The 72,089-nt window shown below is 46.5% G+C and overlaps 2 protein-coding genes across 2 annotated transcripts; one reads left to right on the top strand and one right to left on the bottom strand.

Moving 5' to 3' along the window:
* Positions 1-3,875: 3,875 nt before the first annotated feature.
* Positions 3,876-32,514, bottom strand: LOC122922715 (gastrula zinc finger protein XlCGF71.1-like). Its single transcript, XM_044273415.1, has 2 exons — positions 32,462-32,514; positions 3,876-7,725 (listed from the first exon to the last, which is right to left on the bottom strand). Exon 2 carries the CDS (start codon positions 7,700-7,702, stop codon positions 6,929-6,931), a length of 774 nt encoding a protein of 257 aa, XP_044129350.1. The 5' UTR covers positions 7,703-7,725; positions 32,462-32,514; the 3' UTR covers positions 3,876-6,928.
* Positions 32,515-60,163: 27,649 nt separating this feature from the next.
* Positions 60,164-62,188, top strand: LOC122922705 (activin receptor type-1-like). Its single transcript, XM_044273407.1, is given in 3 exon segments — positions 60,164-60,689; positions 60,692-61,001; positions 61,514-62,188. Coding segments are annotated over 3 exon segments (1,503 nt in total). The 5' UTR covers positions 60,164-60,169; the 3' UTR covers positions 62,187-62,188.
* Positions 62,189-72,089: the final 9,901 nt, after the last annotated feature.

Here is a 72,089-nt window from a genome sequence, read left to right on the forward strand (position 1 = left end):
GTTAATTCAAGATAAGATTGCCTGTGTACTATATTTTATTAGGAAAATAATTATTCAGCATTAGTATCTAGAATCTCTGTTCAGCAGAGGCCGGAGCCGGCCTCCAACCATGACAGGAATAAAATATTACCCATCAGGCGACCAAGACTTTGAGAAAGCATATGTGCACACGAAACAACAGTTGTCCGCCTGATGTGTATGCTTTTTGGCTACAGCTGCATGGCGACATGTCTTGTTCAACAAAGTATATGCAACTTGTTGACTATTTTAGATTTGTGATTTGGCCAAGTTACAGACGATTCGCGTGAAGTCAATGGAGTGAATGTCACACGCAACAAGTTAAACATCTCCAGTTCACTGCTCTACCATTCAGCCTCTCATCAGCCTCCAGGGATTTTACGGACATTGCTATTGTGTTAGACACTTATAAAATCATTCAGGGAATGTTTGGAATACTCTACCTGGAAGACTAGTTGCTTAAAGCCACCTCTGAAAAGGTTCTGCTGTATCGCTTCCAAAAAAAAATAAAAAATTCTGTGCTTAGAGCACCACAGATTCCTAGTAAGTCTCCAGAAATCTCGGCTATTACCTGTAACATTTCTAGGATTCCAAGGTCTGATAAACCTTGCTTCCTCTGGATATGAGATAGCTAATAGTGTCCTCCCATCGGTCACGGAATTCAAAATTCCTGCATGTCTCTCAGGCCAATCAGAAAGATTTTGGGAAAAGGCCCATCTGAAGCCTGATCAACCCCTCCTGCCCAGATCATGAAACAAGAACTTTTCTCATTTGGATGGTCATGTTTGGCTCCCTGCTTTTACCTGGATATCAAAAATAGAGGAAAAAAGTCTTAGAAAAAATCCTTTGCTCCTCAGGAAAAAAAACTTCTAACAATGGATGCCTCATTAGAAGGTAGGAGTGATATTCTTCGGGGACTTTGGACCAAAGTAACACGGTCTCACAAAGAAATGGTTCTTCTTCAAATATTATAACTAAGGGCAAACAGACTGGTACTGATGCCTTCTCCCTGTCATGGAACTGGAGTCCACATCTTTCCTCTTTTTTCTATAGTCCCAAGAATGCTCAGGAAGATCAGAGGGGACAAAGTAGACATAACAGCGCTCATTCCTTTATGGCCCTGAAGGTCTGGTTTCTGGAACTGTTGCATCTTTTAAGGGAAATATGTTGGCATATTCCTGACAGGAGAGATCTGCTCCTCCAAGAAGGATTCTTTTATACAAGTATAGAACAACTTCACCTAGACATTGAGGTTGATGAAGCTGTCTAGTCAGGGCCACCAGAACTTATTAGGACTACTCTCCGGTAGACCCTCTACAAACAACGTCCTTCATACAGTTTGGAGAATATTTTCTAACTGGTGTAGTCAAAACTGCTCTTAATGGTGTCCTGCTCTTTCTCCAGTATGTTTTTGATGCAGGGCTCAAGGCAAACACCCAAGGATCCACTTTTCTGCAAACACTTTTCTGTATTTCTGGGTTAACTTTCTTCTAGTGAGAAGATTCTTCAGAGGTCTGAAGCTATTAAGACCCAACATCTTGTTCATCTCTGCAACTTGGCTTTGGTTCTAACAAAAAAACACACAACTCACTTCCACACCCTCTGGTTTAAGCACCTTTTCAGATTCTGTTTTGGAAGACTATCTTGGCTACAGCTAGATAGGGTTGGAGAACGGCATCTTTCTCACCTAATGAACCCTATCTAAACATCCTGTCAGATGTCCTTTGTATAAAAGAACTATACCCATCACCTGATTCCTTCAGATCACAATGCCAATCAAGAGGACATCCTTTCAGCTTATTTTCCAGAGCCACAAAATGAAGAAGAAATACTTAATCTGTTTGACCTTAGAAGGGCAGTTTGCATTTATCTGGACAGGTCCGATGGCTCAGTGCTTTCCTTAGCAGATGGGTTAACCCTGCTATCCTGGAGTGCTACAAACAACAAGCCTTCCTGGTCTTCAGCAAGAACTTTCTCGAAGCATTATAGGTTGGTATAGCCAAGGAACAATCGGGTGCAGTTTTTAATAATGTGTTGAGGTCTCTTCCCACCCCTTCTTCTGCTTCTTGAATCCCTGGGTGCTGATAAGGAAGAATACAATTTACTTACCTGCATTTTTTTCCCTAAGTTGAAGGCAGCATTATCTTTCCTTCATGTAATAAACTCTTTAAAAGGGTTTCCTAGGATTTAAATATTAAATCCACAGGACAGGCAATTAATATCTGATTGGCAGGGATCCGACACCCAGCACCCCTGCCAATCAGCTGTTCTACAGTATCTGAGGTGATGGAACCTCGTGTCCATTGTGTAATATAAGTACCATTTCCCTGACCAGCGATGGTACAAGGTGTTGGACCTCCGCCAATCAGATATTAATGGTCTATCCTGAAAATAGGCTATTAATATTAAAATCCATGGAAGCCACTTTAAGCACCACACAGTATTCTTCTTCCTTATTTTACAGATATTTTTGGGTGTGACTTATACTGGTTGTAGAATAGCCCTTTAACTCTTTGTTTGCTGCTTATCTTTATGTTCTGTCTGAGGACATAGGTAAAACAGTAATACCCTGGGAGCTGCCTTGGACACGAGGAAAAGAAAATGCCTGTTAAGCAAACATTATTAATTTTGCTCTACTCCCAGACTGTGATTATCAGAGGACTTGACACCATGTATTTGTCACAACCAGACATCTGAGAATCTCTGACAGATGCCTTTCAGAACCTCCTCCTTGAGCTTTCTTTGTGTTGGTTTTCAGTTCCTCATCTCGTTAGCCTCTCTCAGCTGTCTTGTAGTTGGACTGATTGCATCTCTTTAAATTCCTCCCCATAATGCATTAGTGTGCGGCTTATACAACTTCCTGGAGTGTGTGTGCATGCTGATCCTATTTCCCAGTCTTCTACAAGATAAGTGTTACATTAATTTGTGATTTTATGTTTGCTGGATCCCAGGTGACCCTGACTCCCTCCGTGTCTAGTGTAGGGAGCCGGTGGTCGTGTCCCCTCACTATTATAGGGTGTTCAGGTGTTATACAGTCGAGGTACGAGGATATGCGATCATCTACCATTGGGATCTTCGCATAGGCTGAGCAGTCAGGGAGAGTGCCAGGTCTTATGCAGGGGTCTCCCTTTTGTTCCTTAGTTTTGGATCCAGTGAGTCATATATTCATTTTGTATTGTCTTGTTTCCTGTACACCTTCCGTGACAGTATTGTGTTTGACGTGGCCAATGTCGACAGTGTGATGTGACATCAAATCAAAGCATTATAACGAGAGATGGGCCCAGATACTATGACCGCACTAATATGTCTAACAGTACGACAATGTAAACTTAGAGGCACATATGACACTTTTTTTCACACGCCATAACTGTTATCTGATTTTTAGTTCTTTTTAAAACTTTTCAAAAATGTCAAGAAAAATGGGCGAGGATTAGCAGAGGAGCATTGCCTACCATGGGCCACCAGGTAAACATAGAAACATACAATTATTCACACCAAGGACTGCCGTTCAATGTGCCAACCGATTTAATATAATATTCTCATATTAATAATGCTCGTGTGTGCCAGAAAAGGAACATTAGTTCATGCAAATAACGTGTTCTGTGGAGGCAACACAGCTGTACAGTAAAACTCCAATGTCGATGCAGGTTTAGAATTTACAGACTTGTGATAAATCTCCCACCTTTAAAAACTACAGGTGTATGGATCCTGCAGGGTCTAGGTCTCTGACTACAGTAACATAAAAATGTAAGGACGACCCATGTAAGCTTTTTATTTGAACAGTATATAAAATTAACAGAATTGAACAAAAAAGCCAATAACACATGGAATTCACAACAGTTTCTATAAAACCCGCCTCACATATATCAGTTGTGTCCGGCTAACTACTTCAGGCCGGGAACTAGACACAACTGATATATGTAAAATGCACTTCAGTGCACAGATCTAGTGTCCATCCACTGATGGCACCAGACAGAAAAACTCAGCAGCATGCAGCGCTATTCTGTCTGCCACTATTTGGCATGCGGCATCACAACTGATGCACCGAATGTATGAGAACTGTGGCATCCGTAGTAGCTTTAGTCCCCTCCCGGGCATTTCTACTTCACTCTGCAGGACAATCGAACCAAATCACTGGACGTATGTGAAAGGGACTCTGGTCAGTATTTAGAATTAGTGTATGTTAACCAAAATCTAAAACATAGAAGACGTGGAAATCATTCCATCCTGCTGGTCTTTCTTTTTTCCACTAAAGTCTTACCATGCTTTTTTTTTTTTTTTGCATAGCAAGGGTTATCTTCTAGCACACCCGCAAAGTAGATTTAAGTTTGCTGCCTTTTTGCAGTAGTAGACATCATTAATGGAGGAAGCCACCTGTAGGTCTCACAAATATACACTGACCCACCTTCCTCAGCATCTTGACTTCTTCTATCACAGTGATGGCTAACCTCCAGCACTCCAGCTGTGGTGAAACTATGACTCCCAGCATGCTCTATTCATTTTTATGAAGTTCTGAGAACAGCCAAGCAAGAGTTCATCTTGGGAGTCATAGTTTTACCACAGCTGGAGTGCCGGAGGTTAGCCATCACAGTTCTATCAGAATGAGGCTGAGGGCACAGACTAGCCTGCCCCAATGGGCAGCAGTCGGAAATCTCCACCTATAGCTTCCTGTACAGTGGACCGATTGACATCCATTTAGCCAATTTCCTTTCCAGATCTGTAGACACTAAAGATCTTTCAACTCATCTGAATTGGCCAGGCAATTCAGGTACATGTCAATTCTACCTGGATCACAAGTGTCCTGATTGCCTGAAAAATTGCACTTCCCTCCCTCTCCTCCTGAATGAAATCACTAAATATTCAATTTTGGGTCAAACTCAGAATTTTTTATAAACTAGTAGACTAGACATCTATAGCCTTTCTGATGACCTGAAACCAAAACCTACTATATGTCTGAGGTACAAATAAGAAAAAGTCTTCCTAGAACAGGCTGGAATCATAATGCAGTTCATGGAGCAAATATATTTTATTTTTTAGCCAAGACCAGGAGAGGGATGAACATCAATGACAAATATGTAATGCTAAAGGCCATGTACACCTTTTGGAGGATTTTTTTCTAATATTATTCCATTACCGGTATACAGTATTCACTTTGAGCTAAAATCATTTCTTTCAATTGGTCTTTTTTTTTTACAAATGTTGAGTCCCTTTCTCTGAACAGCCCTGGGATTCTCTAGCAGCAGGCTCTGTATTTTTACTCTTTCCGTCATGTAACTTAGCTGGAGGCTCGCTATCTGTGATTCCTGCCTTTATAAATACTCATTATAGCTCAGTTCTTATCGTAATGATAAGAATGTGGCTAAAATAAGTGTTTAGGACCTCTTCGTAATTTAGAGATAAGGGTTATTAGATGACCGGCACAAAGTGAAAGTAGAATTCACACAGCTAGAAAAACAGTTAAGCTTTTGTGACAGAACTTCCGCTTCCTGCAGTACTTTGGCTTGATCCTCTGACTGTTACCACTGAGGACTGCGAGTGGCGGCCACATCTGCTTGAATGATGTGTTACTGCGGAGATGTACCGTTCAATCAGATGTGACCGCTGAGGCCTGCGATGGGCTGAAGAAATCATGGGACACAGCTACCTTCTGGTTCTGCAGGGACTGGAAACTGGGCAGGGGCATTAGGAGTGTTTTTTTGTTTTAAAAAAATCCCTCTAAAGGGTTATTTCCGGACAATCCCTCTAAAGGGTTATTCCCATCTCTGCCTTTCATCTCTGCGCTGGCCGGTTGGGGTTATGGGAATATCTGGGATGGCTGCGCTCTGGTGTTCCCATATCTCCCATACCAGTGAGGAAGAGGTACGCAAATAAAGCAGGCCACGCTGTTTCCAGTAATGTGGGCATTACAGAGACCTGATATCTAGCTGTGCTACACTCTTTGCGTAGCTCTCATTCATTGCTATGGTAATTACAGAAACAGAAAAGTGCAGCTCGCCATTTCCATAACTCCAAGTATCAACAGTTGGAGCTTAGGCTGGTTATTCCTATCATGTCCACGAAAAGCAAAAGAGTACCTAAAACTTTTGTAAAAATAAATAAAAACACAAAAGGGCAGAAGTGGTGCTCTGCATCTCCAGCGTTCATCGCTTTACTCAGCTGTCCGAGTGGAGTTCGGATCCCATATACTTTCTACAGATACATGCTGGATCCATACTTCACATGCTAAGACAGACATGCAAAGCCAACGAAAGCTGAAAGTGCAGAGCGCTCAGAGCAGTGTTTCTTTTATGCACCATTTAAACAAAAACTGCATGTGTGCCTCCAGTCTAAGGACATATTCACACATGGCAGATTTATTACAGTCCACAACTGTCCCATTCACCCACAGCCATGGTGCAGAAACAACCCTACTAAAATGCATCAAACAGGAATGCTCTAATCATTTGTGCCAAATCTGCAGCACCTGCTTCTCCAGTCATTTCAGGTCGTTCAGGTTGTCAGAAATATCTCTTTCCCTGCAAAAGTAAATGTCAGAGGTATGTCGGATTTTCTTTTAATAAATTATTGCAGTCTGTTAGGGTTTTGCTCAGTTCTTTCACTTTTATCCTTTTATATAATGAAGAGGAAACATTTATATGTCCACATACGTTATAAAACAATTACACCGAGCGTCGTTACTTCTCCCCATGTCACTCTGGAGTCTCCCGTAGTGTGGGTGGAGGTGTGAATACAGTGATAAGAAGCAAGGTTCATAGGGACATTTTTCTTCCTTATATCCACAATACTTTTCCTCTGAGGATCTCAGTCACAGTAGCATTTCCCAGATTCCAAAGTATGTTGTTTTCTGTATGTGAATTCTCTGATAATTTTCAAAATATGATTTTGTGCAGACATTTCCAGATCTAGAACATCACAATGGCTTCTCTCCCGTGTGACTTCTCTGATGATTCCTAAGTTTTGCTTTAGAAGTATAACGTTTCCCACATTCTGAACATGAATATGGCTTCTCTCCTGTGTGAATTCTGTGATGATCTCTAAGTTTGCATTTAGTAATAAAACTTTTCCCACATTCTGAACATGAATATGGTTTCTCCCCTGTGTGAATTCTCGTATGCTTAGTAAGACTTGATGTATCTATAAAGCACTTTTTACATTCTGAACATGAATACGGCTTCTTTCCTGTGTGAATTCGCTCGTGTTTCACAAGATTTGATCTCTGTGTAAAACATTTACCACATTGTGAACATGAATATGGCTTCTCTCCTTTGTGAATTCTCTCATGCGTAAGAAGATTTGATTTATTAATAAAGCATTTTCCACATAGAAAACATGAAAATGGCTTCTCTCCTGTGTGACTTCTCTGATGTCGAACAAGATTTGATTTATTAATAAAGCATTTTCCACAAAGAAAACATGAAAATGGCTTTTCTCCTGTGAGGGTTCTTCTGTGTGTAGAAATACCTGAGCTTTTAATGAACTCTTTACCACAGTGACACTTTTCATCCTCTTTCTGACCTGTATTTGGGGTAGCAATCTGGTCAAGAGAAGGTTCCTCGTGATTAGGGGGAATATATGACAGATCTGTACTGTGATGTCCTGGATGAACATTAAAGGTATTGAGGTTTTCTCCTGAAGAGCTCTGCAGGACATCTTCATCTTTAGCTTTATAATTTAGTGGTAACATGACGTTTCCCTCAAAAGGATTTTCTGTTAGGATTAAAAATGCATTTTGTGATATTTTTTTTTCCAACTACAAAGTAGACAAATGTATAATATCCCCCTGAGAATGAAGAAAAGGTACTGTTTTTGAGGTAGCTAAAGGTGTGTTTTTTTAGACAAACCCAGAATTGGATTCAGCAGGAAGGAAAAGCCATTCCTTGCGAATCCACAACTAGTGAATTCAAAACTTATAAACAAGGGTTATGGTCTACACTCAGTCACCACAATTAATTTAATACAACTTAACTTAAAGCGGTTGAGCCAAGATAGAAACTTATCCTCTAAGCCATGGACATGACAAAGAGGTCTGTATGGCCTAATGGCAGTACAATCACCAGATTGCAGGTTTATAGACATCTTTACAAGGTAGAGAAATAGACTCTACAAAAATGGTGAAAGGTCTGAAGCATAAAACATATCAGGAGAGACATAAAGAACTTAACCTGTACAGGCTTGAGGAAACAAGGGGAAGGGGGAACATAATTCAAGTCTTTAAATATGTTAAGGTACAAATAAGGTTCAAGAGGGAAGTGTTCTTAAAAAAGAAGTAAGTCAATGAATAAGTATTTGAGGCTTGGAATTTCTAGAGATGTAGTTGTTAAATCTACAATAAGTGAATTTTAACCTAGCTGGGATGAACACACGTCTATCCTAAGAGAAATAATGAAAGGGTGGACTAGAGGGATCATATGATATTTTTCTGAGGTCAATCAGAACCTGTAATAAAGGTCTCCAGCACCTTGTTGGGTCCATTACACTAAGAATTCAGGATGTTCTAATGGGGACGAGGGTCCTATCAAGAATTTAGAAGGTGGAGATAATGAGGTGTCCTGTGAGTGCAGAGAATCATCACTGAGACGTCTGTGTCTGCAATTTTAGGACTTCATCTACGGGATTCACACAGGTTTTAGATAACACGAACTTGGAAAACAATACTTCATACTATTTCAGCCCATATTCTTTCACTTTGTGGGTTAGGATGATTAGGGCGAACATTGTGGTATATACTTTTTTTGTAAACCTAACTGAAAACAGTTATTTATGGTGAGAATCAGTGAGCGAAAATATATTTTCTATCCACCAGAAGTGTACTAGACATCCCTCTGGTAATACTCATTATCACTATTAGACAGGATAGGAAGAGTGTAAAATGTACGTTTGATTGATTGCAGTGTGTTTGTAGTTGAAATGTGTGGCAAGACTTATTTGCTGCTGTGGACTGGACGCCGGTAAATGTCTGGTGCGTGAAGTAAATAAGTGGCCCAATAGGCAGATACAGTCATGTGAAAAAATTAGGACACCCTTTGAAAGCATGTGGTTTTTTGTAACATTTTTAATAAAAGGTTATTTCATCTCCGTTTCAACAATACAGAGAGATTAAAGTAATCCGACTAAACAAAGAAAACTGAAGAAAAGTCTTTTCAAGATCTTCTGTAAATGTCATTCTACAAAAATGCCTATTCTAACTGAGGAAAAAGATAGGACACCCTTGCCCCTAATAGCGAGTGTTACCTCCTTTGGCTGAAATAACTGCAGTGAGACGGTTCTTGTAGCCATCTACCAGTCTTCGACATCGGTCTGAGGAAATTTTACCCCACTCCTCAATGCAGAACTTTTTCAGCTGTGAGATGTTTGAGGGGTTTCTTGCACGTACAGCCCTTTTCAAGTCACCCCACAGCATCTCAATGGGATTCAAATCTGGACTTTGACTTGGCCATTCCAGGACTCTCCATTTCTTCTTTTTCAGCCAATCTTTGGTTGATTTACTAGTATGTTTTGGGTCATTGTCATGTTGCATGGTCCAGTTCCGCTTCAGCTTTAATTTTCTAACTGATGGTCTCACATGTTCTTCAAGCACCTTCTGATACACAGTAGAATTCATCGTGGATTCTATGATGGTGAGCTGACCAGGTCCTGCTGCAGCAAAGCAGCCCCAAACCATGACACTTCCACCTCCATGCTTCACAGTTGGTATGAGGTTCTTTTCTTGGAATGCTGTGTTTGGTTTACGCCAAACATGTCCTCTGCTGTTGTGTCCAAATAATTCAATTTTGGACTCATCTGTCCAAAGAACATTATTCCAGAAGTCCTGGTCTTTGTCAACTTTATCTGTGGCAAATGTCAATCTGGCCTCGATGTTTCTCTTGGAAAGCAAAGGTTTCCTCCTTGCACACCTCCCATGCAAGTTAAACTTGTACAGTCTCTTTCTGATTGTAGAGGCATGTACTTCTACATCAACAGTAGCCAGAGCCTGCTGTAGTTCTCGAGATGACACTTTAGGGTTTTTGGAGACCTCTTTTAGCATCTTGCGGTCTGCTCTTGGGGTGAACTTGCTGGGGCGACCAGTCCTGGGCATGTTGGCAGTTGTTTTGAAAGCCCTCCACTTGTAGACTATCTTCCGGACAGTGGAATGGCTGATTTCAAAATCTTTTGAGATCTTTTTAAATCCCTTCCCAGACTCATAGGCTGCTACAATCTTTTTTCTGAAGTCCTCTGACAGCTCTTTTGCTCTCACCATGGTGCTCACTCTCACTTCAACAGTCAGGAGCACACCAAACTAAATGTCTGAGGTTTAAATAGGGCAAGCCTCATTCAACATGCAGAGTAACGATCTACTAATTATGTGCACCTGGTGTGATATACCTGTGTGAGATCTGAGCCAATTTAAGAGGGAATACATGTGAGGGTGTCCTATCTTTTTCCTCAGTTAGAATAGGCATTTTTGTAGAATGACATTTACAGAAGATCTTGAAAAGACTTTTCTTCAGTTTTCTTTGTTTAGTTGGATTACTTTAATCTCTCTGTATTGTTGAAACGGAGATGAAATAACCTTTTATTAAAAATGTTACAAAAAACCACATGCTTTCAAAGGGTGTCCTAATTTTTTCACATGACTGTATATGATTAGATGAGCAAGTGCTCACATGCTTAATACTTTTCTTGGAAAAAGCGACCCCACTCCCCCGCTCCAATCACATGACAATCAGAGACCAAGCATGCTCTCCGATTGATGGGGGGGAGGTGGTTGATACAATGCACAGAAGTCCATCTCCCCCATCACGTCATAAACAGTTACAAAAAGATAGAAGGATCTATGCCTCTTTTTACATCCTGTCAGCACATTCCCCACTGTCCCCTTTCTCCTCATTCGCGAGGATGGGGGGAGCTACTTCAACCTGCTCGCTCACAGACTGCATAGCAGCTAGAGATATGAGTGGTGAAAACTGCGATAAAGTTGAGATGCAGCCTTTAGAATCTGCTCAGAAGTGAGATCTGCATTTATACCTAGCTCTGATCTGTCTTTGCTTATATCACAGTTAGCACCACTTATATTCGTAGCTTTAAGAGAAGACCTGCTTCACATCTTTAGCTGCTATGCAGCCTGAGGTAAAGCGGTAAACATTTGCTTGGTCCCCTTACTTTGGGCTATAAGACACACTTTTAGCAACATTTTTTTCATCTGAAAAATATTGTCATTGTGACATAGGCGCTTTCTAATAAACACAGATTTGGAAGATTAACCCCAAAAGTAAAAAAAAGAAAAACCTTGATCTTTAAATCCTTAAACAGCTTGTTAAAGGTCTTCATAACAGATCTAGAAGACATGTTCCAGGAGAGCTATTCAGTGTCCACCAGGTGATAAGCGTGGAGGAGATATCCCCAGACTATATCTGTAGAGAGAGGTCTGGGGTCACCACAGCATATTACAAAATATATTGGGAAGTAAAGGGCAACTAGAAGGATCCGATGGTGCAAGTTTAGATTGGCTGGAGGAGGGTTGTATACAAGGAGAATAAAGTTAGGTTCAAGCTAAGAAGATAAAGCGACCGTCAGGATCTGACTCAGAGATCTTCAAATTAATACTGGCACTCCCCTGGAATAGTTTGAATGGTGCATCCACCCCAAATGAGTCTCAAGACTACATACTATGTCTGGGGAATAACTCTGCACAAAACACCAAATGTGCTTGAGGGGGTTACTGGGCCCACTTAAAATTCCACACTAACATATTCATACAGTTAGTAGTCATAAAGTAATGGCCAAGTTGGATCCAAGAGCCGCCATGTACCGAGCATAAAGGCCTGACAAAGGACATGAGCTACACATAGTAATGTACAATACAATATGCAAGCGTTATGCAACTGAAAAAATATATAATCTACATACAAAACCAAGTGAAGATGAAATAACCCCCAAGGGGCTTAAAACTGAAGGATTTAAAAGGAGCAGTCATGGAACTATGGAAACGCCATAGACAGAGCATTTCTCCATCTCTCAGACGCCTTTTGATAAGATATTCCTTTAATAGTCCCACAACGTGAAATTCAGTGTTAGGGCAGCACAGAGACTACAGAAACTCCAAAATAAAGGCATTACATAACAGTAGATTACAGATAATAAATGGAAAAAATAAGGGTTGTAGATATCACAGCTCATAGAATTCAGTCTCTGGATGGAATGATATCCACAGGAACCTGTAGGCGATCAGCGGTCTATCTCCGCTTGGGTTGGTGATGGTTGTACAGCCTAACAGCAGCAGTGAGGAATGACTTCTGATAGCGCTCCTTCTCACACTTGGGGGGAAGCAGTCGGTCACTGATGGTACTGCTCAATGCTATCACCTTCTCATGCATGGGATGAAAGTTATTGTCCAGCATGGAGATCAGCTTCGATAGTTTCCTCCTCTCACATACCACCTGCAATGGATTTAGGGGGCTCCCCAGGATGGAGCTAGCCTTTCTAATCAGTTTGTCAAGTCTCTTCCTCTCCCCGGTTGAGATTCTGCTACCCCAGCAAGCCACTCAAAAGATGGCTGATGCCACCACAGAGTTGAAAAAGGCCCTAAGAAGTGCCCTCTGCAGTCCAAAAGCTCTCAGCCTCTTAAGCAGGTAAAGCCTGCTGTGGTCCTTTCTGTATAGTGCGTCCATGTTAACCATCTCAATGTCCATCCGCTGGATGTCCACTGGTTTAGGAGGATGTCTGTGCTGGCGGATGTCCACAACCATCTCCTTACTCTTCCTGTCATTAATCCTAAAGTGGTTCTGCAGGCACCAATCCACAAATTTCCGGGTCAATTCTCAGTATTCCATGTCATTCTCGTCTTTGATGAGGCCTACTGTTGCCAAGTCATCAGAAGTAACTAGATGAGTTGTGACTGAAGTCTGCAGTGTGAAGAGGAAAAGGAGCAAGAACTGTACCCTGAGGAGCCTACAGATCACCCAGTCTGAAACACAGTTCCAAGCTCTCACATACTGAGGTTTCTACAGGTGAGAAAGAACTCAGTGTAGAAGGTGGATGATGGCATAGTCCACCCCATTGCCAGGCCAATAAGCAAACTGGAGGGGGTTCATGGATGAGCTCACTAGAGGGCAAAGATGTGTGAGAACCAACCTCTCCAAGACAATCATCAAGTGGCATGTCAATGCCACCGGTCTGTAGCTGCTGAGATCCACTGGATGAGGCTTTTTCCAAACTGGTACTACACAAGATTATTTCCACAGTTGTCGTACCTTTCCAAAAGCCAGGCTCATATTGAACATATATGTAATAATACCACAAACTGATCACCGCAGATCTTAAGTAATTTGACACTGATGCCAATTGGTCATGTGGCCTTCCCTGCTAGATTGACTGATCTGGAGGTGAGGTAACCATTAGTGTGGGAGCAGGTGTGTGATCAAACCTATTGAAGAATAGATTGAGCTCATTAACCCACTTTTTATGTCCTTCTACCTGGGAGACACGATGTCTGTGACCGGATATTGACTTAAGTATTTCTCTCCATCTTCCTCTTGTATCTGGCTTTCTCCTCCCTGATTTGACGCCTCAGCTCCTTTTGCACATCCCTCAGCTTTTCCTTGTTGCCTGACCTAAAGACCCGTTTCTTCTTCTTGAGAAGAGTTTTTATATCAGGGTTAATCCAGGGTTTGTAATTACAGAAGCACCTCACCAGTTTTGGGGGTACTGTGTTGTCCACACAAAAGTTAATGCAGTCTGCTATGAAGTGTGTGAGGCCTTCCATGTCCTCCCCATAGGGATCCTGCAGCTTGTCCCATGCAGTTGTGTTGAAACAATCCCTCAAAGCCTTGTCACCCTCTTCAGACCATATCCTGACTGTGCGGGTGACAGCTGGTTCTCTATGTACAAGTGGTTTGTACACAGGTCGAAGATGCACCAGGTTGTGATCTGATCATCCCAGGGGCGGTTCAATGTCCTTACAGCAAGTTTGCTCCTCAATCGTAATGTGCCTAGAGTTACACCATATATCATTCACGAATGTCGCCAGCTCTCCTTTCCTCTTACTGCTGTCCATTGTCGTGTCTGCCCAAAACAGTTTGAAGCCATCCAAGGAGATGACTATGTCCGGAGTAAGTCTATTAAGCCAAGTCTCTGTAAACAGTATGATGCTGCACTCCCTAAACTCCTGATGATGCCGGGTCAGCGCCGCCAGGTCATCCATCTTATTCAAGAGAGATCGTTACGTTGAGGGGAGAACAGGTCTATAACATCTCCTAGCCCTTGAAAGAGCTCCAGCTCTGCATCATGTCTCCTCTTCCTTGGTTCATCAGGGATGTCTGGTCTGGTAGCATGCAGCCCTGCTGTGCTCCTAAGCTGCTCCCTGGTGACCCTTGGCTCCATGCAGGATCTCCAGACACAATAGTTCCCAGTGAAAACACAATAACAAGTACTGCAATTGTCCATATCCAAGTCCTCTTATGTGAGCAGGAGCTGCTGTAACAGGCTGTCACTCCAGCAGCGCCCAGTGAAAGTGGTTCTGCATTTCTGCGGGTCCCTCAGTTGCAGTGACATTATCCCTATGGGCCTGAAAATCATAACACAGCAAACTTGCATCCAACCATTCCTTCTTTAGCTTCCCAGTCGAGGTGGGCAGGTATCTCGGGGAAGGGGGGGGGGGGGGGGTCTCCTGTAGGTAATGAGTAAATATTCCCCGTGTTTTCAGGCTTATACAGCTCCAAGATAACATCACAAATACAAGTCCACTCATGTAGGTGGCTATGCTCCAGGCTCTGCCCCCCCACTCCCTCGATCCTTGGGCCCACGTTCAGGTGTTTCATTCGGTCCCATTGCCACAGGTGTATAACATCCAGCCCCGACCATGCAGAGTCGGCTTTATAAAACTGGTGAAAGAATTGTTCATTCTAAAGAGCCCCTTGAATTCCAGCACGGTCAGCCATTTCCTGACATGTCTTCCCTCCTAGATATTCCACCATCACCTGTGAGCAATATTATTGTAAAGTGGAAGGAACTACTGCAGCTAAGTCATGAACCATGTAATGTTACAGAGCAGGGTCCCGAGTGCTGAAGAGCATAGTGCATAAAATTCACCAACGCTCTGCTGACTCCAGAACGGCAGAGTCCAGACCTCCTCTGTCATCAACATCAGCACAAAAACTGTGACGGGAGCTTCATGACCGCTGCATGCAAGCCTTCCATCACGAGCACAATGCCAGGCGTGGGATGGAGCTGGGTAAAGCATGCCACCACTGGACTGTGGAGCAATCGAGACATCTTCTGTGCAGTGACCAATCAGGCAGCTGATGGACGGGTCTGGTGAAAGCCAGGAGAACGTTACCTGCTGGACTGCATAGTGCTGGCTGTACAGTCTGGTGGGGGAGGGGTTATGCTATGGCGGTCTTCATGGCTCCGTCTCAGCTTCAGTGAGCAGAAACGTTACTACTTCAGCAGACAAGATATTGTGGACAATTGTATGGTGACAGCTTTTGTGAACAGTTTGGGGAAGCCCCTTTTCTGCTCCTCCATGAATGCACCCCATTGCACAAAGCAAGATCCATAAAGACATGGTTGGGGAGACTGGAAGACCTTGACGTGCTGCACAGAGCCCCAACCTCAACCCCATCCAACACCAGAATAGAGACTGTGAGCAAGGCCCTCTCCTCCAACATCTGACCTCACAAATGTTCTTCTGGAAGAAGGGACATCCCAGAAGAGCCAACCTTGACCAACTCCTTATTAATTACTATAGATGTAGAAAGGGGTGTCCTAAAAGCTTCTGGAGGTGGAATGTCTAGGTACCTAATACTTTTGTCCAGATAGTCTATATGTATGAATGACTGGAAGCTTCTCGTCGTTGCTAAAATAACCAAAAAAAGATAAATTCGAGACATTGACAACGTCCATTATTTTCTGCCAGTTGTGGAATAGATCTTTTGAACAAGAGGACGACAACTACACAACACAAGCATGTCTGTACAAGAAGACAGAAGGAATGTCACCTCCATGATTGTGATCACCACTAATGTTTTCTATATATTGTCTTCATGTTTAGACAGATTTGTATGTTCATTATAGGGAAGGACTTTTTTGCTGAACTAAAGTGCACTTTTCCCAAGCTTTGGTAAAAGAAGACTTGCAGTAGAGTTTTATGTTTTTATTTGACCTTTTCACTTCTGCTGGGATTTGTCTAAGATATTTGGTCCTGAGGATCCCTGGGACTGACTACTTGTTGCCATGAGAAACAAGGAGGCAACGGATTGGGTGAAATTATCATATTCCTCTGTGTGTGTGCCGGGTATTATCAACCATGTAGCTTTAGGCATGCAGACAGTATGACAATTTAATTTCTACCCAAAAATCACAAGGACTTCTATCGCTCAGAAGGAACACTGCCTATGTGCTGTGGGGACCACTTTGTACTGGCAGAGTCTGTCTCAGACGGCAGCGTCACATTCAGACCCCAGCACATGAGTCTGTTATGGGAAGTTGGAAGCCAAGTTTCTGTATCATACTCTTCTCACTGCCCCAGTATAAACCAGGCAAGGGGCAGCTCACTCATGTGCAACACCCGGCTCAGAGGGAGAATCAACAACACCTATCCCATGTCTTAGTTTTAACCTCTGGTCTTTATAGTCGATATTTTCCGTTACCAGAGCTTAGGGTTCTTTTAGACTAACTTTTAATATATGTCTTGCAGAACCCTGGCGGACATTTGACCAGTTTGGCACTGTACATGACATCCCAAAAAAGGCCTTTTTTAGATTTTAGCAACTTAGACCCAACAGCAATCTCCTACACCTAGCTTTACTCTGATGGTCTCGTTTCTTGATCCGTCTTCCTCTCGCAGTGTATCTGACATTTACATTCAGTTTCACACTAAGCGATTACCTCCTGTAAGAGTTAAAAGTGCCGCTATATTCCCTCGTTAAGAGTATCACCTGCTGCTACCTATTAACTATTACATATCACCCTCCACGCTCCTCTCACCCTATATGGGCCCATCGAACTGGTATCATTCCTGCCTCGGAGGGGGACTCTGGGCCTGCCCAGCATTAGTGGCCTCCTGGACCGAAGTCATCACCACTGTAAATGTTCTCTCACTGCTTAAAGGCTATGGAAACCTTTGGGCTGAAAATGAAGATTACTCTTACCGGTGATTGGATTTTCCTGGACCCACGACAGCACCACAAGAGCGAGGTTCTGCCACCATAGACAGGAAACCTGAAGTACACAAAGGCGGAGGCTCTCCTCCCACTTCAGTATGTCTTTCCAAGGATCTTCAATATCTCATCTCCTTGCTATATATATATATATATATATATATATATATATATATATATATATATATATATATATATAGCATCAAAACTATGAATTAACACATGTGGAATTATATACATAACAAAAAAGTGTGAAACAACTGAAAATATGTCATATTCTAGGTTCTTCACAGTAGCCACCTTTGCTTTGATTACTGCTTTGCACACTCTTGGCATTCTCTTGATGAGCTTCAAGAGGTAGTCACCTGAAATGGTCTTCACTTCACAGGTGTGCCCTGTCAGGTTTAATAAGTGGGATTTCTTGCCTTATAAATGGGGTTGGGACCATCAGTTGTGTTGTGGAGAAGTCAGGTGGATACACAGCTGATAGTCCTACTGAATAGACTGTTAGAATTTGTATTATGGCAAGAAAAAAGCAGCTAAGTAAAGAAAAACGAGTGGCCATCATTACTTTAAGAAATGAAGGTCAGTCAGTCCGAAAAATTGGGAAAACTTTGAAAGTGTCCCCAAGTGCAGTCACAAAAACCATCAAGCGCTACAAAGAAACTGGCTCACATGCGGACCGCCCCAGGAAAGGAAGACCAAGAGTCACCTCTGCTGTGGAGGATAAGTTCATCCGAGTCACCAGCCTCAGAAATCGCAGGTTAACAGCAGCTCAGATTAGAGACCAGGTCAATGCCACCCAGAGTTCTAGCAGCAGACACATCTCTAGAACAACTGTTAAGAGGAGACTGTGTGAATCAGGCCTTCATGGTAGAATATCTGCTAGGAAACCACTGCAAAGGACAGGCAACAAGCAGAAGAGACTTGTTTGGGCTAAAGGATACAAGGGATGGACATTAGGCCAGTGGAAATCTGTGCTTTGGTCTGATGAGTCCAAATTTGAGATCTTTGGTTCCAACCACCGTGTCTTTTTGCGACGCAGAAAAGGTGAATGGATGGACTGTACATGCCTGGTTCCCACCGTGAAGTATGAAGGAGGAGGTGTGATGGTGTGGGGGCGCTTTGCTGGTGACACTGTTGGGGATTTATTCAAAATTGAAGGCATACTGAACCAGCATGGCTACCACAGCATCTTGCAGCGGCATGCTATTCCATCCGGTTTGCGTTTAGTTGGACCATCATTTATTTTTCCACAGGACATTGACCCCAAACACACCTCCAGGCTGTGTAAGGGCTATTTGACCATGAAGGAGAGTGATGGGGTGCTGCGCCAGATGACCTGGCCTCCACAGTCACCGGACCTGACCCCAATCGAGATGGTTCGGGGTGAGCTGGACCGCAGAGTGAAGGCAAAAGGGCCAACAAGTGCTAAGCATCTCTGGGAACTCCTTCAAGACTGTTGGAAGACCATTTCAGGTGACTACCTCTTAAAGCTCATCAAGAGAATGCCAAGAGTGTGCAAAGCAGTAATCAAAGCAAAAGGTGGCTACTTTGAAGAACCTAGAATATGACATATTTTCAGTTGTTTCACACTTTTTTGTTATGTATATAATTCCACATGTGTTAATTCATAGTTTTGATGCCTTCAGTGTAAATCTACAATTTTTATAAAACTCTTTGAATGAGAAGGTGTGTCCAAACTTTTGGTCTGTACTGTATATATATATTTTATTTTTTTGCCACACCCATGAAACATAAACCAACTCAAACACAACAGGGAAGGGAAATAAGGGTGCTGTCGTGGGTTCAGAAAAATCCAATTACCAGTAAGAGTAATCTTTATTTTTCCCCTCACCCACGACAGCACCACGAGAGTGAATAACCAAGGAGACACCTAGGGTGGGTTGACAGCCGAAAGCATCTTTGTAGCAAAAGTTAATTCAGAGGTCAAGTCTAACCGTAATTGGTAATGCCTGAAAAAGGTGGTTGTAGATGACCAGACCGCTGCCTTACAGATATCCTCAATAGAGACAGCTGCCCTTTCAGCCCAAGAGGTAGAAATAGCCCTTGTAGAAAGAGCCCTATGGCCTTCTGGAGGAGACTTCCCTGAAGCTAAATACGCCAAAGATACTGCTGACGTAATCCATCTGGCCAGAGTATTCTTAGATGCGGTATAGCGCTTAGTCTTCCCCTGAAAGACAAACATGGAGGAGGATTTCCTCTGGTCTTTAGTTTTGGACAAATATTGCAGTAAGCATCTTCTAATGTCCAGGCAATGAAAGGACTATTCCTCTTCTGTAGTTGGAGTCCCATAAAAAGTAGGAAGAACAATCTCCTGGGACCTGTGATCCTAGAAGCTGCCTTAGGAAGGAATGCTGGGTCAGGACGGATGATAACCCTATCCTCCACGATGCTGGTATATGGAGGATCATTGGAAATACACTGAAGCTCTCTAACCCTTCCGGCTGACGTAAGAGCTTGAATGATAAATGCCTAATAGAAATCTCTTCAATGGGCTCAAAGGGCGGTTTCGTTAAAGCCTTCAGAACCAAATTCAGATCCCAAGGAGATACCCTAGGAGAACATTTTAGAGAAGATCTGGAAATTGATCTAAAAAAAAAAAAATCTAGAAACCCATGGATTGGGAGACACAGTTTCGTTAAATAGGGCAGATATAGCAGAAACCTGTACCTTCAAAGTGCTAGGAGACAAACCCATTTGAAAACATTTTAGAAGAGAATCTAAAATCTGGCAAGCCCGAGTTTAGGAAGTCATGCACTTAAAATCTAGACTAGCAAAACTTAAGAACTTCTTCCATACTCTGGCATAGATAGAGACTGTAATTTTCTTTCTACTCTTTAGAAGAGTGTCGACTTAATCTGAAGAAACCCCCCTATTGATCAGCAGGATCCTTTCAAATTCCATGCCGTCAGATGGAGGTTCCCTATCTGTGGGTGAAACACCGGACCCTGAGATAGAAGGTTGTGGACTTCTGGAAGGACCCAAGAGTCTGTCACAGACATCCTCCTGAACCACGTCCTTCTGGGCCAAAACTGAGCTATTAGGATTATTCTTGCCTGATCTTCCCTTATCTTCTGCAGAACCCTGGGGATTAAGGGAAAAGGAGGAAAGTTATAAGCCAGAGGGAAGTCCCATCTGTGGAGAAAAGCATCCAGACCACAGGGGGATCCCTCTGGCGACAGGGAAAAGAACTTCTCCACCTTTGTTCTGGCTTGAGGCAAAAAGATCTATCGAGGGGAGACCCCAGCTGTTTGTAATCATCCTGAAAATCTCCTGGCTCAAATTTCCTTCCCCCTGAGAAATTCACTGACGACTCTGCCTGGATATTTTCTGTCCCTTTGATGTGAACCGCAGAAATGGATTTGCAATTTTGTTTTGCTAAACAAAGAATTTTGCCCACCATTAACATCAGACTCCTGTTTCTGGTACCCTCCCCCCCCCCCCCCCATCTGTTTAAACAACAGACTACAGTCTTGTTGTCCAACATAACTCTGAGATGTCTGTCTGACAGTAACAGAAGAACTTCCAACATTGCAAACTTCACCGCCATTAGCTCTTTCATATTCGAGGAGGCTAAGTTTAGGCTCCCCATCCATAAGCCCTGGACGGATTGATTCAGAATAGAAGGGGCTTGCGTCTGTTAAGCATAGGAGATTCTCCTTCCTCCAAGGAGCCCCCTGATTCAGATTGTCCCTTATCAGCCACCATCTCAGATTTTCTAAAGTTCAGACTGAAATCACTATGTTCTTGTCTAAGGGTTCTTTTTCCCAAGTTGTCAGTAGGTCCCATTGCAGGTCCCTGGAGTGAAACTGGGCCCATACAACAGCAAGAATACAAGACGTCAGACTTCCCAGAATTGACATCCCCTTTCTCAGGGATATTGTAAGATCCTCACCTGCTTTGCACTCCAGGGGAACCAAGAGGGGTCCTCGTGGAGTTGCGGGACAGGTTATGCGTGTCTCTGATGCACCAGCGCTGACCCCTTTGCGAGCCAGTGCAGAGATGCGTTCGCGTGGACATCGGAGGGGAGGACCGTCGGAGTCCCGGGGACAGAGTGGCCAGGCGAGTGACAAGACGCCGCGGCCAGGGTTGTCTCCGGTGTCTCCTGCGACTTCCGTTTCCGCATCTGGGTCCACGCGCTCGCATACTCGCGCTGAGTCAATCATGCGTCCGTGCGTACGCACGAGGGCAGGTTCGCAAAGGGATACACGGTCGCGAGTACGCGCTTCTTATGCACTTCGTCGACCAGTGGCGCATATTATACTGACTCACAAGAGCAAAGTGGATTAGGGAGCCAGCCATGGGTTAATCAACTTGTGATTGCCTTAGGCCTTGTACTCAGGTGCAGGGCAATTTGTTCACCTATGGTAGTGGACACTTGGCACCCTGGGATTGGTCAGCAGGCATTTAAAAGGAGGTCTCTCAGGGTGATCAGTGCCCACTGTTATTTTCCCTCAACCAGGTATAGGTCACAACTCCTAGTGACTGAAGACTGCCAGGAACTTTGTCCTTACAGCGGACCCAAGATCTGGAGTGACTCGACTGCCAAGTGCACAGCATCATTCAGCACTGGTTGGGACTATTCCTGGAATCTCCTTGCCTGGTTTTTTGTTATTATTCCTTGTTACCAGCAAGTGTCCTGGACGTTTATGTTTCTGGTGAATAAACACCTTTTTGCTTTCATCACTGGTCTGTTTGTTGGTGCCTTGCATTACAGAACAGTGGGCCCAACTAACAGTTGCCATGGACAAGATCCAGCAGCAGCTGAATGAATTAACGGGAGCCGTTAACCTGCTGTTCCAACGACGCCCAAATATACCAGCAGCCGCTGCAGCGCAAATCCAAGAGCAACTGACAACTGTGATGGAGGAGGTTCAGCAGCTTATCCAGGGAGCCTCAGCACTACCCGTCACTATCGCAAGGCATCAAACAGAACCTAAGATCCCTCTGCCTGACCCCTTCACAGGAGAGCGACAGGAGTTCTTAAACTTCAGGGACTCCTGTCTCCTTTATTTCCAGTTACGACCGATGGCTTCTGGCACTCTCAGGCAGAGAATTGGGATTGTAATGTCACTGCTACGTGGAGACCCCCAACGTTGGGCATTTAACTTGCCTCAAGACCATACAGCCTTTTCGTCAGTGGATGCCTTCTTCGAGGCTATGGCTGTGATTTACGATGACCCGGATCGTACTCGCACCGCAGAGACCAATCTTGAGCATATTCAACAAGGCCGCCGCCCAGCTGAAGAATACGCTGCAGAATTCAGGCGATGGGCAGCTTTCACCACCTGGGGCGACGCAGCCCTACGCCATCGCTTCCGTTTGGGACTTTCGGATGCGGTCCGGGATCTTCTTTTGGCCTTGCCTACCCCCTTCTCGTTGGAAATGGCTATCTCTCAGGCAATCGATGCCGACAGGCGAATCCGTGAGAGGCGAGTGGAACGGTCGTCTCGGTTTTCATCCTCTCGACCACATCCAGGGCCTCTAAAATCGGCCGAAGAGCCAATGGAGGTTGGATCCTCCCATCTCACACAGGCAGAACGAGCTCGTCGCCAACAGAAAGGCCTGTGCCTATTTTGCGGGAAGTCTGGACACCTCGTTAAAACCTGTCCCCTCCTGCCGGCGGGAAACGAATGAACCTAGGGGGCATAGAGGAGAACCCCCTAGGTGCTATTATCCCTCCTCCAAGCCGGGTGATGGTATCCATATCCTTACGGTGGCAAGACAAGGTCCATGAGTTTTCAGCACTAATCGATTCTGGGGCCGCTGGGAATTTTGTGGACTCAACCTTGGTTCGTCGACTTGGCATCCCGTTGATCCAGCCGAAAACCACCATGTCAGTGACCGCGATTGATGGTTCCCCTCTTCAAGATGGTCGTGCAGTGTGGATGACTCCGGGAATACAGGTAACGGTGGGGGCTGATCATCGGGAGACCTTAAGCCTTTTTGTCCTTGACATGCCATCCACTCCCGTGATTTTGGGTCTCCCTTGGTTAAGGCTCCATAATCCAGTAGTGGACTGGCGCTCGGGTCTTATCTGTCAGTGGAGTACGGAATGCCTTACTAAGTGCATTCGTCCCGACCTGTCACTAGCCTCCATGGAAGTATTAAGTACTTTACCACAGCAGTATCATAATTTCCGAGATGTGTTCAGTCCTCAGGGGGCTGATGTATTACCTCCCCACAGGTCATATGATTGTCCTATAGACCTGTTGCCAGGCACCATGCCACCACGAGGGCATCTTTATAATCTCACTGGGCCTGAGGTTCAGGCTCAGCGGGAGTATATTAAAGAGAACCTTGAGAAGAATTTCATTCGTCCATCCACTTCCCCTGCTGGAGCTGGATTCTTCTTTGTGGAGAAGAAGGATGGAGGCTTGAGACCTTGCATCGATTATCGTGCCCTTAATCGGATTACGGTGAAGAATCGGTATCCACTGCCTCTGATTGATGATCTGTTTTCTCAGGTGGCAGGGGCCCGAGTCTTCACCAAACTCGATTTAAGGGGTGCTTATAATTTAGTTCGCATTAGAGAGGGTGACGAATGGAAGACCGCATTTAATACCAGAGACGGGCATTACGAGTATCTCGTGATGCCTTTCGGTCTCTGTAATGCTCCCGCGGTCTTCCAGGAGTTCATCAACGATGTTCTCAGAGATTTCTTGGATAGATGTGTTGTTGTCTATCTAGATGACATACTAATCTACTCCTCGGATCTGGTCTCTCATCGGAGACACGTGTGTCAGGTTTTCCAGAAGCTGAGGGAGAACCGCCTCTATGCCAAACTTGAGAAGTGTCTGTTTGAGGTGAAGGAGTTGCCTTTCCTGGGGTACATTATCTCAGAAAAGGGATTGGCTATGGACCCATCCAAACTTTCTGCTGTCTTGGATTGGCCTCAACCTAAGGATCTTAAGGGGTTGCAGCGTTTCTTAGGCTTTGCCAACTTCTACCGCAAGTTTATTAAGAATTTTTCTGCGATAGTAGTACCTCTCACCAACCTCACTAAGAAGGGAGCTAATCCTTCTAAGTGGACGAGAGAGGCAGTCAGAGCCTTTGAGACGCTGAAACAGGCCTTTTGCACGGCACCAATTCTTACTCATCCAGACACCTCCAGACCTTTTGTTCTCGAGGTCGATGCCTCAGAGGTCGGTGTAGGGGCAGTTCTCTCACAGTATTCTGGGGACCCCGAGAGGTTACATCCCTGTGCCTTCTTCTCTCGGAAGCTCTCTCCAGCCGAGTGTAATTATGATATCGGCAATAGAGAGCTTCTGGGAGTAAGATTGGCTTTTCAAGAGTGGAGACATTGGCTAGAGGGTGCAGAACATCCCATCACGGTTTACACTGACCACAAAAATTTGGAGTATCTAGAGAGTGCCAAAAGACTCAACTCCCGACAAGCCAGGTGGGCATTGTTTTTCACCCGCTTCAATTTCCGCCTCACTTATAAACCAGGTTCCAAAAACGTGAAGGCAGATGCCCTGTCCCGCTGCTTCCCTGAGGCTGCTTCCGTCCTGGACTCTGAGCCAGAAACCATTCTCCCAACTAAGTGTTTTCTTGCTGCCCTGGGGGCCGCAGAAGTAATGGAGGACTTGTCCTCTCTTCTTGAGCCCTCACAGGCAGAGAGTCCACCTGACAAACCCGAGGGTCGATGGTTCGTACCCATTAACCTTCGATTGGAGGTCATCCGACAGCTTCATGACTCAAAGTCTGCCGGGCATTTGGGTGTTAAAAAAACACTTGCCCTTGTTAAACGTCACGTGTGGTGGCCCAACATGTCCGTGGATGTTAAGGCCTATATCCAGGCATGTACTGTTTGCGCCAGATGTAAACCGTCCCGGTCTGCCCCTTCTGGGACTTTACTCCCACTGCCTATTCCCCAGGCTCCATGGACTCACATTTCCATGGATTTCATCACAGATTTGCCAAGGTCCTCTGGAAGTACGGTAATCTGGGTAGTGGTGGACCGTTTTAGTAAAATGGCCCATTTTATCCCACTCCCTGGATTGCCCTCGGCCAGAGAATTGGCAGATCTGTTCTTGAATCATGTCTTTCGATTACACGGAGCGCCGGATGACATTGTTTCAGACAGAGGAGTGCAATTCATCTCCCGCTTCTGGCGTTCTTTCTGCTCCCGATTGGGTATTAATTTGTCTTTTTCTTCTGGTTTTCACCCAGAGACCAACGGTCAGACGGAAAGGACTAACCAGACCCTGGAGCAATATCTCCGGTGCTTCGTGTCAGACTGCCAGGATTAATGGGCAGCGTATCTACCCTTTGCGGAGGTGGCTTAAAATAACTGAGCATGCTTCCACTAAGATGTCTCCGTTCAGGTGCGTGGGGGGCAGGGATCCAAGACTCTCTTCTTTGGCCGGACCCTCCACTGACTCACCGGTGGTGGATCAGTGGTTCAAGGATAGACGTCCCATTTGGTCGTCGGCCCAGCGGAATCTCCGCAGTGCGGTGGCGCAACAGAAGAAATTTGCTGATCGTCATCGCACCGTAGAGCAAAAGTTTAAGGTGGGAGATCAGGTGTGGGTCTCCACCCGGAACATTCCGCTGCGTCAGCCATCTTCCAAGTTGGGTCCTCGATTCATTGGCCCATACCCAGTGACACAAAAGATCAACCGAGTTACGTACAAGGTTGCTCTTCCACCGTCGATCCGAGGAGTGAACACCTTTCATGTTTCACTTCTCAAATCGGCAGCCGACTCCGCTCCCTTCATTCAGACCCCATCCCCGCTGGAGGTCCAAGGGGTACCGGAGTTCGAAGTGAACAGAATTTTGGACTCTCGTTTTGTCCAAAGGTCTCTTCAATACTTGGTGGACTGGAAGGGTTTTGGTCCAGAGGAGAGATGTTGGATACCTGCTCGCCAGGTGCATGCGGATGAGTTGGTGGCAGCCTTTCACCGGGATAATCCGGGGAAGGCTTGCTTGGAGTCTTCAGAGCCGCCTCCTCGAGGGGGGGGTAATGTAAGATCCTCACCTGCTTTGCACTCCAGGGGAACCAAGAGGGGTCCTCGTGGAGTTGCGGGACAGGTTATGCGTGTCTCTGATGCACCAGCGCTGACCCCTTTGCGAGCCAGTGCGGAGATGCGTTCGCGTGGACATCGGAGGGGAGGACCGTCGGAGTCCCGGGGACAGAGTGGCCAGGCGAGTGACAAGACGCCGCAGCCAGGGTTGTCTCCGGTGTCTCCTGCGACTTCCGTTTCCGCATCTGGGTCCACGCGCTCGCATACTCGCGCTGAGTCAATCATGCGTCCGTGCGTACGCACGAGGGCAGGTTCGCAAAGGGATACACGGTCGCGAGTACGCGCTTCTTATGCACTTCGTCGACCAGTGGCGCATATTATACTGACTCACAAGAGCAAAGTGGATTAGGGAGCCAGCCATGGGTTAATCAACTTGTGATTGCCTTAGGCCTTGTCCTCAGGTGCAGGGCAATTTGTTCACCTATGGTAGTGGACACTTGGCACCCTGGGATTAGGTCAGCAGGCATTTAAAAGGAGGTCTCTCAGGGCTGATCAGTGCCCACTGTTATTTTCCCTCAACCAGGTATAGGTCACAACTCCTAGTGACTGAAGACTGCCAGGAACTTTGTCCTTACAGCGGACCCAAGATCTGGAGTGACTCGACTGCCAAGTGCACAGCATCATTCAGCACTGGTTGGGACTATTCCTGGAATCTCCTTGCCTGGTTTTTTGTTATTATTCCTTGTTACCAGCAAGTGTCCTGGACGTTTATGTTTCTGGTGAATAAACACCTTTTTGCTTTCATCACTGGTCTGTTTGTTGGTGCCTTGCATTACAGATATCTTTGGGTTCTTGGTTAAGTCTCGAATCCTTTCTTTTAACTTCCCAATCTTCTCCTCCGGCAGGAAGCACTTTTGTACTCTTGAATCCAGGAGTAAGCCCAGGGACTGCTGACTCTGGGAGGGCTCTGGTCCTGATTTGTCCTTGTTCAGGATCCATCCCATCTTTTCTAGGATCTGTGACACCACTTCTACTGCTTTCTTGCAGGACTCTCTAGTTTCTGCTACTATCAAGAAATCTTCTAGATAGGGGATAAAGAGAATGTCCCTCTTTCTGATGTGAGCCCCCATCTCTGATATCACCTTGGTGAAAAACCTCGGTGCCAATGAAAGTCCAAATGGAACTGTAAATGTCTGACGGTTCCTTCTATTTCTACCGCTACTCTGAGAAATTTTTGAGAGTCCAGATGAATAGCGATATGAAAATAGGCATCTTTCACGTCCAGCACTGTCATGAAGAAATTTGGGAACAGTAGATTTATAGCTGATCTTATAGTCTCCATCATGAACTTTTTTAAGAGCAAGAATTTGTAAACGTATTATTTTTCTGAAAGAACCGTCTGGTTTTTCACCAGAAAGAGAGGAGAGTAAAAACCTTCTCCTTCCCGTCCCTTCTGGAACCGGGATCAGAACATTTTTGTTTAACAATTCCAGAACCTCCTGTTCCATAGAGTCGCTTCTTCCTCCAATGTGACCACGAATCTCCCTAAAGAAGGAGGAGAACGAAATTCTAGTTTTAACCCCTCGCCTATCGTATCTACAGTCGTGGCCAAAAGTTTTGAGAATGACACAAATATTAGTTTTCACAAAGTTTGCTGCTAAACTGCTTTTAGATCTTAGTTTCAGTTGTTTCTGTGATGTAGTGAAATATAATTACACGCACTTCATACGTTTCAAAGGCTTTTATCGACAATTACATGACATTTATGCAAAGAGTCAGTATTTGCAGTGTTGGCCCTTCTTTTTCAGGACCTCTGCAATTGGACTGGGCATGCTCTCAGTCAACTTCTGGGCCAATTCCTGACTGATACAACCCATTCTTTCATAATCACTTCTTGGAGTTTGTCAGAATTAGTTTGTTTTTGTTTGTCCACCCGCCTCTTGAGGATTGACCACAAGTTCTCAATGGGAGTAAGATCTGGGGAGTTTCCAAGCCATGGACCCAAAATGTCAACGTTTTGGTCCCCGAGCCACTTAGTTATCACTTTTGCCTTATGGCACGGTGCTCCATCGTGCTGGAAAATGCATTGTTCTTCACCAAACTGCTGTTGGATTGTTGGAAGAAGTTGCTGTTGGAGGGTGTTTTGGTTCCATTCTTTATTCATGGCTGTGTTTTGGGGCAAAATTGTGAGTAAGCCCACTCCCTTGGATGAGAAGCAACCCCACACATGAATGGTCTCAGGATGCTTTACTGTTGGCATGACACAGGACTGATGGTAGCGCTCACCTTTTCTTCTCCGGACAAGCCTTTTTCCTGATGCCCCAAACAATCGGAAAGAGGCTTCATCGGAGAATATGACTTTGCCCCAGTCCTCAGCCGTCCATTCACCATATTTTCTGCAGAAGATCAATCTGTCCCTGATGTGTTTTTGGAGAGAAGTGGCTTCTTTGCTGCCCTTCTTGACACCAGGCCATCTTCCAAATGTCTTCGCCTCACTGTGCGTGCAGATGCGCTCACACCTGCCTGCTGCCATTCCAGAGCAAGCTCTGCACTGGTGGCACTCCGATCCCGCAGCTGAATCCTCTTTAGGAGACGATCCTGGCGCTTGCTGGACTTTCTTGGACGCCCTGAAGCCTTTTTAACAAGAATTGAACCTCTTTCCTTGAAGTTCTTGATGATCCTATAAATTGTTGATTGAGGTGCAATCTTAGTAGCCACAATTTCCTTGCCTGTGAAGCCATTTTTATGCAACGCAATGATGGCTGCACGCGTTTCTTTGTAGGTCACCATGGTTAACAATGGAAGAACAATGATTTCAAGCATCACCCTCCTTTTAACAGGTAAAGTCTGCCATTTTAACCCAATCAGCCTGACATAATGATCTCCAGCCTTGTGCTCGTCAACATTCTCACCTGAGTTAACAAGACGATTACTGAAATGATCTCAGCAGGTCCTTTAATGACAGCAATGAAATGCAGTGGAAAGGTTTTTTTGGGATTAAGGTAATTTTCATGGCAAAGAAGGACTATGCAATTCATCTGATCGCTCTTCATAACATTCTGGAGTATATGCAAATTGCTATTATAAAAACTTAAGCAGCAACTTTTCCAATTTCCAATATTTATGTAATTCTCAAAACTTTTGGCCACGACTGTAGAATCCAAGAACTGTTTAAAATCTGTTTCCATGCAGGTAGAATTTTTGCTAATCTTCCTCCTACATGGCATCTGGCGTCATTGTTGATCTGGCTTCTTCTTTTCTCCCAAGGACTTTTCGCCCTTCTTTTGAGATCTAAACTTAAACTATTTTTCTTTTTTATCCCCGTCTCTACCTCGAAAGGAACGAAAGGGGCGAAAGGAACGGTCAGATCTCACTCTAGCAGCAAATAATTGAGCAGGAAATTTTTTCTTTTTATCTGCAGCCTTCTCTAAAAGCTTGTCTAGTGCAGGACCGAAAAGATATTCTGCCTTGCATGGAAGAGAACATAATCGCTTCTTAGAAAGCAGATCTCCGCTCCAGCCCTTTAGCCACAAGACCCTACGCGCAGAGGTAGCCAATGCTGGAGATCTACCGGCCAGTCTGCAGAAGCATCCGCTAAGAAGTCTGCTGCTTTTTAATAGTGGGAAGCCCTGCTAGCATCTCCTTTTAGCATTTTCGTAAAAGTCCGGGTTCGGTGTTCGTCGCTTTCTTGGCGCTTTTTGAAAGGCTGCAAAGCAGCCAATCAACAAGCGTCATACTACTTGCCCCAAGAGGCCGTCACAGCCGTTTTTAATCTGATCCTCTAACTCAGAAAGATCGGGCCGTACAGGCGGAAGCAATCAAGGGTCTAAAAGAAGAAGCAGAGGCTTCCCAGGCCCCATTTAAAAAACCATCAGCTTTGTTGTCTAAGGGGTCCCTAAGAGAACCCATGTCTTCAAAGGGAAGACGCGATCTCTTAGTTACCTTAGAAATGGCGACATCAATTTTGGGTGCTTTATTCCAGGAAGCACAGTCGTCTTCTGAAAAGGGGTATTTTCTTTTAATATTTTTGGAAATATATACTCGCTTGTTGGGGCCTATTCCATTCCCCTTTGATTAAAGAAGCTACATTTTTATGGACCGGAAAACATCTCTGATGCTTAATTTCAAGTCCCCCAAACATCATATCCTGTATTGACTTAGGCTCCGTTGAATCTTCTACACCCATAGTCGATTTTACTGCTTTCAGAAGACGCTCAACATCCTTTACCGGAAAAAAGGGTCTTCCTATTTCTTCTTCATCTTCCCCCGAAGAATAGGAGAAAGAAGATTCGCTTCCTGTTCTCAGTCAGAAGAATGTAAAATATCTAACGGTTGAGCCCTTTTAGACGTCTGTTCATTTAGCGACTCTTTTGTGGCCATAGAAGGACTAACTTCAGACCTCACCAAGGACTGTAGATTTTTATAAAACGATGGTGCCTCCTCGGCTACAGTTCTGTCAGTGCAGCCCTGACATAGCTTCTTTGAATACTCAGAAGACAAAGGGGATCTGCATATATCATTAGTATAGAATATGTAATAGGTGGTCAGCGGCCGCTCACCCCCCTTAGTAGGTACCAGCGCTGGAGTGGCAGGAGAATCATCAGGAGTATCTTTCCTTTTTTCCTCCATCGTGGCTTGCCTGGAGGTTCAGTGCTCCTAATCCGGGCTTTCTTCAGGGAACCCACCAGGAGACACTCACATGCGGTTTGTATACCCGCTAGACCTGCCGGCAGCTCACCTCCGGGTTGCGCGCATTATATGAGCCTCCCCTGCCATCATCAATGATCGCGCCATTATTCCGTTCCACACTCACCGTACTCCACTTCCTGTTACGCCACTCCGGCTTCAGGAAGTGTCTGCTCCTCCCCTGGGCAAAAAATGTATTGCCTATAGTGCGAACCAACGCCAACAGGCAAGCTGCCCCCAAGTGCTCCAGAGCCCTCAACTGGCTACCGCGCCTCTGCTGACCCCCAGCGCATCACCGGATGCTGCCCACAGGGAAGTCGCAGATAAGGAAGCCACCCAAGGGAGAAGCCCCATCATACTCCAGGCTTCCTTCCAAAGACAGGAAACCATAAGTGGGAGGAGAGCCTCCGCCTTCTTGTACCCCAGGTTTCCTGTCTATGGGGGCGGAGCCTCTCTCTCGTGGTGCTGTTGTGGGTGAGGGGGGAAAAATGTTTTTTAGACCAAAATAAGTAAAATGCAATCATGAGACAATTGCCCCCACAGCGATTCATCTCTCATAGGCTGTCAGTCTGGAATTGTGGCGAGGTGGAATATGTTACAGGTTGTTACGATCGCGCTGCTGCCAATAATGTCACTTTTTTTTAATGGGTGAACTGTTTTTAAGACTTAATTCAGTGAATTTAATGAAACAAAGGGGTAATTTTCGTGGAGACTGATTTCTTAATTAAAGGTTATCACGGTTATTGCGCCAGTGATCTGCGGCCGTCAGACACTTCAAAGCATTCCTGCCACTCAGTTCTCTAGTGCGGCCTCATAGAAATGTACTGGTGGAGACTTGGGGCTTTTGTTAGTGCCCCCCGTTGTCATGGTAACCCATTGGCGCCCGGGGTCTGGAGATGATATGGTATGCATTTGTTACAGCGTTGATGGCAGCTCCCTATCAGTAATGACTGTGGTGCTTCGGTGATTTCTCAGATCTCTGACAGGGGGGCAGCTGGTGAACCCCTAATCTAAGGATGACTCCGAGTCCATGTCAGGGCTGATAGAAGAGCTGGGATGTCACAGCTCCCTCCACTCCTGCACATAACCCAGGGGGTCACCACCCGGAGGGTTACTTCATAGGAGTCAGTGAATGCCCCGTCTAAGAATACCTGGCTGTATACCGCCCCCTAGCTGCCCCAATAACAGTGAAGCAATTTAAAACACACTTATCTCTCACCCTCCGCGTCCACGGCCTTCATGATGGCAGCACCGCTTCCTCTGCTCCTTCCATTCTGGGCAGATGCTGAACCACAACTGGACACATCTGGCGCATGCACAGATACAGCAGATCCCGCTACCTGTCTCTGTACAAGCACAGAACATGTCCACTTGCTTATTTCCGTCTGCAGATAATCGGGAACAGCAGGAGGAGGTGGAGCAGGTCATGGAGGATGACAGCACTGACACCGGGGCAGTTGGGGCCTCCATGAGCTCAGCCTGGGGCAGCATACAGTCACGTAGGTTATATGGAGAAGACATATCTACACAAGACATTTTATATTAGCAATTGGTCAACCCCTATACTGAAGCTCTAAGAAGGATCTTAAGATAACGTGGAAGTCACTTTCTCCATTCATGATTCCTTACCTGTGGTGACATCTCCTGGAACGTCCTCCTCCACCTCACTCTTACACGGGGGATCGCCCATCATCCGCTCTTCTTCATCCTCCACTTTAATATCAGTCAGATCTTCCCCCTGATTTGTCATCTGTAACAATTCAGGACAATACAGCAGACAGGTGGGAAATCTAACAGATCCACAGAAGAGACCCCCACAATCTATGACCCCTCTATGACTGCAGGACCCCCCCATATAGATGTGTATAGGACTCAGCTCCATCTACCTGAGGGTTCTCTGGGAGCTTCTCCTCTGGACAGTCCTGGGTATACAGAGGACGGGGACATCTCTCTGGTGCATTTTTCCTCTGGGATCCATCTGTGGAGACACAAGCACACAGTGACTGAATACACGGCCTCCATTACATGTCACTGCACACACGTGTATACACTGCACATGACGGGTCTTACCCTGTGATATAAGAGGCTGGTGCTCCTCCATTACATGTCACTGCACACACATGTATACACTGCACATGACGGCTCTTACCTTGTAATATAAGAGGCTGGTGCTCCTCCATTACATCTCACTGCACACATGTGTATACACTGCACATGACGGGTCTTACCTTGTGATATAAGAGGCTAGGGCTCCTCCATTACATGTCACTGCACACACGTGTATACACTGCACATGACGGCTCTTACCTTGTGATATTAGAGGCTGGTGCTCCTCCATTACATGTCACTGCACACACGTGTATACACTGCACATGACGGGTCTTACCTTGTGATATAAGAGGCTGGTGCTCCTCCATTACATGTCACTGCACACACGTGTATACACTGCACATGACGGCTCTTACCTTGTGATATAAGAGGATGGTGCTCCTCCATTACATGTCACTGCACACACGTGTATACACTGCACATGACGGGTCTTACCTTGTGATATAAGAGGCTGGTGCTCCTCCATTACATGTCACTGCACACACGTGTATACACTGCACATGACGGCTCTTACCTTGTGATATAAGAGGCTGGTGCTCCTCCATTACATGTCACTGCACACACGTGTATACACTGCACATGACGGCTCTTACCTTGTAATATAAGAGGCTGGTGCTCCTCCATTACATCTCACTGCACACATGTGTATACACTGCACATGACGGCTCTTACCTTGTGATATAAGAGGCTGGTGCTCCTCCATTACATGTCACTGCACACACGTGTATACACTGCACATGATGGCTCATACCTTGTGATATAAGAGGCTGGTGCTCCTCCATTACATGTCACTGCACACACGTGTATACACTGCACATGACGGCTCTTACCCTGTGATATAAGAGGCTGGTGCTCCTCCATTACATGTCACTGCACACACGTGTATACACTGCACATGACGGCTCTTACCCTGTGATATAAGAGGCTGTTGCTCCTCCATTACATGTCACGGCACACACGTGTATACACTGCACATGACGGCTCTTACCCTGTGATATAAGAGGCTGGTGCTCCTCCATTACATGTCACTGCACACACGTGTATACACTGCACATGACAGGTCTTACCCTGTGATATAAGAGGCTGGTGCACCTCCATTACATGTCACTGCACACACGTGTATACACTGCACATGACGGCTCTTACCCTGTGATATAAAAGGCTGGTGCTCCTCCATTACATGTCACTGCACACACGTGTATACACTGCACATGACGGCTCTTACCTTGTGATATAAGAGGCTGGTGCTCCTCCATTACATGTCACTGCACACACGTGTACACACTGCACATGACGGGTCTTACCCTGTGATATAAGAGGCTGGTGCTCCTCCATTACATGTCACTGCACACACGTGTACACACTGCACATGACGGGTCTTACCCTGTGATATAAGAGGCTGGTGCTCCTCCATTACATGTCACTGCACACACGTGTACACACTGCACATGACGGCTCTTACCTTGTGATATAAGAGGCTGGTGCTCCTCCATACCATGTCACTGCACACACGTGTATAAACTGCACATGACGGCTCTTACCTTGTGATATAAGAGGCTGGTGCTCCTCCATTACATGTCACTGCACACACGTGTATACACTGCACATGACGACTCTTACCATGTGATATAAGAGGCTGGTGCTCCGCCATTACATGTCACTGCACACACGTGTATACACTGCACATGACGGCTCTTACCTTGTGATATAAGAGGCTGGTGCTCCGCCATTACATGTCACTGCACACACGTGTACACACTGCACATGACGGGTCTTACCTTGTGATATAAGAGGCTGGTGCTCCTCCATTACATGTCACTGCACACACGTGTACACACTGCACATGACGGCTCTTACCTTGTGATATAAGAGGCTGGTGCTCCTCCATCATGGCCTCCTTGTACAGGTCCTTGTGTCCTTCTATATACTCCCACTCCTCCATGGAGAAATAGACAGTGACGTCCTGACACCTTATAGGAACCTGACAACACAATGACACCGTCATCACCCAGACCCCTCCAGTGCTGTTACTGGAGAATTTCCCAGCATTCCCAGCAGTGTCACCTCTCCAGTCAGCAGCTCCATCATCTCGTGGGTGAGTTCTAGGATCTTCTGCTCATGTATCATGGGGTGAGGGGGAGGCTCTGTGATGGGGGGAGGGGTCCTGCTCCGCCCTCCTGACTCCTGGAGATGGATGATGGGAGTCACACAGTCCCCCGATGTCTTCTTCACTATTGTGTACTCCTGTGGATGGAGAGAGACACTTAGGGAATAAACCCTTCAGGGGCCATGTGCTCTCCTCCGGCCCTCTCCTCCTGGTACAACGTGCCTACTTACCTCCTCATGGCTCCTACAACATGACTATTGGTCACTGGTCACATGACACATCACTCACCATACTGGGGGCTGATCTTCAGGTTCTCCGTCACTTGAAAGGTCTGGAGGCCGTTCTCCAGGACCCTGGACTCTTCCTATCACTTCCTATGATGGATTCTCCTCCCCGATGTCTGACTTGTTACAGAATACAATACAGAGGAGAGAAATCTAGAAAAGTTTACCTCTCCGCTCAGCAGGGAGATGATCTCCAAGGTGAGGTCTAATATTCTTCTGCTGATCTCCTTCCTGTCCATCCTTGGTGGTCATTCAGGAGAAGAGGAGAGAACTGGAGGAGCTGGAGGCTTCTAGTACTGCAGGCGCCTTTATGAGAAGAGGAGAGGAAATCATCCAGGGGACAAGACCAGATGTCACCTCCAGAACCGCACTTCCTGAGCCTGGAGGGGCCCCGCTTCTCAGAGCCCCCACCACATGGATTCCAGGGGCCCCAACATGGAGATCTCTGGTGGCTCCACAGGAGATAAATGTCTGTTAGATGCAGGTCCCACCTCTGGGCTGTGCTCAGCTGTGTCCATAACTCCTAGAGAAGAGGCTGGAGAGAGCTGAGCTCAGGCCGGGCCCTGCTCCATTCATTCCCCTCCTGGAGGCAGGGGCCCTTCACCAGGACAGTCAGGGGCCCCAACATGGAGATCTCTGGTGGCTCCTCAGGAGATAAATGTCTGATAGATGCAGGTCCCACCTCTGGGCTCTGCTCAGCTGTGTCCAGAACTCCTAGAGAAGAGACTGGAGAGAGCTGAGCTCAGGCCGGGCCCCGCTCCATTCATTCTCCTCCTGGAGGCAGGGGCCCCTCACCCGGACAGTCAGGGGCCAGTGAATAATGACAACCCCCACTATCCCCACTACTCCTCCCCCATCATACTAAGCTGAGGAGCAGAGAAGGATTCCTTGTGTGTAATGGAGGAGAATCTCCAGAGGTGACATGTCTGAGCTCTCAACCACACTGTCTCCTCACAGCTCATCTTACCTGCAGGCTGGAGGAATGGCTGATACCAGAGAGAACAAGAGCCCTGACTACCGACCAGGACCTGCCCAGTGTCTGCTGCACTGCCAGAGCTGAAGGACCTGCGGTGACGTCACCGTCGAGTGATCAGTGCAGGGGGCGGGGCTGAGCACTGGAGAGGATAAAAGGTGGTGAAGGACCTGGGGTGACGTCACCGCCATGTGACCAGTGCAGGGGGCGGGGCTCATGAGAGGAGAAGAGGTGTTGAAGGACCTGGGGTGACGTCTCGTGATCAGGGGGCGGGGTTTAGAAGAAAGAGGTGAAGGACCTGGGGTTATATCACTGTCATGTGACCAGTGAGGGGGCGGAGAAGAAGTGGAGAGAGTATAAGGAGTGGTAAAGGACCTGGGGCGTGACATCATCTTTATGTGATCAATGAGGGGGAGGGGCGGCGACTGAGCAGGTCTTATGTGGTGAAGGACCTGTGATGAGGTCACTGGCATGTGATCAGTTCAGTAGGCGGGGCTCGCCAGTTATCACTTCCTTGCGCAGGACCTGTGATGATGTAATGAGGGGCGGGGCTCTTGTGCTTTGTTTCTAGTAGTGGCGATTGGAAGAACTTAGAAAGCCAATGCAATGCTGGGAGTTGTAGTTTTCTCATTTTAGGTTTTAGACATGATGCGAGTGGCAGGTCTTTGCTTTTAGGTTGTGGGCATGCTGGGAATTGTAGTTCTTTGATTGTAGGTGATAGATATGCTGGGAGTTATAGTTCTCTGCTTTTAGGTTGTGGGCATGCTGGGCATTGTAGTTCTCTGCTTGTAGGTTATGGATCTGCTGTGAGTAGTAGTTCTCTGCTTGTAGGCTATGCACATGCTGGGAGTTGTAGTTCTCTGATGACGAGCACAAGGCTGAAGTCGGTTTCTCATTATTTGCAATTTTTGTTTATTTATTTATATTTTTATGACCTTTGAGGAGACGTCGGCCGTAAATAGTGACCTGCAGAGTAAAAGCGTAGAAAGGAGAGGGAGCTGGTTGAACCCGAAGTTGCTGGGGGACCTCTGGCCCTACCCTGGATACAGCTTCTACCGCTGAGACTCTTAGGGATGATGTCCTGGACGTGGAGATAAGGAGGATCCAGCGGGAGGAGAGGGCAGATGACTCTCACTCCTCCCACTATGAAAGTGTGGATGAGATGTCAAGGCCCAAAATTAAGGCTGGACAGGGAGTAAGCAGAAGGACTCAAAAAATCTGGCCTAATCCTGACCAAGGAACTAGCAGCCCTCTGGAGCTGTCCTCTAACCGGTACCAAGTCATCCAGGAGGGTGAGGTGGGGCAAGCAGGGGGCATTGAGCCTCCCTCTCTGCAGGGACCATTGTCCTCGAAGGTGGAGGTTGGCCTGGAAACTAAAGATGAGGATGAAAATGAAAACAGTGCTGACGAGGAGATGGATTTATCAATTTCCAAAAAACTAAATAAATATGGTTCCTCGTCAGACTCTGGGAGGAATGGGAAGAAGCAAGCTGTTTAACTTATTTATCCATGATGGCGGCGCCCACCCATTATCGTGGCCAGCATTGAGTCTCATGCACCTAGGTTTGCAGCCTTTCATTTTCTCATGCAAGTTGATGCTGACATTTTGTTTTTGCAGGAGACCAGACTGTCACTTTTGCCAGAAGTTGTAAAATCCAGGAGGGAATGTTGAGAAGGGTCCTCCTACTGGTCTCTTGCGACCGAGCCGTATAGTAGAGTGGCGGTTCTTTTTACCGTGCCGGCAGAATGGCGGCGGATAATCGAGTTATAAATGGGGAGGTGTTTAATCTTAGATGTTCTCATGAAGGGACAAGAGTTGAGACTGATTAACATCTGTGGTCCCTAGACAAATTGGGACCGTAAAAGTCTCTTCATGAGAATTAAGCCTTTCCTTTTTACAGGTCGACAAGTTATCTATGGCGGGGGCTTTAATACTGTCGTTAGGCCCCAAGATAGAGGAAGTTCCAGAGATAAGTTGAGCTATGATGGTATATCTTTAAATAGTATAGTTGTTGAGGCTCGCCTGGTGGATATCCACATTAGGCATACCCCAGGTAACTCGGGTTTCACCTATCTGTCACTGGTGAAGTTGCAGATAGTTGGATCTTATAAATAAACAACCGACTGGCTTGATCTTAAACTAAGGAGCATATAGGTGAGCCCTATAAAACCCTAAGAGCTCTCCCTGACTGCAATGCACATGCAAGGGTCTCAATGGTAGACAATTGCATGCCCACGTACCTAAGACTATGTGACACCTGAAAACCCTATAATAGTGAGGGGACATGACCACCGGCTCCCTGCACTTAATACAGACAGAGTCAGGGTCACCTAGAATCAAGCGAGCAAGGAAACACAATACAGTAAAAGACTTATCTGAGCAAACAGCAGCAGCAGCCTCCAGCAGTAAACACTTCATCCAGGAAATAGTATAAACCGCAAAGTGAGGCAGTATGGGAGGTAATATAAAGGAAGACAATTAGTCTAAATAAGTGACACCTGGGAGAAGGATAGGAGATGACAAAGTGAAACCAAAACAAAGAACGTCATGCAAGAGGTAGAGAAGAACGTCTGCCAGACCTTCTCACAGAACTGGTGGTGACACTATCACAGAGGTAACTGTAGATCTAGAATAGACAGGTTTTATTTGGAGGAAGCTATTTCTTCACCAATGTTGGTCATTGAGGTAGAGTTCTCCGATCACTGTATGATTATGTTTTCTCTGAATGTCGCAGAATCCCATCAGATGGGAAGAGGTATACACTACGTGCAGAATTATTAGGCAAATGAGTATTTTGACCACATCATCCTCTTTCTGCATGTTGTCTTACTCCAAGCTGTATAGGCTCGAAAGCCTACTACCAATTAAGCATATTAGGTGATGTGCATCTCTGTAATGAGAAGGGGTGTGGTCTAATGACATCAACACCCTATATCAGGTGTGCATAATTATTAGGCAACTTCCTTTCCTTTGGCAAAATGGGTCAAAAGAAGGACTTGACAGGCTCAGAAAAGTCAAAAATAGTGAGATATCTTGCAGAGGGATGCAGCACTCTTAAAATTGCAAAGCTTCTGAAGCGTGATCATCGAACAATCAAGCGTTTCATTCAAAATAGTCAACAGGGTCGCAAGAAGCGTGTGGAAAAACCAAGGCGCAAAATAACTGCCCATGAACTGAGAAAAGTCAAGCGTGCAGCTGCCAAGATGCCACTTGCCACCAGTTTGGCCATATTTCAGAGCTGCAACATCACTGGAGTGCCCAAAAGCACAAGGTGTGCAATACTCAGAGACATGGCCGAGGTAAGAAAGGCTGAAAGACGACCACCACTGAACAAGACACACAAGCTGAAACGTCAAGACTGGGCCAAGAAATATCTCAAGACTGATTTTTCTAAGGTTTTATGGACTGATGAAATGAGAATGAGTCTTGATGGGCCAGATGGATGGGCCCGTGGCTGGATTGGTAAAGGGCAGAGAGCTCCAGTCCGACTCAGACGCCAGCAAGGTGGAGGTGGAGTACTGGTTTGGGCTGGTATCATCAAAGATGAGCTTGTGGGGCCTTTTTGGGTTGAGGATGGAGTCAAGCTCAACTCCCAGTCCTACTGCCAGTTTCTGGAAGACACCTTCTTCAAGCAGTGGTACAGGAAGAAGTCTGCAAGGTAAGAAAAACATGATTTTCATGCAGGACAATGCTCCATCACACGCGTCCAAGTACTCCACAGCGTGGCTGGCAAGAAAGGGTATAAAAGAAGAAAATCTAATGACATGGCCTCCTTGTTCACCTGATCTGAACCCCATTGAGAACCTGTGGTCCATCATCAAATGTGAGATTTACAAGGAGGGAAAACAGTCCACCTCTCTGAACAGTGTCTGGGAGGCTGTGGTTGCTGCTGCACGCAAAGTTGATGGTGAACAGATCAAAACACTGACAGAATCCATGGATGGCAGGCTTTTGAGTGTCCTTGCAAAGAAAGGTGGCTATATTGGTCACTGATTTGTTTTTGTTTTGTTTTTGAATGTCAGAAATGTATATTTGTGAATGTTGAGATGTTATATTGGTTTCACTGGTAAAAATAAATAATTGAAATGGGTATATATTTGTTTTTTGTTAAGTTGCCTAATAATTATGCACAGTAATAGTCACCTGCACACACAGATATCCCCCTAAAATAGCTAAAACTAAAAACAAACTAAAAACTACTTCCAAAAATATTCAGCTTTGATATTAATGAGTTTTTTGGGTTCATTGAGAACATAGTTGTTGTTCAATAATAAAATTAATCCTCAAAAATACAACTTGCCTAATAATTCTGCACTCCCTGTATGGAGGCAGAATTCAACTCTTTTGGAAGAAGCAGAGATAAGACAGGCCTTTGAGGATTTTCTTCAAAGCCAGGTACCTTTATTTTATCTTGGGGGCACTAAGTCAGAGTGGTGGGAGCTGTTTAAAGTGCGGGTGGCAAAGTATTTCCGCCAGGTTTCGTGCCTCAGGTCTGTGAATAGGTATGGCCTATAACAGGGCCTGAGGAGGAAACTTGAGCAGTTAGTCTCGGCCAGAGGTAGCCAAGAGGAATTCTCTGGAGTGAAATCTTTGCTAAAAAGGTACCAGTATGATAGGCACGTATCTTTAGTTCTTGAGAGGGATTTTTTGGAAATACCACTCGCCTGACCCCTACAGGAACTGTAAGATGTCAGTGAACAGTAAAGTAGTTGCAGGACTGGTTGACAGTACAGGCTCCCTGAAGAGATCCAAATCAGGAACCCTGGAGGTCATCGGATCCTTCTACTTGCACCTTTTGAGAAAGAGGGATCTGGTTTGAGATAAAGTGTCTGCTTTACTGGCTATAGCCGTCCCTGAACCAGGAGTAGACCCATCTCTTGATGTTTTGACAGAATTGATCAAGGAAATAGAAGTCAGACTGGTAATTGAAGGGCTTGCCCTCCAGAAATCGTCAGGTCCAGATGGCTTAACATCTGAATTCTATAAGACCTTTAAAGGAACCTTAATTCCCCTCTTGACTGCAGTCTTCAGTGTCTTTCCTCGGGCACTCTGCCAAAGTCAATGAGGAGGTCTGCCTTGATAATTTTGTCGAATTTACGTCCTATAGCGCTCCTCAACACAGACAGAAAGATTCTGGCAAAAGTACTGTTTAATCAGCTGGTGAAGTTTCCATTTCCCCGCAACGCCCGTGTGAAACCAGCCTAAGGGATGCACTTCTGTCACTGACAGCGGGCAACCCGATCTGCAGCTGTTTAGCGTGCAGCTGTGATCTCTGAATGGAAGTTCAGAAACGTCCATTAAGAGATAGAGAACCACCTCCTGGATGTTTATAGTCAACGTGTGGACGGGAGGGGGTTAATATTCTCTGCTCTAACAATGACTCAATGGTTTTCTAGATATATGGCTCACTATCATTTGGAAGAGGCTGTTGCTTTTGGGGCTCATGTGCACATGGTTATGTCTAGTGAACACGTATTCATGCTCTTGTATTATCTCTGACACCCTCGCATCATCATGACTGGAAGTGCAGAGATCTCTGGTTTCTTAATTGCATACATAGCAGAGGAATCAGAGACAACACAGAGCTCTCATTACCATGAAACCAGATCCTCTCATTTACATAGTCAACAATAGCTCCATGTTGTCCCTGGAAATCAGAACCTACAATAGAGACAGAATCATGTAAATCCATCAAACACGCCTTTAAATGAATTTCCTGTTTCTCTATCTGTAACACCGTCTCCTTTGCTTCTATGGTCACAACATGGGGTCCCCGAAAGGCTTGTAAATGGAGCCTCCGCCCTGTAGACAAAGGATGTATCAGGGGTTGAAACGCATGTACAATTGGGAGAGGCTCCAGTATTAATCAACATCTTCTACTGGGGGCCTCTTTCCACAGCAGCAAAAATTATCGGTCTATTGCATCCATCTCTCTTGATCTCCACAACAGGAGGGACGGAGGCAACGATTTCCTAGGCAGAGCTCGCTTGCGGAGAACTATTAATGTGACCTTGAGAACAATCGATCACATTGCATCTAACAATTTGCCCAGAAGTTTGAATTGCTTTCACTTCTCAATCTCTCTTAAGGCGTCTGACAATTGATGCTGCAACTATTTGAGTTAGGCCTCACGCAGAGTTGTTCATGCAGAGGCAGTGACTGGAGTAATGATGTTCTTCCAGTAGTATGAGCAGTCACTGGACCAGTCACACAGTGTAGGGCACTTCTGTATTGACCAGACACACCTGCCCACACTGTGACACCACCACCACCAAAGGCTCGTCTGGTGACCACTGTGGCTGATGCAAAGCGATCTCTTTGACATCTCCAACATGGTTGGCGGCCATCATCGGCCACCATCAATGCGGAAGCCACATGCTACTGCTATTTCGCATGGGAGCGTCTGATGTGAGACGCTAGGCCCCGCCCCTCCGTTCCCCCGGCACGCCGGCTGTTCCGTCTGCTCGCTCCTGCTTGCCTGCTAAGCCGCTATGCTGAGGCAGGCAGGGGGGACGTTAACACCGATACCGCTGATACCGGAGATCTGATGCTGCCACCTGGCCTGTGAAAGAAGCGTAGATGGGGATGCCATGGTCAGCAGGCGGTGTGGAAGACTACCCGACGCTGAGATCGGAGTATTGATACCTGGGTTTGTTGCTGACAGGAGGAGCCATTGTTACCCGCAGGAGGCAAGGAATGAGCCGCAGGTGTTGTGGAACGGCGGACTTGAGCCAGAGAAAGTCGTGAGTTGCACATGTGTGCTAGTGCTTGCAACATTTGTTTAATGGCTCTTTTGGGGATGTTGTTCTCCCCCTTCTAGAGTATGCTGGACTGTATAGGATTCCTATAGGAGTTGTCGGTTTCAAACCTCATGCAGAGGACATAGGGGTGAAGATACTTTGACTGCTGTGGATTCCGGGGTATAACTCCCGGTATATATAGCACCTTATTTGTATCCTTGGAGGAATTTTGGGAGGAATAGAGTAAAAAAGAAGTGCGAGTGAAAAGAAAAAAAAATAAATAAATAACAACTAGGAGCGAATATACCGTGCTTATTACTGAGTATATTGCTCACCAGCCGGTTTATTGGCGCTTAAGCTCTCATTTGTTACCTCCATTATTTTTTTTTGACCCCGAGACTCCGACTCTAATCCTCTGAAGAAGTTCTTCCAAAAGGGATTAACCTCATTTCTACATCTATAATACTCTCCCTATTATGGGTTCAAAGTTAAACTAACCTTACTAAGAAGAAGAAGGAAAAAAAAGAAAAAAAGAAAATGATTACTTGCGCTGCCCGCTGTCTTATGGGTTCCGGCTTGGGAGACACGGAGACGCTGAGATGTTGGTCTGGTAGGGGGATTTGCTGGGGGCGCCCCCTGATTTTATCTTGCCACTGCCTGGATCTCTTGATTTGTTCGGCAGTCTGTTACTAACACTGTCTCTCTGCTGTCAGTGTTGCGAGTTTGCTGGACTGCTGAGATTGAAGGGGGCTGTCTGGAGGTGGAGGGTGCAGTTGCTGGTGCAGTCGCTGGACTATGGTCAAATGTTAAGTACCTTCTTTCCCTTTAGGAATGGATAATTCAACTAATATTTGACTTTGCTAAAATTTTCACCCTTAACCCTCCGCTGGATTAAATCCGGACTAACAGACTACTACTCCTACTTTTTTTTCTTTTTTTATTTTATGTTGAAGATTTAACAGACAAGTGGATATTAACAAAGTTCTGTGTTTTTTTTATTTTTATATCAGAGGTGACTTTATGTGTTCTGCGGAAAATAAGGACAGCATCTTTGACTTTGGACGTGTGTTTTTTTTTTTTGTGTTCCCATTCCCCCCCCCCCCCCCCCCCCCCTCCCTTCCTTTTCTGGTGTTTTTTTTCTTTTTTTACTCTGTTTATTCTGTTCTGGTTTCCAGTGACTTGTTGTGGGTGGGTTGACGGGAGGTGAGTAGGGGAGGGAGATAAGGAGACTTTAAAATGCCGCCCAAGAAAGGTCCTACGGGGGGGTAGCAATAGGAGATCAGCTACGGGATTGGAGACCGGGCCCAAACAACAGGGCTTAAATAAATTTCTAGCTCCAAACTCGCCTGGACTTGGGTCCCCACAAAGGGAGAGAAGGATAGAAGCTGGGTCTCATGATTTGGTGCAGGATGGTGGGGCTTTGGGGGGAGGGGGGGGAGAAGGGAACAGTAGCTGCATTCACAGAGAATGATGCAAAGACGATGAAAGATATACTTTGCACTGTCTCGAGGATGGAGAACCTAATGGGGAATATGGTGACCCAGATCGGGGCAGTGCAAATGGATGTTAGTGTAATACGGGTTGAGATGGAGAAGATAAGGCAGCGCTTACATGAGATGGAGGATAAGGTTCCCGTTTTGGAACATTCGGTACAGAAATTGGAGAAAGAGGTGGTTCTGTTAAAGGAGATGAATACTAGGATGGAACAAAAAATAATAAGTCAGGAGGATAGATCAAGGAGATCCAATATAAGATGCATAGGGATCCCAGAGCGCGTAGAAGGTGATAATTGTACCGAATATATGGAGAGATGGATAAGGGATAATTGTACGGAAGGTGCTTTATCTCCATTGTTTGCTATTGAAAGAGCGCATCGGGTCCCTACAAGAAAGAGGGTTCCAGGAGAATCTCCTAGACAGATATTGGTTAAATGTCTATTAGGCAGGGATCGAGATAGAATATTAACCGATGCAAGAACCTCCGAAAAGTACCAGATACAGGGTGTAAAGATGAGGTTATTTCCAGACTATTCTGCACACACTAACGCCCACAGGAAAGAGTATATTGTTGTTAAGAAAAGATTAAGGGAAGCAGGTTTAAAATACAGTCTACTCTTTCCGGCAAAATTAAGGGTGGAATATAAAGGTAGGACTGTTTTTTTTCAGACTCCGGAGGAGGTTAGCGATTGGGCAGACGGGGAGGGCCTATGAGGCCGGGGGATGCGGAGAGGGAAGGAGCTAGTATGCTAAGTTATGGAGTCGCCCCGACTACTGGATAGCAGGGAGGGGGGCTATTTGGGATGGGGGGGGGGTGTGGGTGGCATGAGGGAGAGGAGAGGGAGACGTGTTGTGATTTTTATTTTTTTATTTTTTTTTCTTCTCTTCCTCCCCCTCTGCTAGATGGTTAGGATTGTCTCGCTGAATACGAGGGGTTTACGGGAGAGAGTGAAGAGGTAGGCTATCCTTGAGTGGATGAAAAGGTTTCTGCCAGCCGTCATTTGTCTACAAGAGACACATTTGGATAAGGAATCCTTAAGATGGTTGCAGAAGAGATGGATAGGGGCAAGTTACCATTCTGTATACACTACTTATTCAAGAGGGGGTCTCAATTTTGATCCATAATAAAATAAAATTTGAATGTCTGACGTGTGAGGCCGATGACTGTGGCAGGTACCTCTTTCTATATTGTAATATAGAAGGGGTTAAAATGGTAATTGCAAATATCTATATTCCTCCACCGTATAAGTCAGAGATTTTATATCAACTGTATAGATTCATGCTGGATAGACAAGAAGCTATAATGATTGCGATTGGAGACTATAATGCAGTAATGGATCCACTCAGGGATAGAACCTCTAGCAGAGGGGGAGGAGCACAAAAAGTAGATTTTTATAAATTAGCCCATGAATTTAACTGGATTGACGTTTGGCGTCTCCAGAACCCGGATGAAAATATGTATTCCTGCTACTCCAAAACACATCAAACCTGGTCTAGAATAGATATGGCCCTGGGAAATAAAAACCTGATGTCCTATAATAGGATTAAAATAAAGTATCTCCCCATGGCTCTATCAGACCATAATGCCGTGGTATTGGAACTAGATTTGAATAAAAAGAAGGCCTTATTACCGTTTAAGTTTAACCCCCATTGGTTACCAATGATTCCAGATAAAGAAAGCATAATGGAAGAATTAAATTTTTTTTTTAGGGAGAATAACTACTCCGCAAGTAAGTTAATTGTCTGGGATACGGCTAAAGCATATCTAAGAGGATTGCTTTGCAAAAAAGTGAATCACTTAAAAAAAACTACCAGGGAAAAGGGGATTGCTTTGGAAAAAAAAGTTCAGGAATTAGCAATAACATGTATGAGATACCCCACTGACTATAATAAGAAAATATGGGAGGAAGAACAGGAAAAGCTAAAGCTATATCATATGGAGAGAAGTAGGAAAGAATTAATTTTTCAAGGGATCCGGTTGGCCACAGAGGGAGAAAAAGTTGGTAAAATCTTGGCAAATATAGCAAGAAATCAAAGAGAGAAATCCTGGATAGGGGCGATTAAAGATAAAAGGGGTGAGACAATTAACACACCAGAAGGAGTTAAAGAAGTGTTTATAAAATATTTCCAGGAGGTATACAAGTCTAGGGTACAATACTCAAAACAAGAATTAGACTTGTATTTAGATCAGATTCCTCTTAGGGAGATATCCCAGGCCCAAAAGATATTTCTAGAAAAAGAAATATCAATTGCAGAAATAAATAAGGTCTTGGGGCAGGTAAAATCTGAAAAGGCACCAGGAAGTGACGGGCTCCCTTTTGAAATTTATAAAACCTTCTCCCAGGTGTTAGTACCTGAATTAAAAACAACATTGGACGAGGCTAAAAAAATTGGGGACTTACCAGACTCTATGAAAGAGGCAATTATAACACTAATTCCCAAAAAGGGTAAAGAACAACTAGACCCGGGATCATATAGGCCAATATCACTTTTAAATACCGATGTTAAAATTTTGGCAAAAGTTTTGGCCGATAGACTCTCAAGGGTGGTTAAGGGTATAATAAACCTAGATCAAACAGGTTTTATACCTGGTAGAACGATATACTCAAATATAAGAAGGTTGTATTTAAATATTGAAGCTAATAGAACAGAAGCGGGAGAGAAAGCAGTACTATCATTGGATGCCCAAAAGGCATTCGACTGTATTGAATGGGAATATTTATGGGCAGTATTAAAAAGGGTCGGTATCGGGGAAGGATTTATAAGATGGATACAGCTAATATATCAGGATCCGCGGGCCAGAGTGATGGTTAGATGGGAGCTTGTCCCTGCCCCTTGCCCTATACCGGGGCACTAGGCAGGGATGCCCTCTCTCTCCACTATTATTCGCCATTGCGATCGAACCTATGGCATGTATAATAAGAAACGATAGGGAAATTAAAGGCTTTCACTATGATGGAGGGGAAGAAAAATTGTTAATGTACGCGGATGATATTTTGCTATTTATGCACAATACTGGAGACCAGTTTAATAGAGTTATAGATATAATAGATAAGTTTGGTTGTTTTTCTGGATTAAATATTAATTGGGGGAAATCATATATGTTGATGTTGGGAGATGCACAACCACAGGGGCTCTTAAAGGTGCAGGTGTTGGGAAAACAAGAAAACTTTAAATATTTAGGGATACAAATCTCCGGAAACATAGGAGAATATGAAAAATTAAATGTACTAATAAAAGAACTTAGGGCCAAAATACATGTCTGGCGTAGATTACCAATTTCAATACAGGGTCGGGTAAACTTAATAAAAATGGTCTTTCTCCCTAAAATATTATATGTCCTTCAAAATGCCCCAGTCAGGTTGTCGCAGGACACCTTCAGATTGCTTGATAGGTTAATTGGAGATTTCCTTTGGAAAGGTAAGACTCCCAGAATAAAGAGAGAGATACTCCAGCTCCCAGTGAGAGAAGGTGGACTCGCAGTTCCGAACTGGTTTTTTTATTATATAATTACACAATATGGTCAAATAAAGAGTAGTTTGGATGGGTTGGTGGGTAGTCAGGTAGTAAATAGACTGGGATGGAAAGAAGAATGGAACTTTTTAGAGGTCTTGGAATCGGGTACACTGGGGAGAAATAATACAGGAAATAGAGTTTTAAATTTAATGGAATACATATGGGTGGAGATTAAAAAAATACTAGAGATTAAAGGGTTTCTGCAATACACACCTATATGGAAAAATATTAACCTTAAGGAACTGCAGGGGATCAAAATGTATATTGACTGGGAGAAAAATGGGATGAAATACTTAAACCAGATATTCGAACAGGGTAAATTGAAAGACTTTAATAGAGTTGAGCGAACACCTGGATGTTCGGGTTCGAGAAGTTCGGCCGAACATCCCGGAAATGTTCGGGTTCGGGATCCGAACCCGATCCGAACTTCGTCCCGAACCCGAACCCCATTGAAGTCAATGGGGACCCGAACTTTTCGGCACTAAAAAGGCTGTAAAACAGCCCAGGAAAGAGCTAGAGGGCTGCAAAAGGCAGCAACATGTAGGTAAATCCCCTGCAAACAAATGTGGATAGGGAAATGAATTAAAATAAAAATTAAATAAATAAAAATTAACCAAAATCAATTGGAGAGAGGTTCCATAGCAGAGAATCTGGCTTCCCGTCACCCACCACTGGAACAGTCCATTCTCAGATATTTAGGCCCCGGCACCCAGGCAGAGGAGAGAGGTCCCGTAACAGAGAATCTGTCTTCATGTCAGCAGAGAATTAGTCTGCATGTCATAGCAGAGAATGAGGCTTCACGTCAGCCACCACTGCAACAGTCCATTGGCATATATTTAGGCCCAGCACCCAGGCAGAGGAGGGAGGTCCCGTAACAGAGAATCTGTCTTCATGTCAGCAGAGAATTAGTCTGCATGTCATAGCAGAGAATGAGGCTTCACGTCAGCCACCACTGCAACAGTCCATTGGCATATATTTAGGCCCAGCACACACACAGGCAGAGGAGAGAGGTCCCGTAACAGACAATCTGGCTTCATGTCAGCAGAGAATCAGTCTGCATGTCATAGCAGAGAATGAGGCTTCACGTCAGCCACCACTGCAACAGTCCATTGGCATATATTTAGGCCCAGCACACACACAGGCAGAGGAGAGAGGTCCCGTAACAGAGGATCTGGCTTCATGTCAGCAGAGAATCAGTCTGCATGTCATAGCAGAGAATCAGGCTTCACGTCAGCCACCACTGCAACAGTCCATTGTCATAAATTTAGGCCCAGCACCCAGGCAGAGGAGAGAGGTCCCGTAAAAGAGGATCTGGCTTCATGTCAGCAGAGAATCAGTCTGCATGTCATAGCAGAGAATGAGGCTTCACGTCACCCACCACTGCAACAGTCCATTGGCATATATTTAGGCCTAGCACACAGGCAGAGCAGAGAGGTCCCGTAACAGACAATCTGGCTTCATGACAGCAGAGAATCAGTCTGCATGTCATAGCAGAGAATCAGGCTTCACGTCAGCCACCACTGCAACAGTCCATTGGCATATATTTAGGCCTAGCACACAGGCAGAGGAGAGAGGTCCCGTAACAGACAATCTGGCTTCATGTCAGCAGAGAATCAGTCTGCATGTCATAGCAGAGAATGAGGCTTCACGTCAGCCACCACTGCAACAGTCCATTGTCATAAATTTAGGCCCAGCACCCAGGCAGAGCAGAGAGGTCCCGTAACAGACAATCTGGCTTCATGTCAGCAGAGAATTAGTCTGCATGTCATAGCAGAGAATCAGGCTTCATGTCAGCCACCACTGCAACAGTCCATTGGCATATATTTAGGCCTAGCACACAGGCAGAGGAGAGGTTCATTCAACTTTGGGTAGCATCGCAATATAATGGTAAAATGAAAATAAAAATAGGATTGAATGAGGAAGTGCCCTGGAGTCCAATAATATATGGTTATGGGGAGGTAGTTAATGTCTAATCTGGACAAGGGACGGACAGGTCCTGTGGGATCCATGCCTGGTTCATTTTTATGAACGTCAGCTTGTCCACATTGGCTGTAGACAGGCGGCTGCGTTTGTCTGTAATGACGCCCCCTGCCGTGCTGAATACACGTTCAGACAAAACGCTGGCTGCCGGGCAGGCCAGCACCTCCAAGGCATAAAAGGCTAGCTCTGGCCACGTGGACAATTTAGAGACCCAGAAGTTGAATGGGGCCGAACCATCAGTCAGTACGTGGAGGGGTGTGCACACGTACTGTTCCACCATGTTAGTGAAATGTTGCCTCCTGCTAACACGTTGCGTATCAGGTGGTGGTGCAGTTAGCTGTGGCGTGTTGACAAAAGTTTTCCACATCTCTGCCATGCTAACCCTGCCCTCAGAGGAGCTGGCCGTGACACAGCTGCCTTGGCGACCTCTTGCTCCTCCTCTGCCTTGGCCTTGGGCTTCCACTTGTTCCCCTGTGACATTTGGGAATGCTCTCAGTAGCGCGTCTACCAACGTGCGCTTGTACTCGCGCATCTTCCTATCACGCTCCAGTGCAGGAAGTAAGGTGGGCACATTGTCTTTGTAGCGTGGATCCAGCAGGGTGGCAACCCAGTAGTCCGCACAGGTTAAAATGTGGGCAACTCTGCTGTCGTTGCGCAGGCACTGCAGCATGTAGTCGCTCATGTGTGCCAGGCTGCCCAGGGATAAGGACAAGCTGTCCTCTGTGGGAGGCGTATCGTCATCGTCCTGCCTTTCCCCCCAGCCACGCACCAGTGATGGACCCGAGCTGCGTTGGGTGCCACCCCGCTGTGACCATGCTTCATCCTCATCCTCCTCCACCTCCTCCTCATCCTCGTCCTCCTCGTCCTCCAGTAGTGGGCCCTGGCTGGCCACATTTGTACCTGGCCTCTGCTGTTGCCAAAAACCTCCCTCTGAGTCACTTCGAAGAGACTGGCCTGAAAGTGCTAAAAATGACCCCTCTTCCTCCTCCTCCTCCTCCTCCTCCTGGGCCACCTCCTCTTCCATCATCGCCCTAAGTGTTTTCTCAAGGAGACATAGAAGTGGTATTGTAACGCTGATAACGGTGTCATCGCCACTGGCCATGTTGGTGGAGTACTCGAAACAGCGCAACAGGGCACACAGGTCTCGCATGGAGGCCCAGTCATTGGTGGTGAAGTGGTGCTGTTCTGTAGTGCGACTGACCCGTGCGTGCTGCAGCTGAAACTCCACTATGGCCTGCTGCTGCTCGCACAGTCTGTCCAGCATGTGCAAGGTGGAGTTCCACCTGGTGGGCACGTCGCATATGAGGCGGTGAGCGGGAAGGCCGAAGTTACGCTGTAGCGCAGACAGGCGAGCAGCAGCAGGATGTGAACGCCGGAAGCGCGAACAGACGGCCCGCACTTTATGCAGCAGCTCTGACATGTCGGGGTAGTTGTGAATGAACTTCTGCACCACCAAATTCAGCACATGCGCCAAGCAAGGGATGTGCGTCAAATTGGCTAGTCCCAGAGCTGCAACGAGATTTCGCCCATTATCACACACCACCAGGCCGGGCTTGAGGCTCACCGGCAGCAACCACTCGTCGGTCTGTTGTTCTATACCCCGCCACAACTCCTGTGCGGTGTGGGGCCTGTCCCCCAAACATATGAGTTTCAGAATGGCCTGCTGACGTTTACCCCGGGCTGTGCTGAAGTTGGTGGTGAAGGTGTGTGGCTGACTGGATGAGCAGGTGGAAGAAGAGGAGGAGGAAGCCGAGAAGGAGGAGGTGGCAACAGGAGGCAAAGAATGTTGCCCTGCGATCCTTGGCGGCGGAAGGACGTGCGCCAAACAGCTCTCCGCCTGGGGCCCAGCTGCCACTACATTTACCCAGTGTGCAGTTAGGGAGATATAGCGTCCCTGGCCGTGCTTACTGGTCCACGTATCTGTGGTTAGGTGGACCTTGCCACAGATGGCGTTGCGCAGTGCACACTTGATTTTATGGGATACTTGGTTGTGCAGGGAAGGCACGGCTCTCTTGGAGAAGTAGTGGCGGCTGGGAACAACATACTGTGGGACAGCAAGCGACATGAGCTGTTTGAAGCTGTCTGTGTCCACCAGCCTAAATGACAGCATTTCATAGGCCAGTAGTTTAGAAATGCTGGCATTCAGGGCCAGGGATCGAGGGTGGCTAGGTGGGAATTTACGCTTTCTATCAAATGTTTGTGAGATGGAGAGCTGAACGCTGGCGTGTGACATGGTTGAGACGCTTGGTGACGGAGGTGGTGGTGGTGGTGTTGGTGGTACATCCCCTGTTTGCTGGGCGGCAGGTGCCAACGTTCCTCCAGAGGCGGAGGAAGAGGCCGAGGCGGCAGCAGCAGAATAGGCCGAGGCGGCAGCAGCAGAAGAGGTAGCAGGGGGAGCCTGAGTGACTTCCTTGGTTTTAAGGTGTTTACTCCACTGCAGTTCATGCTTTGCATGCAGGTGCCTGGTCATGCAGGTTGTGCTCAGGTTCAGAACGTTAATGCCTCGCTTCAGGCTCTGATGGCACAGCGTGCAAACCACTCGGGTCTTGTCGTCAGCACATTGTTTGAAGAAGTGCCATGCCAGGGAACTCCTTGAAGCTGCCTTTGGGGTGCTCGGTCCCAGATGGCGGCGGTCAGTAGCAGGCGGAGTCTCTTGGCGGCGGGTGTTCTGCTTTTGCCCACTGCTCCCTCTTTTGCTACGCTGTTGGCTCGGTCTCACCACTGCCTCTTCCTCCGAACTGTGAAAGTCAGTGGCACGACCTTCATTCCATGTGGGGTCTAGGACCTCATCGTCCCCTGCATCGTCTTCCACCCAGTCTTGATCCCTGACCTCCTGTTCAGTCTGCACACTGCAGAAAGACGCAGCAGTTGGCACCTGTGTTTCGTCATCATCAGAGACATGCTGAGGTGGTATTCCCATGTCCTCATCATCAGGAAACATAAGTGGTTGTGCGTCAGTGCATTCTATGTCTTTCACCGCTGGGGAAGGGCTAGGTGGATGCCCTTGGGAAACCCTGCCAGCGGAGTCTTCAAACAGCATAAGAGACTGCTGCATAACTTGAGGCTGAGACAGTTTCCCTGGTATGCATGGGGGTGATGTGACAGACTGATGGGGTTGGTTTTCAGGCGCCATCTGTGCGCTTTCTGCAGAAGACTGGGTGGGAGATAATGTGAACGTGCTGGATCCACTGTCGGCCACCCAATTGACTAATGCCTGTACCTGCTCAGGCCTTACCATCCTTAGAACGGCATTGGGCCCCACCATATATCGCTGTAAATTCTGGCGGCTACTGGGACCTGAGGTAGTTGGTACACTAGGACGTGTGGATGTGGCAGAACGGCCACGTCCTCTCCCAGCACCAGAGGGTCCACTAACACCACCACGACCATGTCCACGTCCGCGTCCCTTACTAGATGTTTTTCTCATTGTTATGGTTCACCACAACAACAAATATATTATTTGGCCCAATGTATTGTATTCAAATTCAGCGGGATATAAATTTGAGGCCTAGTATTTAGGCGCTGGGTGACCGGTATGGATTTAGTGACAGAATTAGACTTGGAAATGCACAGAAGCGTGTGTGTGAAGTTATTCTGAATGACCCTATGTGCACCTTCAATATGATCTACCCTTTTAGGGATAGATTTCAAATAGCTCTGATATAGCAGAAACGACTAAATTATGAAATTGCTAAATTGGGAATTGTATTTCAACCCAGAACAAGAAATGTGCTTGAACGGACACTAAATAACTCGCCCAGCTACAGCACTAGGGACAGATTTAGCTGGATATAAATTTGAGGCCTAGTATTTAGGCGCTGGGTGACCGGTATGGATTTAGTGACAGAATTAGACTTGGAAATGCACAGAAGCGTGTGTGTGAAGTTATTCTGAATGACCCTATGTGCACCTTGAATATTATATACCCTTTTAGGGATAGATTTCAAATAGCTCTGATATAGCAGAAACCACTAAATTATGAAATTGCTAAATTGGGAATTGTACTTCAACCCAGAACAAAAAATGTGCTTGAACGGACACTAAATAACTCGCCCAGCTACAGCACTAAGGACAGATTTAGCGGGATATAAATTTGAGACCTAGTATTTAGGCGCTGGGTGACAGGTATGGGTTTAGTGCCAGAATTAGACTTGGAAATACACAGTAGCGGGTGTGTGTGAAGTTATTCTGAATGACCCAATGTGCACCTTGAATATTATATACCCTTTTAGGGATAGATTTCAAATAGCTCTGATATAGCAGAAACCACTAAATTATGAAATTGCTAAATTGGGAATTGTACTTCAACCCAGAACAAAAAATGTGCTTTGACGGACACTAAATATCTTTCCAAGCAACAACAGTACAGCGGTAACGAGAGATTTAGCAGGATATAAATTTGAGGCCTAGTATTTAGGCGCTGGGTGACAGGTATGGGTTTAGTGACAGAATTAGACTTGGAAATACACAGTAGCGGGTGTGTGTGAAGTTATTCTGAATGACCCAATGTGCACCTTGAATATTATATACCCTTTTAGGGATAGATTTCAAATAGCTCTGATATAGCAGAAACCACTAAATTATGAAATTGCTAAATTGGGAATTGTACTTCAACCCAGAACAAAAAATGTGCTTTGACGGACACTAAATAACTTTCCCAGCTACAACAGGACAGCGGTAACGAGAGATTTAGCGGGATATAAATTTGAGGCCTAGTATTTAGGCGCTGGGTGACCGGTATGGATTTAGTGACAGAATTAGACTGGGATATGGCCAAAAAATAACCACACTATTGCTGGTTAAATGCACTTGGTGACGGGCGCAGCTTGCCCCTGATGTAGTATATGGCCAAAAAATGAACAGACTATTGCTGGTTAAATGCACTTGGTGTCACAGCTTGACCAACCACACTACTGAGGGTTAAATGCACTTGGTGACGGGCGCAGCTTGCCCCTGATGTAGTATATGGCCAAAAAATAAACAGACTATTGCTGGTTAAATGCACTTGGTGTGACAGCTTCACCCTGATGTAGGCTTTAGCCAAAAAACAACCACACCATTGAGGGTTAAATGCACTTGGTGACAGGCGCAGCTTGCCCCTGATTTTGTATATGGCCAAAAAATGAACAGACTATTGCTGGTTAAATGCACTTGGTGTGACAGCTTCACCCTGATGTAGGCTTTAGCCAAAAAACAACCACACCATTGAGGGTTAAATGCACTTGGTCGCAGCTTGTGCTGGCGCACCACAAGACACATAATGGCCGCCGATCACCCCAGAAAAATGTGACTGACAAACGGTCTGGGCAGCCTAAAAACAGTGAGCAATTGAGGATCAGCAGCTCAATGATCCACAGCTGCAGATCGATCAGTTAATCAAGTCCTTTGGAGGAGTTAATCTGCCTAATCTCGCCCTACTGTCGCAGCCGCAACCTCTCCCTACGCTAATCAGAGCAGAGTGACGGGCGGCGCTATGTGACTCCAGCTTAAATAGAGGCTGGGTCACATGGTGCTCTGGCCAATCACAGCCATGCCAATAGTAGGCATGGCTGTGATGGCCTCTTGGGGCAAGTAGTATGACGCTTGTTGATTGGCTGCTTTGCAGCCTTTCAAAAAGCGCCAAGAAAGCGTCACAAAAGCGCGAAGAAAGCGACGAACACCGAACCCGAACCCGGACTTTTACGAAAATGTCCGGGTTCGGGTCCGTGTCACGGACACCCCAAAATTCGGTACGAACCCGAACTATACAGTTCGAGTTCGCTCATCCCTAGACTTTAATACAATGGTCAGAGAGTTTGGTATACCGCATAAGGACATATATAAATACTTTCAGCTTAGGAATGCATTGAGGTCAGTTATGCAAGAGGATAAATATAAGATGGAAAGATCTGAGATATTACACAAATTTACTAATCTGGGTGAAAGAAGAGGAATAACGGCAAAAAGATATAAGATACTGATGGGGGGAAAAAAGAAACGGGTTACAATATTAGCTAGGAAAAAATGGAAGAATGAACTGGAATTCTTTACAGAAGAAAAATGGAACGACGCATTAAAGAACTATTCTCGAGTCTCAAACAGGGGTTCACATAAGATTTCACAATTTTTTGTGGTTCATAGGTTACATAGATCCCCATGGATATTGAAAAGAATGGGTGTTAGATCCTCGGATGATTGTATAAAATGTGGGGGAGAGAGAGCTGACTTAATGCATTGCTTCTGGAGATGCCCCAGATTGTTTAGATATTGGACAGAAATAACAGATACTATATATCGAATCTTGAAGGTTCAAATATCAGAGGATCCGATGACGTGTATTCTGGGGGCAACCGAACATCTGGGTCTAAATAGAGACATAAGTACGGTCCTTAGTAAGGTGCTATTTCAAGCTAGACTCTTAATACTTAAGAAATGGGTAGGGGTTGACCCTCCAACAGTTCGGCAGTGGAGAAAAGCAGTAGAGGACATGATTAAAGAAGAACGGGTGATGGAGGGCCATAGTAGAAAAGGAAAAACTAAGGATGAAATATGGAAGTGCTGGTTACTTTAGGGCTGGATGGATAGGGCTTTTTTTTTTGTTTGTCTTTTGTATTACACGTCAGCTAAAGCTCTGGAGGTGGCCCAGAGTAACGGGACGTTATCAGTATGGACAACATTGTCATCCAGAAAGGAGTCCCAGTGTACTTTAAGAAAGGCTTTATAATCGTCAGAATCTGCCAAGTACAAAGGGAACCTCCACTGTCGGGCACGTGGGCATGTGAGGAATAGACAGAGAGAAGCATGGTCCGAAATCAATATCGGGTGGATACGAGAGTCATGGTGGTCGGCAAACAACTGAGTGGAGATAAGGAAGTAGTCTATATGAGAGAAGGATTGATGGCTGAGGGAGTGGCGGGTGTATTCTCTATCCATGGAGTCCACCACCCTCCAAGGATCACAGAGAAAGCTCCTCCATGAAGTGCAGAGGGGAAGTGGTATCTGCTGAGGATTGTAGGGACAGCGTGGAGCAGTCCAGGGCCGGACATTGCACTTAAAGTTAAAGTTTTCCCCTATTATCAGATTTGTAGGGCCAAGTTCTAACAGAGTCTGGAGGAGCTGTGTGTAAAAGACATGTTGTTCATGGTCAGGAGAATAGAGTTTAACCAGGAAACATAACTTGTTGTCTATCTCTTGTTTGGGCGTTTTCGGGGCGTTTCTAGCTTTATGCATGGCCGGAAGTAGTGAGTCGTCCAAGTATGAGTAGACTTGTGAATGGGTAGACTTCCCAGCCAAAGATATAGTAAATCCCAGCAGGATGGCGAACAGGAGGACTGCTATCAGCAAATTATTATATGGATCCATCATACAGTACGTGACTGAAGAGGCAGAGAATTGGCTTAACCTCCCTGGCGGTATGATTATGTCAGGAATTTTGTTCCAAAAGTGGTACCATTTTTTTGCATGGAAATTTGGTGTTATGTATTGTAGGCCTGCAATTCTTAGTAATTACTTACTTAAACCTGACCAAAGAAGACTCTAGTAGACCTCTCAGATGTGATAAAGTTCGAAAAAATAAAATCATGAGTTATAATCTAATAAATAATATAATTTTATTCAGTAATGTAATTAATAATGAAATTTGTCAAACAAAAGAAAATTCAGTAAACATCCTGGGTGTGGTAAATCTTGAAGCATGGGACTGCACATAGACCAACGTCACAATCAGGGCAATGGAACCTGGTTTCCTTTCGGATTTTTTTTCCATTTCCATCTCGCTTTGAGCAGCAAACTACACACATCCTTGTAGGTGCTGCCTTTTTTGCGCTTGGCGGGATGTAATCCATAAAGTGACGACCAGTCAGCCTCTCTGGGTTTACAACGTCAACAGCGCGACGTCCAGATCTGTTCACGGCCACTGATGGCGTTTGGTAGTTCACAAAAATCTGCTCCGCCACCTTCCAGATGAAGTCAGAGTGAACAAGAGGCCTCCGTGCAGTATATAGGCATTCCACAGACACTGTTCCAGGAGATGCCTGAATATTTTTTTGTAGTATTTTTTTTGTTGCTTCCGCATAGCTGGATAGAATGTCATCGCCTGATCGGCTCTATCGACTCCTCCCATGGTGTTGTTATAGTCGATCACAAGTTGTGGCTTTATGACATCTTTCCCACCTCTTGTGTGGACCGTCGTAGTGGAGGTGTTATGTACTGTACTCATTAGGCACACGTCTTTTTTGTCACGCCAACGCATTGCCATCATCTTTCCTTTCTGCCAGGCCACCATTTCTCCTGTTTTCAGTTTTTTCTTGGAAAACATACATGGCAGGCCACGTCGGTTGGCCCTAACGGTTCCATATCCGTCAGTCTTGTTTTTTAGTAGAAACTCGTACAGCTCAGGCGACGTGTAAAAGTTGTCTGTTGTAACACAATACCCCTGATTGAGCAATGGTTCAAGCAGTGAAAGGACTGATGACGTTGCCATCCCATAGCCGCTGTACCTGGGGTTGAATTGTGTTCCTTTGCCGGTGTATATGATGGAATTCCATATATAGCCAGTTGTAGACTCGCAGAGCAAATAAGATTTTATTCCAAACCGCGCTCTCTTGGATGCGATGTATTGAATCCAGCTGAGGCGTCCTTTGTAAGCCATCAGACTTTCATCAATGCTGATGTCTCTGTCTGGCACATAGGCCTGCTGGAAATTGGTTAGGATCATTTGGAATACTTCCCAGATCTTCTTCAGTTTTGGCGCTGGATGTGTGGCTTCGTCAAATTCCTCATTGTTGGTGAAGTGTAAATTCTTCATTATGAGGGAAAATCGGTACTCGGACATGATGGTGCCAAAAAATGGGGTTGCCAGCAATTTATTGGTAGTCCAGTACCATTTCTGCAGGGGTTTCCCCACCACCCCCTGAAGAAGTATTAGCCCCAGAAATTTCCATATGTCCTCCTTACTCACTGGTTCCCATTTTCTGGTTCTGGAAAACTTGCTGTGCAGAGTAGTGGATTGCTGCTCTTTGTAGCGGTTTGTCTCCGTGACAATCTTTTCAATGACGTCATCAGTCAGAAATAATTTTAGGTACGCCAAAGGATCATTGTGATCAACGTCTACCTTCATCCCAGGCGATCCTGTAAACGGGAATCTTGGCGGTGGTACTGCATCCATACCGCAATCAATAGGACACCAAGAGCGCACCTCACTGAGCTCAAGTGCAGATTCGTCGCTGTCGCCACTTCTCTGGTCAGTGTCAGAGTCGGATGATGAATCTTTCCACGAATCACTATCGCTGTCGCTCAATTCTGCGAGGGGCTCTGTGTCGCTGTCGCTATCACTTATCTGATCCAAACCCGCTTTGGTGATGCTAAAGTGACGCTTTGATGCCATGGTAAAAAATATATATTTTTTTATATTATTTTTTTTTGCTTAGAAAAAACAGCCAGGGCAGTCAGGGCAGTGTAGAATGATCAGCTCAAATCTGTCAAATCTGAGGTGATAGTGTAATCTGACAGGATTGTATCACCTAACTTTATGTGTGTGTTTGACTTTTTATACAATGTATTTTTTTTGAATCTCCCGCCCAGTTCCGCCTCTGTGACGCGCTGCGGCTCACAGAGGCGGAACCAGGAAGAGAGATGAGACATCCGCCGGGGCTCTCACCGGCGATCACAGCGGGGAACATCGCCGGGATTATGTAAGGACACCAGCGGTTCCCTCTGCAATCTACCCCGAGCGTGACTCGGGGTTACCGCTTCTGGCAGCGAAAATTAACCCCGAGTCACGCTCGGGAATACCGTCAGGGAGGTTAATAACTGAAGGTGATACCAAAAGTGGCCACATGAGGGCAGCAGGACCCCAGACATCTCCTGCTGAGGAACTAATACAGATGGGCCCAGAAGTCAGTGACCTCCGTGGTTGTTTTATGCTGCTGTCTGATTGGTCAGTGGAGTCTATTGTTGTATCCTGCTCTCTGATTGGTCAGTGTGACTGTATATATGGAGCCTCCAGAGACCGGGCATCAGATCACTTGTGCTCGGCTCCTGGAGCTTTCTGCTACAGCTCCACAGCTTCTCTCCTGAAGACTGCGAGGACTTCTCTACTTCTGTCAGATTCCGCTGCTGTACTCTGAGGGGATTGGATATAAGGGCTGTACAATGGTGGGTGGTGGTGTAATTATTCCCATACTCATAATGGTCGCCTTTTCATCTTCTAGCATGGAAGACGAGGAGGTTAAAGGGAATTCCGTCCAATATAAATGTGTGTGTGAGGGGATTTCCTGCGGCAGCAGAGACCGCTGTTACGGACAGCAATGCTTTGCCTCCCTCAGTATGAACGATGGTCTCTTGGTTTCTCAGAAAGGCTGCTTCCAAGTCTACGAGCAAAGCATAATGACCTGCAAGACCCCTCCTTCTGCTGACCAGGCCGTGGACTGCTGTCAGGGCGACCTCTGCAACATGAACATTACAGCGCACTTACAAAGTAAGTCAGGCACCGCCGAGACGTTAAATTCCAGCGTGGAAACCCTGGCAATATTTATCCTGGCTCCAGTAGTCGTTCTAATAGTGCTTTCAGTTGTGGCCTTCCTGGTCTTCCGAAAAATTCAGCAACGACACATGGAGCGGTTGAGTACGCGAGATGCGGAATATCGGACTGTAGACGGGCTGATCGCGTCCAACGTGGGGACAGCACCCTTGCGGATCTGCTGGATCACACGTGCACATCTGGCAGTGGGTCTGGGCTTCCCTTCCTGGTGCACAGAACAGTCGCCCGCCAGATCACCCTTGCAGAATGTGTTGGTAAGGGTCGGTACGGAGAAGTATGGCGCGGCCACTGGCAAGGGGAAAGCGTCGCCGTAAAGATCTTTTCATCCCGAGATGAGAAGTCCTGGTTCAGAGAGACTGAATTATACAACACGGTGCTGTTAAGACATGAAAACATCCTAGGTTTCATTGCCTCCGATATGACTTCAAGAAACTCCAGCACGAAGCCGTGAGGTGAAACGCGCGTCGAGGTCCCGCGCCCAGGGTCTGTCATTCCAATTGCCACCATGTCTTCAGGTACGGTCTGCATTTAGCATGTGTTAGATTGTATGTGGGGTTCCCCTGTATATGTTCTTGCTGGGTCCCATACACTCAGGCGCTAACTAATTGTATTATTTCTATCTCAAGCCTAGTTATTATTCTATTATTATATTGGGCTGATTGTGACGCCTATACTATCAGTGTATGCTAGCTACGACTTTGGGTCTACCTATTGTCTGTGGTACCGTGTGTACCATACCCCTATTGGGGTGACTACCATACGTGATATTTCTTTGGTTTCCCAGAGCCTTAGCTTTAGCCTTACTTTTTGATCGTATCTCATTGCGCATTATCCTGCGCAGCTCCATGGTGCTTCTTTTGAATTGACTTACCCTGTGCTTCTCCGTGTACTGTATTACAACATCCCGTTGTTCTCCATTTTTCACATTTTATAATAAATGATATTTTTTGATACAGTATTCCACTTTTTTGTTACGATTACTTACATATAACCACATTAGACACAGTGACCTGTCTCAGAATTGTCCTTTCCATAGCCAGCGGACTAGCACATTTACATGTGGAGATTTTTGGTACGCAGGGGAAACCTGCTATTGCTCATCGGGATTTAAAGAGCAAGAACATTCTAGTTAAGAAGAACGGACAGTGCTGCATTGCTGATCTAGGATTGGCCGTGATTCACTCACAATCAACCAATCAGCTCGATGTTGGGAGTAACCCCTATGTAGGAACCAAGAGGTACATGGCTCCCGAAGTCCTCGATGAGACGATCCAAGTGGATTTTTTTGACTCTTACAAAAGAGTTGATATTTGGGCTTTTGGTTTGGTCCTCTGGGAGGTCGCCAGACGCATGGTTAGCAACGGTATTGTTGCAGATTACAAACCTCCCTTTTATGACGTTGTTCCTAATGATCCTAGTTTTGAAGATATGAAGAAAGTTGTCTGTGTGGATCAACAAAGACCAAACATTCCTAATAGATGGTTTTCAGACCCAACGCTAACATCCCTGGTTAAATTGATGAAGGAATGCTGGTATCACAACCCATCGGCAAGACTCCCAGCCTTGCGCATCAAAAAGACTTTAACCAAAATTGACAATTCCTTAGATAAACTGAAATCGGACTGCTGAACGTCAGTTAAAAAGAATCGGACACAGTGCTTGCTTGCCGAAGTGTAGACTTTTTTCTTCTTTTTTCACACTCAGCAAGAACCACTGGATAGTTCTTAGTAACCGCATAATTGTCCTACACAACTATCGATTTATCACTTACTGGCCCAGCAGGTAGCAACTGCCGCTGGCCCACTTTCACTTTACTTGCCGCACATGCAAAATTTAAAACAATCTTACCCATTGTTGTCACGGGTTCGGCAGTCCCGGGAGACAAGGATACTCCAGGATCCTCCATTACACGATTACCTGCAGACTCCTTACTGCAGTGGTTACCACGAGAAACGCCATGACTCTATACTCCATCCAGACAAGGAGTCACACTTTCTGGAGACCTTTCCTTGGGATCTCCAGCCACAGAATATGAAACACTTTCTCCGCTCCATAACTTCTGGACAGCTGCACGCTGTTGTGGTTGGCCGCCCCTAGCAACTGCCTCATTGATCCTCCGCACATCCTCTCTAGGACTCTGCTCACACATAAGAATTACTGAGAGCCACACCGCTCTCCACCTCCTTTTCTCCCCGACGGTTGCCCTTGGCAATGGCACATATCACCATCATCTTTTCCTCCGGCACTCGACTCTCAGCCAGGTTCAGAGCAGCCTCCCTCTGTGCAGCACTTGGCTTCCTAAACAAGCCATTTGTTTCCTGCACCAGCTGCTTCATTACTTTCTCTTTGGCCTCGGTTTTCCATCAAACTGGACCCCTTCTCACAGAGGACATCACCTCCCATATGAGAAATTTCCACCACACCAGACCATCTTTCACCTAGGTCGCCATTTTGACCACATTTTTTTTCCACTGGTTAGTCTCTTTCACTTGGGCATCCGGCCCTTTCTGCCTTGTCTTTGCTCTCAGCGGAAAAGTCTCTTCACTTTCACCAAGACATGACGTTCACACCCCCTGCGGGTACATAAGGTCAGCTTGGCACAGTTTTACACAGACACCCGCTGTCCACTTGGGCACAGGGAGGTACAGGGCTTCTACTATGAGTTCTCCATATCTCCCCTTCCCTGGGTAGTACAAGAGAGGAAGGCCCAGGGGAACGTTTAGCTCATTCCCTGGATTTGGATGATGTAAATCGGTATATGGATAAGACATAAGGTCATTTCATAAATCCTTTTTAACTCATGGTTCCAGACTGTCTGGGAGGTTTCTTTGATGCAGTTGACCAGCTCGACCCCCCCAGCAGGGGGCCATCCTATCAGAGAAGAGAAGCTTGCTTCCAGTTAGGCTAATAAGCCCCTGACTGTTTAAGGAGGGGGGTCGTGGACTTCTGGGATCCCCCTTCTTCTCCTATGTGGCTCCCCCCCCCTTTTCTGGTGGGGGGGGGGAGGATTTGAGCTGGTTTGGCTCTGCTACATGGGGAGCTGGTTTTGGCAGTAAGGTGTTAACACATCCCTGTGCTTGGCCTGCCCCTCCCCCTCCTCCCACGTGCTGAAGGAGTCAGCCCCCTCTGCTTTAAGTATTTTCCCCTCTTGTTTATCTCCCTCTTGACTGGACAGTGACGGGTTTGCAGGTACCTGGCTCAAGATGTCCGCAGGAGACCCTCTGATGGTTGCTCTCCTGGCGTGTATTGAAGTGGAGGGAGATGGCTGGTTGCGTGCGGAGCCTGTTCAGCAGCACCAGCCTCCTCCTCCAGCTTTGCTCCCTCCTGAGCTCTCTTCTCCTCCCCTGCCCCCTCCTCCACAGAGCAGCATAGCTGCGATCCCAGCAGCAGGGAGCTGACGTTCCACCCGCCCCAATCGTCCTCCCAAGCGATCGGGACATAGTCCCCCTGGCAGGGCGCACGCTGTGTGCATTAACCCCACCAGGCCTGCCATTTTACATAATGTGCACAGGGCGACTGTGGCCACCCAGTAAGGGATGTACGGCCATCGCAGCACAGCTTATAGGGTCTGTTCCCTTCTATCCCCCCTTCCTTTTCCTGTGTCTAACTTCCCGCGCTGTGGAGAGCACATTGCTGCCAGCTATGGGTGCTCAAAATAGTTCTCCCTCAGCCTCAGGCCCCCCTCACCCCCCCCGGCAGCTGCACAACCGCATATCACGCCACCTAACCCCACTCTGCCCCAGTAATCCCCTAGTGTTTCACCTGACCCCACTGAGATATATGTGGATGCGGCTGAGCCTTCTACCGACCCAGTAGCTACCAGCCCCATGCGTTTACAGGCGCCCACCCCTTCCCAGACCCACCAAGCTATGTCACGGAGACGTCGTCGGAGATCTCCCTCCTCCTCTTCAGAGGGTTCCAGGAGGCGGAGTCATCACTATTCACGTTGGCGTCAGTCTCGTCGCTGCTCCAGGGATTCCGGGAGAAGTCGGTGCTATAGGTCCTCACTATGGCGCTCCCCGTCATCTTCGGACGTTTTGTCGGGGAGCCTGGTCAAAGATCACATCCTAGACGTTGACGCCGTGAGCCTCATAACCTCTCCAGGGCCTCCAGCCTGGCCTCTCAACCTCCCCGGCCAGACCCGCCTACAGCTACGGTTACACTGCCAGCTCCTCCATTGCCTGCTTCCGGTGATTTTCCATTTACGGGGGCTTGGGGGGTAGGTGTCGGTGGGCCAGAGGTTGCGGCGGCCCTTAAGTTAATTCGTGACAAATTGCAACCTTCCTCTGCTCAGCCTACTATGCTTACTGCGAAACCCTCTTTGGTACAGGCGAGCATTCATAAGGACTCCATCTTTTACGGCGTTAGTCCTTTAGGAGCACATTTGGAGGAGGAGATTAAGGAGAAAATTTGGCAGAACCAGTATGTGGACATTTGGTTTTTAGTCACCGTGGATCAGCATACGGTGGATAAAGAGCGACGTCTGGCTGAGAAACCATTTGTACGTCCACAGATCGTAAATACCATGAACAACTGGCTTGAGGCCTTTTCGGTTCTGGGCTTTGTTATGGGTCAGTGTCACCCTGAACGCTGCTCTGAGCTCTTTTTATATATGGACATCATTTACAGCGCTTACAAATCACATGGTGGTTCCGCATGGTGGAGTTATGATGAGAAATTCCGCCGTCGCCTTGCCCTCCAACCCGATATCGGATGTGAGGTTAAGGCTTCTGATGTGTGGTTGCGGTTGATGGTGTCACAGCGGCCTCCCTTTCCCAGAGCGGCCACTGGTTTCAGTCAGGGATCAGTGGCTGTGCATCGCCCGGGAACATGTTGGCTGTTTAATGAGGGACATTGCAAGTTTGCCGGTGTGGGTATTTACTCCAGTAGACAGGGGTGCGGGTGCAGTATAGAGGCAAATGGAGTCCAGGTAATGAAGAAGAAAGAGCATTTATTTCTCAGAAAAACAGAACAGCGAGCTTCACCTGGCTCCTTTATTGGAATGAGTCCTGTCCTGGCCGATCGCACAGCAACATAAAGATTTCCCCCAGGATGCTGGGCGCTCTGTACGCCTGTGTCGGGGTCCAGGCCTCAGCTCCACACACTGCAAACAACCACCCTAGCTCACAGTTACTTCCTTCTCCTCCCAGCTGAGGTTGCTGCCTGGGAATTTAAATCCCAGCTCCAAAACCTGGTCCTGGAACGTGGGGAGTAGGCACCCGACCAACTCTTTACCTACTCCCAATAAAAACCGGCCCGGATTTGGCTTTGCAGCCCCACTAAGTATTAAGGTGTCAACAACTTCTGCTGTTAACACATAACATCCGGCTCTTACCTCACCGAGGCCAGAACCCTGCCCCCAACCCAAAAAAACCTCTTCCCACAGTGACCCAAAGGACCCCAGTGACCGTAGTAGAGATGGGGCCTTGGTTAGACCAGTACCCCAATAAACAGGCTGCATCGCAGCTTTGTTTTGGATTTACATTTGGGTTTTTCATTCCTTTTGTTCTTGGCCATGTCCCTATTTTTTGGAAAATCTTGCATCAGCAAAAGAACACCCCTCGGTTCTCCGTAACAAAGTAGTGAAATAAGTAGCGATGGGTAGAATCGAAGGCCCCTTTACTTCTCTCCCCTTTTACGGGTATGGCAGGTTTTCCTTTCTTCCTATAACGGTCACCCCTGCTTTATGCTGGGCGAGTGCACCAATGCGGAACTGTCCTTATTTACTGATTCCTCAGGTTCCTGTGGCTTTGGAGCCATTTTTGGTTCCGATTGGTGCGCATCCCCTTGGCCTGAAGCATGGCAAGCTTTAGGCTATTGTAAGAACCTGACTCTTTTGGAACTCTTTCCAATTGTCGTTGTGGTTGAGATTTGGGGCCCTAGATTGGCTAACTTGCATGTTTCTTTTTGGACCGATAACCTAGGTGTTGTTCACTGTGGTTAATGGTTTGTCCACCACTTCCTTGCCCGTTCTCAGTCTTTTGCGGCATCTAGTGTTACGTTGTCTGGAGTATAATGTCTTTTTCAGGGCCCAACATGTCCCTGGCGCCTCTAACCTTACTGCTGATGCTCTTTCTCGGTTTCGTTGGCAGAAATTCAGGATCCTCCTCCCGGAGGCGTGCCCAGATGGAGTGATCTGTCCGGAACACCTTTGGTGTCTGGTAGAGAACAGTTGATGCCTTTACTGTCTTCCTCAGTGACTCCGGCGACCTGGAAAGCTCACGTTAAGGCACGGTAAGAATTTGTACGAACTGAATGCCGGCGCCCAGTTTCTTATCAGCTTCTTTGTAAACTTATTTCTGCTTGTCAGGTGGTTTGCAGTTCCCCTTTTGAGACGGTTCTTTTATCCACTGCGTTTAGCCTTTCCTTTTTTGGTGCTCTCCGAGTGGGCGAATTGTTGCCACCGTCGCGTAATCGTTCAGGGGGCCTCCTTCCCTCGGATATAGCACTAGGTAATGGGTCGGTGCGTATTAGAATCCATCGCTCTAAGACTGACGTTTTCGGTAGGGGTGCATGGATTCCCCTTCACCAGATTCCAGGCTTAGCATGTCCGGTAAGCTTGATACACCAATACATGCAGATACGTCCAGGCGGGTTTAATTTGTTGGTCCATCAGGACCCTTCTCCTCTTACAAAGTTTCACTTTACCTCCCTTTTTAAACGATGCTTGCAACATGCGGGCGTTGATGCTGGTTTGCATGGCACTCATTCTTTTCGTATCAGCGCTGCTACAGAGGCAGCCAGAACTGGCCTTTCCGAGTCTGAGGTTATGCGGATTGGGAGATGGCGCACCGCTTGCTTTGCAACTTATATTCGCCCTGATCTATTATAAAAATAAAAAATAATAATAATAATATATATATATTTATATATTTGTGGTCACAGCTACGGAAGAGAACTTGGTACTCTGAAGAACCCGGACCTGACTAACTAACTAAGAGCCTGCTAACTTGACTAAGTGGCTGGTGGGGTGCCCTTAGCCACGCCGTGGATAGGCCTATAAGGGGGCATACCCTGAGGAGTATGGAAAGAAAAGAGGAGGAAGGGTGGGGCACCGAAAAATGCACGCAAGTAGGTGAGGCCATGCCTCCATTTTATAGGTGCCTGCATCCCTCCCACAAATGCAGGCTGTCAGCCTTACCTATTTGTGGTCACGGCTACGGAAGAGAACTTGGTACCCTGAAGAACCCGGACCTGACTAACTAACTAACTAACAGCCTGCTGAATTGACTAAGTGGCTGGCAGGGTGCCCTTAGCCACGCCGTGGGTAGGCCTATAAGGGGGCAAAAATCAAGCCAAGTAGTGTAGAGAGTTACTTTATTGAACCTGTACCAAATCACAAAACCAAACTGTGGAAGGCCTTGGATATCTCGGAGTGGGGATTCGGGATATAACGCGCAAAGCACAAGGAGCGCCAGCGACCCATTTTGCGAATAATATGGACGGGGACATTATGTTTTGAAGCCGCCGATGCAGCCCCAATGTGGAACGAGTGCTCTGAAATCGCCTTGGGATCAAGGCCCAAGGCAGATGCCAAGGTGCTTATATGTGAGATGAAATGAGAAGGCGTGATGGCACTGACCTTAAACGGGAGCAAAGGACTGTCCGGGGCGGAGTCCCCCAAAACTGCCAGCAAGTTGCTAAGAACTTGAACGGGGCACCAGGCGTTGAAGGTCTGGAAGTACCTCACCTCCACCGGTGGCCCTACCTGAGAGGTTTTGGATGCCAGAAGGTATAGGGAGAAATGGTCGCTACACCATACCAGCTGACCCCTAGTTAAACCTTTAGCCTTAGCCGAAGTGCTGGTGAATTCGCCGGGTCTCAAGAACCCATAGAAGCTAAGGTACATGGCCACTTTGATGACTGTGCTGGAATGGAGCCTAAAAGGAAGACCATCTAGGAAGGAGGAAAGCTTCCTGAAGCGTTCCCCTGACACCAGCTGTCTGCTCGGAACGGACCCTCTGCTACTCTTCTGAACGCCCATGAGCGTCGATTTGACTGTCTGGGATAGGAAAACCGACCTACTTCCTCCAACATAGAAAAATGCTGGACCCCGGCCAAGTACAACTTGTTAGTGTTGTAGGACAGTTTGAGGTCAGTATGACAGTAAGCTATGAAGGCTATGATGTACGTGCGAATCTGTATATATCTGAAAATAATTCCTAGCCGTGTTATATATATGCTTTTAGTCCATTATTAGTGACTGAAATACCAGAGGGGATAGCCCCACTCATTCTGCCTCTGGCATGATCTGGAAGAAAGCATTGAAATTAAAACGTGATAATGCGTTTGCGGCAATGTTATGTAAGCCCTGAATGTGCCTGCATGACACGTAGAAATTATACTGCAGAGAGAGCCAAACAAGCCTGCGGACAAAAGACATGATCTGGGGTGACTGGGATCTGCCCCTAGTGATGATTTCTACCACTGTCTGATTGTCGGTGATGAAAGCCACGGAAGAAGTGGCCCATTGTCTGCCCCATACCTGGGCGGCCGCCACAATCGGGTAGAATTCCAATAACTGGTGACCTGGCCTCCATTTTGACGGTGTCCAAGACTATGCCCAGGAAGGTGATTACCGTCGTGTGCCCTTCTATTTTGGAGGGAGCCACCGGGGCATTCATTCTGGCAAAGAGATGGAGAAGGGTCTTGAGCTTGCTGGGCTTGCAGTCTGGCCTCTCTATCACAAGGAAATCATTTAGATAGTGGATGACCAGCGGACAGTCGCAGCGGTTGACCAATATCCAGTGCAAAGCCTGTGCGAACTGATCGAAAAGCCTGGGGTTGCTCTTAGACCCAAAAGTCAGGTGGTTTGCAAAGTAGTATTGGTCCTGCCACTTGATCCCGTAGTACTTCCAAAGCTGCGGCCGAATGTGCAGCAGTTTAAAAGCGTCAGCGATATCCGTCTTGGCCAACCATGCCCCCGCTGCCTACCTGGAGAATGAGCTGAATGGCATCATCTATTGAAGAGTAGCGCATTGAAAACTCCTCTGAGGGAACTAGGGAATTTAAACTGGGTATACTAGAGCCAATTTTTTTTTTTTTTACACGATGCCTATGGGGTTGATCCTCCAACAGTCAAAGGGGACAACTGAAAATGGACTGATAAGGAACCCCTTCTCTAACTTGGTCCTGATTAGTGTCCCCACTGACTCAGGATCCGCAGCTGCTGATAAGAGGTTGGGACCCTCCTAAGTGGACTGGGGAAGGGCTACTAGGCCCGTGTGAAAGCCTGCTGTGAATCCAGACGCCAAGAATTAGGTGAACTGTGGATTGTGGTGGCCTTGCAGAAGGGCTGCCACAATCCACATTGACCCCGCCTAGTCATAATGGTCTGGAGGATCTTTGGGGACAAGCCGTTTGGGGGTGTGCCCTAAAACACACCGAACAAACGTGAAAGGGCCCTACATTTATTGTAGTAACAGGCGTGCTGGTTGTAGTTGTTGCAAACCTGGCTGTTGCCCAAGAAAACTATGGGGCAACCCAATTTATCCGTGGTTGGGCCAGACTTTTGTTGGGACCCGGAGCTACTGGGGAAAGATCTGCCCTGGGTCATAGAGGGTCCTATGTTGGGAGATTGACTGTCAGGAGGCACACACCGGTGCCTTGAGCCCTGTGAAGTGCCGGCAAAAAAACTCCATGTCCATGGAAGCCCAGTTTGCGACGTGCTGGAATTGGGCCAGAGCGGCGGCACCTTTGGCAGAAAACAGGCGGTGGTAATCGTAGAAAGCATTACCGCCGCACTTGTGGCCCAATTCCGTGACCCGGTAAAGGTAGTTAAACAACTCCTCCCGCCTCCCGGGGTGGGCTGAGCAAAGGACATCCCTGAACAAACTAAAGAACAGGACAAACTCGGTGATGGAGAGATTTTTGTTGAGGTGGGCGTCCCTGGCTTTGAGAACGACGGACATGTCGCCGTAGACAATCGTTCTGCTCTCTTCTGCGTCGTGAGTGGCTATAAGGATAGACACAAGGTTGACGTCTTTTCCCCCTACGATGTCTTTTTTTATATTGCTGGGAATAAAATGCGAGGAAGCTACTTCCGGCGTGCTTAGGACCCTACCTGGGAGAAAGGGTCCTGAAGTGGAGGCTACCGGCAAGGGTGATGCAGACTGGGTAGTAGCTGACCCCCGACAGGATTCTACTGCCAGAAGCCTAGCCTGCACATCCAAGACTGAGGAGGCGATGTTGTTCATCATTGCATGAAGCTGAGTCGTGACAGCTGGAGGGTAGACATGGAGACTTGCTCCAACTCTGGGGCTGCTGGTTCGGCCATCAGCAGTCTGTACAATTCTGCCTTCCGGGCGGAAGCAGAGTGTTGGATCCCTCTCCTATTTAGTTCTGTGATTAATTTTGGAATTGTCCAGTTCCTTAAAAATGAGATGCTGGCCTGCTCGGATGCGGGGGTTTCAGGAACCGACAAGGCCTCCTTGATGTCGGACGTGTGCAACATACTGCAACTGCGAGATGACAAACAGCAATTAATACCGGAGCTGGAGGGCCGGCAGTTTGGTAGAGAGACCCGAGACCGTGGTTGGTGGTAGAAGGAGACTGGTGAGTTGGCTGAGTGACTGGTGCTTAATTGAACAAATGGGCGTTACTGTGGAGGACCAGGGCAGACTGGGGCGTGACGTTGCCTGTGGAAGCTAAAGTGACAGGGCACCAAACAGGAAGGTTGAGAGAGAGAGAAAATGAACATCAAGCCTGAAACGTAACAGCCGACAGACATGGCAATTTACAAACGCAAGCCTGAAACGTCACAGGCAACAGACATGGTGGGTAATGAACGTGGCCTGAAGCGAAGACATTGTAGTCAATAAACGTAAGCCTAAAACTTAGTAGGCCACACACATGGCAATTAAGGACGTGAGCCTGAAACGTAACAGACAACCCATATGGTAATTAAATACATGAGCCTGAAACGTAACAGGCGACAGACATGGTGATTAATAAACGTAAGCCTGAAACGTAACAGGCAACAAACATGGCAATTTACAAACATAAGCCTGAAGCGTCACAGGCAACAGACATGGTAGGTAATGAGCGTGGCCTGAAGCGCAACAGTCGAAGACATTCTAGTCATTAACGTAAGCCTAAAACGTAGCAGGCCACACACATGGCAATTAAGGACATGAGCCTGAAACGTAACGGGTAACAGACGAGGTGACTTAAACATGAGCCTGAAACGGTAGGCCATAGACCTGGCGGTTACTGAAAGCTGGGGCAGGCAACCGTGACTGGCAGCAACCTCCATGGCCTAAATGGGTCTGAGAGTGATGAAATAAGTATGAGGTGGGAAAAACGTACTTACCGAAACGTCCGTACTTTAAACCACGTATCCTTGTTGATGCGCTGGTCTGGCGTAGTAGAGTGGAATCGGTGGAGAATGGTTCAGACGGAAATTCTGACTGACTAATTGAGGGAACCTCGGCTGACGGTATTAGCTATTGTCGGGGGAGGACCTGAAGCCTGCAAAACAATCGGTATTGTGACCACCGTGCAAAGGTTGGGTCCGAACGGGGGCGAAACATG

The sequence above is a fragment of the Bufo gargarizans genome, unplaced genomic scaffold, assembly GCF_014858855.1.
Source record: "Bufo gargarizans isolate SCDJY-AF-19 unplaced genomic scaffold, ASM1485885v1 fragScaff_scaffold_65_pilon, whole genome shotgun sequence".
NCBI classification, from domain to species: Eukaryota; Metazoa; Chordata; class Amphibia; order Anura; family Bufonidae; genus Bufo; species Bufo gargarizans.

What these genes read in the sequence shown, in the direction of transcription:
- LOC122922715 (XM_044273415.1), bottom strand. Translation starts at nt 7,702, where the DNA reads ATGTTACCACTAAATTATAAAGCTAAAGATGAAGATGTCCTGCAGAGC.